The sequence below is a fragment of the Rutilus rutilus genome (genome assembly GCF_951802725.1).
Source record: "Rutilus rutilus genome assembly, chromosome: 11".
Classification (NCBI taxonomy): domain Eukaryota; kingdom Metazoa; phylum Chordata; class Actinopteri; order Cypriniformes; family Leuciscidae; genus Rutilus; species Rutilus rutilus.
In genome coordinates, this window is record NC_140216.1 from 26,828,782 (window position 1) to 26,889,729 (window position 60,948).

At 37.9% G+C, this 60,948-nt stretch overlaps 2 protein-coding genes across 2 annotated transcripts in view; one reads left to right on the forward strand and one right to left on the reverse strand.

Moving 5' to 3' along the window:
* Positions 1-11,420, reverse strand: part of cfap44 (cilia and flagella associated protein 44) — a 26,943-nt gene extending 15,523 nt beyond the window's left edge. The window contains exons 1-13 of the mRNA XM_084422715.1: positions 11,252-11,420; positions 5,676-5,835; positions 4,615-4,777; positions 3,088-3,190; positions 2,754-2,970; positions 2,093-2,207; positions 1,816-1,980; positions 1,512-1,667; positions 1,310-1,357; positions 1,122-1,221; positions 933-1,027; positions 474-683; positions 279-389 (exon numbers count right to left, since the gene is read on the reverse strand). Coding sequence (XP_084278841.1) covers positions 279-389; positions 474-683; positions 933-1,027; positions 1,122-1,221; positions 1,310-1,357; positions 1,512-1,667; positions 1,816-1,980; positions 2,093-2,207; positions 2,754-2,970; positions 3,088-3,190; positions 4,615-4,777; positions 5,676-5,835; positions 11,252-11,300 — 1,692 coding nt within the window. The 5' untranslated portion in view covers positions 11,301-11,420. The remainder of the gene's footprint in view (positions 1-278; positions 390-473; positions 684-932; positions 1,028-1,121; positions 1,222-1,309; positions 1,358-1,511; positions 1,668-1,815; positions 1,981-2,092; positions 2,208-2,753; positions 2,971-3,087; positions 3,191-4,614; positions 4,778-5,675; positions 5,836-11,251) is intronic.
* Positions 11,421-27,715: 16,295 nt separating this feature from the next.
* ctnnb2 (catenin, beta 2) lies at positions 27,716-49,348 on the forward strand. The gene is made up of 16 exons (XM_084423511.1): positions 27,716-27,896; positions 42,428-42,477; positions 44,267-44,491; positions 44,638-44,891; positions 45,381-45,619; positions 45,746-45,947; positions 46,043-46,187; positions 46,274-46,377; positions 46,474-46,812; positions 46,897-47,055; positions 47,157-47,276; positions 47,412-47,562; positions 47,757-47,878; positions 47,979-48,039; positions 48,173-48,397; positions 48,476-49,348. The coding sequence occupies exons 2-15, from the start codon at positions 42,465-42,467 to the stop codon at positions 48,376-48,378; spliced, it is 2,340 nt and encodes a 779-aa protein (XP_084279637.1). The 5' UTR covers positions 27,716-27,896; positions 42,428-42,464; the 3' UTR covers positions 48,379-48,397; positions 48,476-49,348.
* Positions 49,349-60,948: the final 11,600 nt, after the last annotated feature.

The window sequence follows — 60,948 nt, forward strand, 5'->3', positions numbered from 1 at the left end:
AATGCCTTGTTTTATGAGTACAGAACCTATTTGTACTACTGTAAAAGTTTTGTACCATTCCGGGCATTATTAGTGGGGTAATTTACGAGATACATCCTTGGATCCATTAGCGCCTGCACTAAGCCATTCGGCTGATATCTCGAAATAAGCTCTAACTTTAATAATGTTCGACCAAGGGAAAAAGGCTTCAGGAGAGGTGTTTGGCTCGAGGTCATGGTGCAAAGGACCCTAGGTTGATTTTACTCCGAACCATCCCTTTAACTATCATCATCACTCACATGTGACTGAGGTGACCACTCCAGGCCTTGCACAGGCCCTGGGACAGTAACAAACCCAATTGGCTCATATCTTTCTCCCACCGCAAAGAAGAAAACAGTGCTGTCTGCGCTCTAAAGACAGAGAGAGCAAAAGAATATAATATTAACACAGTAGAATATTCCGACACAAATCATGCTCATTCACTCAACCCTTACCCCAGTAGCCATGATCTTTCTACTTCTCTCATAAGCGATGGCAGTGACAGGTGCATTGTGGGGCTTGAGAGCTTGTCTAAGGCGGAGATCGGCATCTCCAGAGCGTGTGCGCCCTGCAACCGTGTGCAGACTCTGAGGGTTATACAGCTCTAAGAGACGTACCACACCATCATCAAACCCGACAACCAGCAGACCCCCAGCACTGTTCAGCTGCGGAGACAGACACACTCTCCATCAATATCCAATATGCACACATCCTGGTACTATACTGCTTATCGGCCAATATTAGAGACTTTTAAATGTATCTGTATTGTTTATATTGGATATTTATTTGTGAAAGCCCTATTTTTACATATAAGTTACCTTTGCTGTCTTCAAACACTCACTTAAAGTTCATCTTTAAAAACACTAATAATTTATAACACTGATAAATGTTTCTAAGAGGTTCATTTACATTACCGTGTCTGAGGCCCAGGTGAGCGTTGTCCCTCCTTGATTGAAGCGACTTATCGTGAGCTCTTTCTTTGAAATAAAGTCAAACACCCTGACAGAGGCTGGATAGGATAAAAAGGTATTTGTTATTATTTACAGAAGCACATTATGTAGGTATGTGGGTATATGTTTGGTCAATGCAACATTTTTTCTTACAGTCCAAGGCTGTAGTAGCCATGAGGTGGCTACTTTCAGAAACATCCATGCCCTGAATGGCACCAGCATGAAATGAAAAGAGACACTTTGGATCTTGGGTCTGCAAAACAAAAGACCAGAAAAAATGCTAATAGGATCCACCATGAAAAACAAAACATTCATCTTTTAACCTGTTTAACTTGACTCACAATGTTGGAGAATGAGAGATCCAGTTTCCAAATACTGCCTTTAGAATCCTGTTAAAAAAAAAAAAAAAAAAACCCACACACACACACACAGACACAAATATTCAGACTAGGTCCTGGATGGTTAAAAAAAATACACACACACATACATACATTCATACATACATAAAGCAGGTTCCACATCTAAAAGAAAAAGATTTCATACCTGAGCAAACCAGTTGGAGGTTTCTGGGATGGAGCTCTTGACCATAGAGTACAAGCTGACATTACGGCCTACTGTTATCTCATTCATGGGCTCAGTCTCAAACAGTCCACTGTCATCAACTGCATCTGCCGTGTCTATGGTCTCCAAATTCCAGCTCTGAGGAAAAAGATGGAGAAATTGCTTTAAAAGCTTAAAAAATAATAATAAATGAAATGAAATGAATTTGTTTCAAATAAGTTTACACTTTTTAGCAATAGCAAAAACCAGTGAAGTAGCATAATCTCACTAAGTAACCTGTACTTACTCTGACGACACCATCAGATCCTATAGTCATTAGTTCTCCCTCCTCCAGATTAAACTGGTAAATGGATCCGCTATGACACGTGCGTCTACCTTTACGGCATATTTCCACCTTTATCAGACCCCCCTCCCAAAGGAGCATATTACCCCACTCTGATCCTGACACAACCTGGGAGAGAGAGAAAGAAAGAATCAATTTCTTCAAGAACATATTTCATTTAAAAGTCTGTAGGTTTGTGCAAAATGTAAAATGCAAAATGTAAGAAGGTGCTGAAAAAAACCTTTCCATCAGGAAGCTCCATGTATCCTTCTATATCTGTAACAGTTGTTTTTCCAAAACTTCCAAGCAACCCTTGCAACTTTAAACCAGTGAAGGTACTGGCCATTTTCCAGAATCTAAAAAACATTAAACCCAAACTCTCTCAGCACATATATAGACTCTTCGAACGTTTGGGGTCGGTAAGATCTTATAATGTTTTTGAAAAAGTCAAAAAAACTCACTAAGGCTTTTGCTCACTAAGGCTGCATTTATTTGGTCAGAAACACAGTAAAAACAGTAATATTGTGTAATACTATTTTATAATAACTGTTTTCTTTTTTCTTTTTAATCCTGTAATGGCAAATCAGAATTTTTCAGCATTATTACTCCAGTCTTCAGTGTCTTCAGAAATCATTCTAATGCTGATTTGCTGCTCAAGAAACCTTTGTTTTTATTCTCACTGTTGAAAGCAGGTGTGTAACAATGATCCTGACACAACAATGTCTTTGAATTCATTTTAAAGTAAGCAAAAAGTAAAAATAAATAAAAATTACTGACCCCAAACCCTTGAACGGTAGTGTATAAATATTATTTCTTAACATACAAAAAGCATCTTTGAAAGATCTTTTTTTAAAATGTTTTAAAAGCAAATTCATAAGTGGATAAATTATAGTAATACAGACCTAATGTGCCCAGAGCCAGAAGTAGTGAGCTGTCCGACACAGTCGGGCGAAAAGGTGGCCCTGTAGACGTCCTGAGCAAAAGCTTTATTGCACAGCGTCACTTGTTCTTGCCTCCAGTCCCAGAGTGTAAACATGTAGTCTGGAGCACCACCCACACTGGCCAGTAGAGAGCCATCCCGATTAAAATCCACATAGCTATATGTGCTGCCTGTGCCACCTTCATATTAAACACAACAAACTAAAATGATGTATGTATGATTCTGTCTCAAATCACATCTTGTTCAAATTTAAGTTATACTTTTGTAAGACATTTGACCTGCCACTGATGACCTACCTCTAAGGATCCTGTAAGGCCGCAGGGATGGGTACTCATATATGATGATATTAGGCTGACGGCCTTTCTCTGCCACTGCGAAATATTGCTTACTTGGATGAGTCTTTGAAGAGACGAAAGGAGATATTAGGTCTTCAGGTCCACACAAATCTGTAGGCTATATAACCCCATAATTGCGCATAATAATCTACGTGCATACAGTAGAGTGTAAAATGAATGATGAATAAATGTGTCTGAGCCTGTAAAAAGTAAGAGCTATGACTTTTCTCATGTTGCTCATACACTCATATGTCAAGGCCATTCTTTGTTGTTGTTGGTATTTGGTATTTAGGGGTTCAAGTGCATAGTTGGTGTACTTGGCGTTATGACATGGAAAAAAAACATAAAAATGTCAATAACTACGCAACCCTATGTCTGATTGACTTGAAAATTGTCATGCTCTGTCTTTGTCCAAGGTGCCAAGACTGCCATCAGACAAGGTTAATGGAGGCTGATTCAGATCTAAACTCGCTGGGCCTGTTTGACTCACGGCCCTAGAGGCCTGTAAGAAATTCGAAAGAAATCGGCCACTGGGGCCCTGTCCCAAATGGCACCCTAAGCACTCGCGATCATCCTCTGAGTCCGCACTTTCGTGACGTAACGCCGCTTTGACTGTCAGAAGAAATCTACTGCGGAGCTCGCATCAGTGCGGGCTCGGAAAGTGCATATCGAGGGCGCAAATCGACTCGCGAGCACCCTTCTGAGACCTAAAATGACAAATGGAACACCCTACGGTCTCATGGACTTAACCATGGACTTAACGCACATGCGCACGCAGCAGCCATTTTAAGTCCACAAGACTGAAAGTGCATATGAAGTGTGCCATTTGGGACAGGGCCTGGGAGGGGTGCCTTTACGCTTTTCACGTGCCTAAGGGATTGTATACCACGAGATTTTTCGCACACGCCCACGACATTCATACCGCATTCATACCGCCGCTGTCAATAGAATTGTTCGTTAAATACCTGTATTGGAGATTATTTCAAAAACCAACTTTCGTGAACTAGTCCTAGGTTTTTGGCTCAACCTCGATAAAACCAATGTGGCACAATTTACGGACCTCTCTAGGTCAAAAATTCAAAAAAAATGTTGAACTTTGGCCTTTGGATAGCTATAGCTGGGTCCTTAAGAAAACAGGCATGGCAGAACTCTGCATTAGGTGAGCACATGTGGCACATGATTCTAAAGTAGCATGCAAACTTTCATGGAGATCGGCCCATAGGTGGGGCCATAACTGTTGAAAACCTTTAAAAATATATATATTTAGTATGGTAAATTGCCTGTATTGGCTGTAAATGGCCTTTTTCATCTATGATTGAGATGGTTACAGGCTTGCTAAATGAAACATAATACCTTTTTTACGCATATGATTAAAGGCCTTTTGGCAATTGGCAATTGAACCCTGATAATTTCTGCTCGCAGCTATATTTTAACTTGCTCTTGCATTTCTATTCACATACAGTCACCGAAATAACAGTATTAATGTACCATGATGGCACCAATGCCGCCCCCGCTGCTAGAGCGGATATAACACTGCTTTTTGGTGTGCACATCCAATAGGATGAGCAGATTTCCGGCTATGAAGGCCAACGTATGCTCATTCAATAGCTGTAGGTTTCCTCTCCGCCCACAGTCATAGCCAAACGAATGTCTGGGCTCAGTTTAAGAAGCAAATTAAATGAACAGATAGTCTTCCCAAGACAACAAACTTATTATATATATAATAATTAAGATTTGTAATGTTTTAAATAAGTCTCTTAAACTCACCAAGGCTGCATTTATTTGATCAATTATTCCTGTGATGGCAAAGCTGAAATTTCAGCAGCCATTACTTACATAGTCTTTAGTGTCACACAATCCTTCAGAAATTATTATCAATTATTACTAGTGCTCAATTATTATTAATGGTTCTTATAATTATTAACATTAAAAAGTTTTTGCTGCATAATATTTTTTTAGAAACTGAATGAATAGAATGTTCAATGTATAGAAAGTTCAATGAATAGCATTTATTTTAAATAAAAATCTTTCGGAACACATTATAAATATCTACTGTCACATTTAATCAATTGAATTTGTCCTTGCTGAATAAAAGTATACTTTTTTTTTAATCTTACTTACCCCATACTTTTGAATGGTAGTGTACTGCAGTTTCCACAAAAATATTAAGCAGTTCCAACTGTTTTCAGCATTGATAATAATAAGAAATGTTTCTTGAGCAGCAAATCAGCACATTAGAATGATTTCTGAAGGATTGTTTCACACTGAAGACTGGAGTAATGATGCTGAAAATTCAGATTTGTCATCACAGGAATAAATGACATTTTAAAAACACATCAAATAGTTTTTTATATATATATATATATATATATATATATATATATATATAATATTTCACAATATTACTGTTTTTATTGTATTTTAATCAAATAATACAGCCTCTTTGAACAGAAACATTTTTCAAAAATCTTAATTATTTCAAACTTTTGACTGGTAGCATAAATAGTAATATAGTATATATTTTATTTAGTGTTAATTGCTGTGGATACGAGAGGTGCAGTAGGTTCTGTGGGATGTTGGAGTCTGTAGTGATGAAGGGTCTGGAGCACAGTTCCTCATAGCTGTAATACATATCATGTGGTATTAACTTCTTGTGCTCTTCCTCGTTGTTTCCATCACATTCTTCAACCACCAAAACATCTGCCTGCTCTGAAATTCAAATGCCATTAAAACAGGAAAATGTAAATTGTGTTTTTGTAAATAGACTGCCTTTAGAAAATATGAAAATCTGCATGATGAATGTTCTAATATGTCTGCATGAAATTTTGCTAAACAATTAACAATTTGCTAAAAAAATGTACATGACAATAATTAAGTTGGCTTGGAAAAGCCAACATACTGATATTGTATTTAAGCTTATTATTATTCTTCTTAGCCAAAATTTCTCCACGCTACTCCTCCTAAACTGTCCAAGCTACAACCACTAAACTCAGACTAAACCTTCAAACTGTTGCTTGCTCGTTTCAGCCTGATCAGACTAACGGTTTTCCTAAAATTGCTAATCAAAACTTGGAAAAATCCCATAGACTTTCATTGCGGAATGTTCAAATTGAGCCAAGACTATTCAAACTTCAACTGTATAAATTCAAATTTTAACAGTTGGAGAGGCTAATTAGACTCCATCAGCTGCCATTCTATGTACTATTTCTAATTCATTGAGACTCATTTAATCTTTCTTTCTTTCTTTCTTTCTTTCTTTCTTTCTTTCTTTCTTTCTTTCTTTCTCTTTCTTAGTTTCTTTCTCGCTCTTTCTTTCTTTCTTTCTAATCTATCTATCTATCTTATATTTCTTTCTTTCTCTCTTTCATTCTAACTCTAAACTAAATTCAAATTTTGACAGTTGGAGAGGCTCATCAGACTTCATCAGCTGCCGCTCTATGTACTATTTCTAATCCATCCAGAATCATTTTCCATTCTATCTAATATTTCTAATTTATCTATCTCATAACAACCACCCAGAACACAATGGCAACCACCTAGCAACCACCCAGAACAATTATTTGATAATTTGATCGTTTTTCATGTGACGGCAACAAAATATTTTTAATTGTTATAAAAGGATTGAGAAAGACAAAATCAAGTAATAATGTAATACTTCAAACTACTTTAAACTTCTCGTCCAAACTTTTCAACAACTTAAAGTTTGTCTCGACGAACTTTCGCATCTAGTTAAGTTGGCTTGAGAAAATAACCTAGCAACCACCCAAAAGACCCTAGCAACCACTCAAAATATCCTAGCAACCGCCTAGCAACCACCCAAAAGACCCTAGCAACCATCAGAAATATCCTTGCAACCGCCTAGCAACCACCCAGAATACCCTAGCAACCACCCAAAACAGCCTAGCAACCACCCAGAACACCCTAGCAACCACCTAGCAACCACCCAGAACACCCTAGCAACCGCCCAAAATACCCTAGCAACACCATAGCAACCACCCATAACATCCTAGCAACCGCCTAGCAAAAAACTTTCTGCTCCAAACTTTCTCAAGCCAACTTAAAGTTTGTCTCGACGAACTTTCGCATCTAGTTAGTGGTGCTTTTCAAAGCAACACTATTGTTATTGCTCATACTTATTATTCCACACAGAATTTGGCGCGTAACTCACCCCGCACCGTTTGTCTCAGACCCCTGAGTGAGGTGTCAAATCGACCGGCTCATTGAGGAGAGGTGTGCTATGACTTTTCTAAGCGATCGGGTGTGCGATGTTCGCACAGCGGATGAAAAAACGGCCAAAAAAGTCCCATTGACTTAAAAAAAAATTTCATTTTTAAAGCAATATCACACTCGTAGCCTTGCGATATCGCTCCATGCTTGTGCCAATTTGGCCATACTGAAGGCACTTGTTATTAAAGATTTTAAGAACTCTACAAAAACTCCATAGTAACCATCTTTGACAACTACCAACCACCTAGTATCACCATAGCAACTACCAAAAATAACTTAGCAACCACTCTGAACACCCTAGCAACGTCTAGAAATGCTCTAGTAACCACCAAAAATACCCTAGCAACCACCCAGAACACCCTAGCAAATGCCTAGCAACGCCCTAGCATCCACCCAGAATACCATAGCAACTGCCTAGCAACACCCTAGCAACCACCCAGAACACCCTAGCAACCACCTAGCAACGCCCTAGCAACCACCAAGAATACCCTAGCAACTGCCTAGCAACCACCCAGAACACCTTAGCAACTGCCTAGCAACACCATAGAAACCACCCAGAACACCCTAGCAACCACCTGGCAACAGCATCTTGCTAAAAACATGCTAGCAACATGCTAATCAAGCTAGCATCATGCTAGCAATATTCTAATCATGCTAGCATCATGCTAATCATGCTAGCATCATCCTACCAAAATGCTAATCATGCTAGTATCATTCTAACAACATGTTGTTAATCATAGTAAATCATGCTGGAATGTGGTAAATCGTAGTAAATCATCTTAGAAACATGGTAAATCATGGTAAATCATGGTAAATCATGCTAAAACGTGGTATATCATGGTATCACAACATGGTAATTGTGTTAGCATCTGCCCAGTGGCGAATTTTGCCACTGCAAGCACCACTTCACATTTTCTTCAGGAAATGTACATTCTAGTTATTATTATTCTTCTTAGCCAAAATTCTCCACGCTACTCCTCCTAAACTGTTCAAGTTACAACCACCAAACTCAGACTAGACCTTCAAACTGTTCTGACTCGAGTTGCTTGCTCTTTTCAGACTGATCAGACTAACGGTTTTCCTAAAATTGCTGATCAAAACTTGGAAAAATCCCATAGACTTTCATTGCGGAATGTTCAGATTGAGCCAAGACTATTCAAACTTCAACTGTATAAATTCAAATTTTGACAGTTGGAGAGGCTCATTAGACTCCATCAGCTGCCATTCTATGTACTATTTCTAATTTATTGAGACTCATTTAAGCTTTCTTTCTTTCTTTCTTTCTTTCTTTCTTTCTTTCTTTCTTTCTTTCTATCTATCTATCTATCTATCTATCTATCTATCTATCTTATATTTCTTTCTTTCTTTCTAACTCCAAACTAAATTCAAATTTTGACAGTTGGAGAGGCTCATTAGACTCCATCAGCTGCCATTCTATGTAATATTTCTAATTCATTGAGACTCATTTAAGCTTTTTCTTTCTTTCTTTCTTTCTTTTTCTTTCTTTCTTTCTTTCTTTCTTTCTTTCTTTCTTTCTTTCTCTCTTTCTTTCTTTCTTTCTCGCTCTCTTTTTCTTTCTTTTTTCTTTCTTTCTTTCTAACTAATCTATCTATCTAGGCTATCTATCTTATATTTCTTTCTTTCTTTCTAACTCCAAACTAAATTAAAATTTTGACAGTTGGAGAGGCTCATTAGACTCCATCAGCTGCCATTCTATGTACTATTTCTAATTTATTGAGACTCATTTAAAGCCCATGTTGCAGGTTTTTTTTATTTTTTTTTATTAATATAACCTTGTATGAAAATACCATATGAAAAGTAAATGCAGGATTAAAAATTGTTTTGCAAGACATAAGGGCACAAATTTAATAGAAAACGTGACCGTTTCCTTGACCGTGTTGAAAAAGCGCTTTTTTTCACCATCGCGTCATATGACGTCACATGAGGTAGTCGTTTGGCTCTGCGTTCGCGCTCAGTGCAGAGATAGGTTGGTAGTCAGTTGGAGCGGTCATGATTCAGTGTGTTTTCTGTGCTTATTGTATTTCAATTAATCATCGTCGTGGTAAATGATTGTGAATTATGGCCTGTCAGGACATGGAGTCCACAGGTTTCCGAATAAGAAAAAGGACGGTGCAATCTTCCGTGCCAGTGTGCGTTTTGTGCCGGGTAAGAGACGGGACTTCACTTCTGCTTCTGCTTTGAAAAACGCGGTAGTGTGTAGCGTTCACTATAGACCGAATGATTATAATCCCGGCGATATGTGCACACTGTCCCAGCTCCTTCATCGGGTCGCCCGGTGACGGTCCGCCGTCAGCATGTGGTTCGGCCGCCAGCGGGAAACATGACGCTCACGGATCCGTCAGAGATCACTTATACATCTGTTTTACAAAATGTGCCTTGTCTTAATTTAATTCATTAACATATCCTACATAAACTTGTAATGTAATGCATTTATGTGTTTGTTATTAGTCTGCAGCCGACACTATTATTATTATTATTATTAATATAAATATAATATTATATATTATGTTCTATAATTCATTTTCAATCTGTACAAACCGACTTTAATGTTTGTGTTGGCTGTTTCTACATATAAAGTTTTTATACAGTAAGACAGTTGTGATTGTGATCATTTTTTTATTCATCGTCACCAAATGGGTAAATTCAAAGCCTTTATAAAGTCCCTCTTCCTCTGGAAACTGTCTCCTAATGGCTGACACGCACAACACATGCAGGTAAGGGTCTAAGTACTAGCTTTGCTATTGCCTGATACATGATGATAATAATCTGTACAGTATTGTGATCTGAGCATAGTGTTATACATATCATCGGCTAACGTGAATAGGCCTACATCTATAAGCTAACACTTCTCTCGCCCTGTTCTCCTCACACCACAACTCACCGTTGTTCTGTCTAACCCTGGCCTATCCTGCTCACTTATCAGGCTCATAATTATATGATATCATCATATATATCAATTATAAATGAATTATATATATATATCATATGAGTAAACATTTAGGCTACAATTCCCTTTCCGAGCTGTCATTGCGATCCATTGCTTTCCTATTCGCTAGTTGATTTACTTTGACCGCTCTACCTCATGTTACGTCACTTCAGGTTCGGCGGTTTAAGAGATTTTCAAATGCGGAAGTAAAAATGTCTCACAAAAACGACTCCAGAAGCCTAAATAGCGTTTTATAAGTATATGTTTATATTTAAATCTAGTTCCTACATTATTTTTCTATACATTGGCTTACTGGGTACTCTAACCTGCAACATGGGCTTTAAGCTTGCTTTCTTTCTTTCTTTCTTTTTTTCTTTCTAACTAATCTATATATTTATCTTTCTTATATTTCTTTCTTTCTAACTCCAAACTAAATTCAAATTTTGACAGTTGGAGAGGCTCATCAGACTTCATTAGCTGCCATTCTATGTACTATTTCTAATTCATCGAGACTCATTTTCCTAATATTTCTAATCTATATATCTCATAACAACCACCCAGAACACAATGGCAACCACCTAGCAACCACCCAGAACAATTATTTGATAATTTGATCGTTTTTCATGTGACGGCAACAAAATATTTTTAATTGTTATAAAAGGATCGAGAAAGAAAATCAAGTAATAATGTAATACTTCAAACTACTTTAAACTTCTCGTCCAAACTTTTCCAAGCCAACTTAAAGTTTGTCTCGACGACCTTTCGCATCTAGTTGTTTGTTACTGTAGGCAAACAGCTGTCAAGTTTGTTTACTGCTGATAACCTAGAGTTAAAGAGTTGTTTTTTTAATCAGAATTACATAAGAATTGCGTTTAAACGACAAACGAACGATACGCGTTTCGCAAACACATGGTTTTGTGTCAAAATGAAGCATTAAAAGTGTTATTTCACCTTGTAAAGTAACGTTAACTTCATCACGTAGCGTCTCGGAAGCGTCCATCTTCGTGTGACGGCGTTGCTATGCAACCGTACACTCCGTTCAATTTTCACTGGGAATTGTAGTCCATTGTAATTGCAACGAGGCCAAGTAGGTTTCCGTTGTGACAACTTGTGAACGTCACCGTATTAATCATAATATATTTCAGAATAATGGTGGAAATGTTAGCCGTTAGTCTCTCTCTCTCTCTTCTTACAAACCAGTGTGTTTATGATTAGGATACAAATATTATTGCAAATAACAAAAAAATGCAATATCAAGCAGCATAATAACAGCTAAAATAACTGCGATAAGAACTGAAACCTCTACACAATCAAGTTACACTGGCAGCGCCTCCTCTTACGTAGAAAATTCTGCAGAGATGCCACTAGATGGCAGTACAGCACAGTGGTCAGTGGTCAGCTCTACTAGACTAGGTCAGGAGAGATAAGGCGCTACAGCAGACATATAATAGAAGGATCATGTATGTTGATACAAGATTGATTGAAAGATTGAAATTAACGCATAAACAATGTCTGAAATACAAAAAAAAAAAAAAAAAAACTGTTCATCACTCAGCAGTGACTTACAAGCCTGAACACACTCACATAAACATACTATCCCCATTTCTAACAACCATAAACAATCCACCCACGCACATCTCTCACACACTACTAGGACAACACCTGAACCAGCCTTCATATGCACACATATTTGCTTCTTTTTTTTAATCCCTCTTGTTTCTCCTAAAGTAGAGTGACAGGATGGAAGTCAGCATCACATGACAGGCCCCTTTGTATGCGAGTGCATGTATGTTTTTATTACGTAGTAGGCTATATGTAGGCCTATAGTGATACTTAAAGACAAGAAACAGCACATCTTTGAAAGACTGCAAACACACATAAACAAAATAAATAATTGGAAAATGGCCAGTACATACTAGGGGTAGTTTAATCTTAAAGTCACCATGAAATCAAGTTCTGCCCTATACTGTCAGAAATAGGGGTACAGTAGGAGTCCATTTCTGTCCCCCAAGGTACAATCTACACTAACGTACCCCATAGGGCTTATTATTGGACCTCAAGGTACATATATGTACCTTTTTGAGGGTCAAAAAGCATTACAAGGTACATATAGCCTATGTACCGTTTCTTTTAAAGGTTAAGGTACAATATTGTATTTGTACCCTTGAGGGTACAACCCCAGTGACAAGCCATTGTACCCCTATTATGTACTTTATTTTCTGAGAGAGTACATTTTTTTTCTTGTTTGAGAAGCTGTTTCACTCAAGTATAGGCTGCATCACTATAGGGAAGAAAAGACTATCACAACTTCTTTCATTGTGGCATTAAAGAGCATAAATTCTCTCATCATTTGCTCACCCTCATGTAGGCCTACATACAACTGTTTTTAGATATATTAAAGGTGTTCTAAACCATATGATAGTTTTGTGTAAGGAACAGACAGAAAATATCACTTGATGACCAACATTTACACATGCACAGTATAAAATTATTTTTTTATTATTATTTATTTATCCTTTATTTATAGTGAATACTATTATAATGTATTAGGCCTAATTGTGCTGGACAATAATATATATATATATATATATATATATATATATATATATATATATATATATATATATATATATATATATATATATATATACACACATATTATGACTATAAGTATATAGATAAGACCTTATTCGCCAGAGAAACAAGGGTGCAGCCACATCTTTAGAATATTGTCGTTGAACTTCCGTTTTTGCGGTCGGTCTGTATATTTCTATGGCATTGTTGTCAAGGAGTAATTAGCTTTTGAAGTGAATTTACTTAATGTAAAGTGAACGAAAATTATCATGAGGTTTGTAATGTTTAAAGCAGATGTCTTAACAAAATGTCAGTAGACCGGGAAGATTTTAAAACCTGAAAAGGGGCGGGGCTACATAAGGTCTATTATACTAGAGGCCTATTTATATATATAAAAAAAATAAAAATAAACCATTTACAAATATTGTTCTACCTCAATGAAGACCAAAGATTGCCATTTGCTATTTGATTTTTTTATTTACCATATTATTATTATTATTATTATTTTACAATAAACTACGTTGCATCCGTTGTTTCCACCATGTTTGACACGCCCCAATTTAGAATCTCGGGGCTCGATGGAAATCAGACGATCCTACTGTTTTGTTTTGCGACGAGATTTTTCTTTCAGTTCAAATACTATCAGGGTGGAGCAACAGTTTGAAAAAAATATTGTTGAGCAAGTTAAGTAAAGTGAATATATATATATATATATATATATATATATATATATATATATATATATATATATACAGTACTGTGCAAAAGTCTTAGGCATGTTAATCCCCCCCCCCCCACACACACAAAATGGTTTTAAGTCAGTTATTTATATATTTTGCTGTAGTGTGTCAGTAGGAAATATCAGTTTGCATTTCCAAACATTCTTTTTTGCCATTAATTGTAATAATCCAGTGAGATTTCTGTATGCACAAGGAGTCTGACAACAGCCGGTATGATCTGATCTCACCATCATCGAGTCCATCTGTGATTACATGAAGAAACAGAAAAAACTGACACAAACTAAATCCAGAAGAACTGTGGGAACGTCTCCAAGATGCTTGAAGAAACCTTCCTGCAAAGCTACACTGTGAAAAGTACTGGCAATTGTGTTAAAATGCTGTAAAGTGAGAATGCTTTCAAAAATAAAATCACAAATTGAATTTATTTATGATTTAACTTCTATGAACTAATTCAAATCAATATATGGTGTAACGACCATATGGATATTAACATGCCTAAGACTTTTGCACAGTACTGTATATATATATATATATATATATATATATGTATATATGTATTTGAATGAGATTTTTTTAAGGCCTGATCAACAACGCATGTTCAAACGGATCAAACTAACATACAACGGTTGGTAGTGCAAGCGCTTACGTCTGTGTTCACGTATTTGCATAAAGTATATTTCTTGGACCAAATAATGACAGAATTTTCTTTTTTTGGGTGAACTAGCTCTTTTTACCCGATACGTGGGAATGTATGCGTGGGTGTTAGTGACAGCACGTATGGGTTTACTCATACATTCTTTTATCCAAAGTCAAGAGGACATTCTCTCCCCTCCCTCACCTCCTGCATGACCTCACTCACTGTTATCTGCAGGTGAGTCACCTGCCAGCCCGTTTTGTGTAGCCTATGTATCTAACAATACACATATGGAAACACATTTCCGGCATATAAGAAAAAAAAAAATCATGCTTTTGTAGGCCTAGATCATAATCATGACATAAAAAGACGAAATTATGTCATACTAAATTATATTAATGTGATGAAAAGTCGAAGTTATGACATAGGCTACTAAGTCCAAATATGACGTCACACTGTAAAAAATGCTGGGTTGTTTTAACCCAATTTTGGGTCAAATATGGACAAACCCAAACGTTTATTTATTTATTATTCAAAAATGTAACCCAAGGGCTGGCTTTGTCTATATTGGGGTTGAAACAACCCAGCCGTTTTTAGAGTGCATAATTATGACATAAAAAGTTAAAATTTTCAACTTTTATCTCAAAATTGTAACTTTCTAATCTCAATTATGATTTAGTCATAATCATATATTAGTCATAATTTATGATTGAGTATATCATATTTTAAACTTTTTATCTCATAATTATGAATTAGTATATCAAAATTATGACTTAGTATGTCATACACAAAAAAATCAATTATGACAAACCGCAATCTCGTAATAATGATTTTTATCTCATAATTTAAACTTAAATGTCATAATTTCGACATGTGTCATAATTGTGACTTTTTGTCATAAATAGGATTCACCAAAGCATGATTTTTTTTTTTTTCCTTATATGTCTTACTTGAGATGTCTAATTTGCTGGAATTAAACAGCATTCATGAGGTTCCCAAAGAAAATTTAATTTCAATAGGAAAAGCAGTCTGAAGACATCTATACTCAAGTGAAAATCCAAGTTACCCACTGAGTGATTTAAAATACTAGTTTTATAGCAAACTTTGAGATATCTTTCAGGAAATGAAAATGTTTTGAAAGGAAATGTTTTGCAGACAGAACTAAGCTCTCGCTTAACAGTCCAGTCCAAATCATCTATAGCACATCTCTGTGAATAAATATGCAAATTATGTTATTGTGCGGCGAGTTTAATTTCCTCTTTGTCAAAAGTAATGGTTCTTACAGCTCCGCCCCCTGCTGTGAAACTTAATTAGTATTTGTACTGCCTGTGCCCACACTGTCACTCAAATTGCACACACAATTATTTATGAAAAAGACTTAAAAGTAGAATGTGAATGTATATGTGTGTGTGTGTGTGCTGGGAAAGAGGCTAGCCTGTGAAAAATTCATTCCCTTGTCTGCTTGCTCTAACTATGCACAGCAGGAATCGTGCTTTGATATGTCTCTTATTTGAAAAAAAAAAAAAAAAAACTAACAATTGTACGTGCAAAACATGCAATTGTCACAATGCGACAATCCATTGACAGTTCGCACTTGGACTATTTTAAGCCTTAATTCAGCACTCCCTATACAGTGCTGTCTGTCTGTCAGTGTACAAACGTCATGAAGCATCTGTGTATGTGCTCATATGAAGGTTTGGGCATAGATGAGGGCAAAGCAAGAGTCTAAGTATATATGTGCATGTTTTGTGAGTTAGTCTGGGTAGCGCAGGGCATTGATGATGTGCTCTGCGGGGGGTAAGCCGTCTCATAAATCTCTGGATTTTTGCTCTTTCATGGAGGGTCTGCAACAGGAATGATAATGAAACATAAGAGACGGTGTCCCTGTCTATCATACGAACACATGCGCACACACATACTTAAATATCTAGTTTAGACATCTCTCGAACAGCCGAGTAGAAATTGTGTTGTGGATGTGCAGGCCAAGGTTGCAAATGCAAAAGTTGCTATGTGCAAATTTTGCAGTATGCAATAAGCATTTCAATTCAGATATCATGTTGTCTTTATGGCTTATCATATTCTGTTTGGGGTCTCGGAGAGTTTATTTTGATAGCACAAAATATGTACATATTGAAATATCAGGGTGCTGATGCTTGAAGGGATGGTTCAATTTTGTTGTCATTTTACTGACTTGCTTTTGTAGAACACAAAATAATATATTTTGAAGACTATTTCAATTGTTTTTGTCCATATAATGACTAGAACATTAGACCCTATTTATATACATTTTATGGACAAAATATCTTCATTTGTGTTCCACAAAATAAAGAAATGCTTATAGGTTTGGGTGATTAATGATAACATGATTGTGAAACATCACTAATTAGTTTTGAAAACTGATTATAAGCAAAATTTCAACATTTATTTGCTTTTGTAATTCAGCACTCTCCATGTTACATATGTTTGGGATCTCAGACCCCAAATTTTTGCACGGGTCAAAACAGAAACAACGCAACTGATTACTGTTCTAATTTCTAGAATGAATATTTCCATGACAGCATGGTTAGATTCTATTCTTTGTATGTTAGTTTGTTGTCACATTAACATTAAACATAAGTATCCATACTTATGTGGAGGGTGATTACTTGTAATTCAATAGCCTGAGTGATCACTACACAGTTATCTGATCTCCATATAGATATCTTAAAACACAATCCAAATGTAAAACAGTAGGTCTTGAACCAGTAGTTTGAAATCGAGGTCACCAATGAGCCTGCTGCAGTATGTGCATTTAAAGGCCTTAGTAAGCCATACTACTTTGTACCTCATTTCAAACTGTATTGCTCATTTAGGCCTTCTGTATAGTTTTGCAAATGACCAACAAATGAGATGTTTCTGGCCATGCTATTTTTGGAAAACAGCCTGTTATGGCAAAACATATGGCAAAACAGCAAGCCACGGAACTGTGTGCTGCAGTCCCTGTACCTCCTATTGCATCCCATTAGCAAATATGTATCTGTATTCTAGGCTAATAAATCCATAAATAAGAATCTTTTTCCATTTATATATAAAATGAATGGCATGAAACTAGCCAATCAGCTTTATGGGTTGCAAAAAAAAAAAAAAAAAAAAACAGAAATAACATGAATCCATGAGGGGTTAAGACTGGTGTATTTGCTCTGCACTCAAATTTTAACATGTAAACTCTCTCAAATATTAAACTGAAGAATTTTATATAGTTACTGTTGTATTTTGTAAGTTTAATTATATATTGTATGTTTTAATGTTTTATTTTAATTTGTAAATATATCCTTTGATTCTAATATGAATTACAAAATGTAATAATCTTTAAACAATCTTGCTTTAAGAATTTTAACAAAGTTTTTGGTAACATTGCAATGAATATCGTTACAGGCTACAATAAAGGACAAAACATCGATAAATGCAAAGCAAACAAGAAAGACAAAAAATAGAGACTCGATGAAAAAAAAAATGAAAAAAAAGGAAGCTGGAGGTGGACAAAGGCAGGAGCGTCCGGCTGCAGAGAGAAAGAAAACAAGAAAGACTCTTTTGTGAGGAGAGGGTGCGGAGCTTCGCAGAGGTGAGTCAAAGTGACAGCCGAATGAGAGAGTGTCAGTCTGGGCCTGTGTGTGTGCGGGGTAAACCCTTTAGACCTGCGACCCCGCTCTGCACAGGGACCACAGCATTTCCCTAATCCACCCGCACTAAAGTGACCGACCAGCTACTCGCAAGCCCCATTATGCAAGGCAGCCTTTAGGCACAGGGTCATTAACATGATATTAGGTGCCAGACATAGACTAGAGAGTGTGTGTTTGTGTGTTTGTGTTCATGTTGGTTTAGCCAGTGTGTAAGCTGCACTGGTCCTTTCATTGCCCTCTCAGTCTGAATAAACTGAATGTGACAGTCTGACTGCATGGGGATATACTTTGCTAATATATTGTGTGTTAGAGCAGTAAAGCATTACTGAGCATACATACATAAAAAAAAATTGTTTCTAGCCCTAACAACACATCTTAACTGTTACAATGATTTGTAAATATCAATTTAACAACAGAAAAAGCATAAAATACATCAAATGTTTAGGTTGATAAAAGTCAAATAGATTTTTTTAAACATTACACACATAATGAGGTGTTTGTGTTCACATGCCTTTCGGGTATTTAATTCAGTTATAAAGTAATGTCTTTATCTTTTAGGATTGCTCAAGTGGATTCTCCAATATAAGTCTACTAAATATTTCTACAGTATTCTGATATTAATTTTCTCTTTACACAATATATCGTTCTCTGTGTAAAGTGGGTCTGTTTCTGGCTTTCCCAGCTCCAGGCCCATGCTGTGCACAGTTGGGGGGCCTGAAGCTCCAGCAGCCACTTCTTTAGGGAAAGAAAAAAGCGAAATCTTCAGTGTTCCAGCCTCACTTTCTTCTTACAAAGCCACAGAGGACTGAACACGGACTTGGTCTCCATATTAATTTACCTTAATTTTCTTTTTACACCATTTTATGTCTTTCTGGACCCAGACTTCAACCCTGGATCAGGAGATTCCAGTTTATCGAGTTAATCGACCTGCAAAAATTCCAGCCTTTTGACAACTAGCTGGGAATAACACATAGTTCTGAGCAGAAGGTTCTCACAAAAGATCTGAGGTATGTAAAAGTTAGGGTTATATTTGGTCATACAGTTCTGTGTAATGGAACGCTATTTCTAGCAAGACACTGAGTTGCTAATGCTTGAATATTCCCATTCACACTATAGAAGCATAATGATGGCAGGTTATGATTTAATGGGAGGTTTGAGGAGATGTGTCATAATTCGATCGATACGCCACGGTACCTGAGGTAGAATCCTACAACTTTTAGGAGCTGATCAATATTTGGCTCACCTCTCCAGGTGTGCAGTATAAGAGCAGATTTGTGGTCAAATATCATTTAAAGTCAGCATATGCTCATATTTTCAGATTCTGCTCTGTGATAGTATTGGCTTGACTTCAAATTCTTGCCATAGCGGAGAGTCTAGATGTTTGGTTTGGTGGGAAGCCAATGCTGAAAATGTCATAATAGTTACTGCGGGCCTAGCAGCAACTAAACTTACGACCTATTCGAAATTTAAAATTTCTCTAGTCTAAATCTGTGATTAAAAAACAGCACACTTTCCTCAGGTGGATGAACTGTATAAAATGGAAACATGAAAAAGAACTGATTGTTACTGCATGTCACCCTCCTGTTTGCAATATACTCAAAGTGTACATGTAAGTCATTTCAGTATCTTTGTGCTGTTAGATTTAACTCGAGCAAGGGCTTGAAATGGGCTGTTTTGCTTAGGATGATTTCAAGGCTTTAGTAGATGAGGTGAGAAGTGCAAACTGTTATTAGATGAAAGACAATTTATAATCCCTTGTATCCATCCAGAAGGAACGTAAGAACACTGGTATTAGACAGATTCACATGAAACGCATGCCTAAAATGGAGCTCTACGGGTATTAAACTGTAAATTGTCGCATATCCCTTTCAGAACAATGTCTTTATTTTGTGTAATGTAAACAATTTTAACATAACTGATTACCATCTACCAACGTAATCTGCTTGTTAACTGATCAAATCAGAATGCATTGTTCTATGGACGAAAATGCCTTAAAACATGTTTAAAACCTCTTTACCCTTTAGGGTTTTATAATAATATTTTGTATTAATTTGATACTGTTTACATTCTAAATAGAAAATATATCTTGAATTAAAAAAAAAATTCCTATTACATCCATCACCTGTAATCCCTTATGAGATTACCGTGGTCTGTTATTATAAATGTAAAAAGCAGTTTGAAAGCACAATAAATTAGTACATTTAGGATAACTCTGCATTATACTGTATATTTAGTGTTTGAAATATACAACAATTTGTCATATATATTTTTCTGGCCTGTTTAAAACTGTGCATTGTTCTATATCTAAGACCTAGTTGCTATAAAACTATTTATGAGACAAAACCTGAACATTGTTAAGGCATGTACAGAAATGTGTAATAATACTTAAATAATGTTCGATTTTTAATGGAATAAATTGCTATTTCTGTGTGACAAAGAGCACCTTTCTGGAATAATTTGAATGTTCATGCACACTGAAATATTCTTCATAATTTCTTTAGGGTTTTTTTCCCTAATGCAAAACTCAAACACAACCAGAGCATTGACTGAATTACTACTAATAAAAATAAATTCAATTACATTGCTGCATATGAAAATAGACATCATTATACTGGGAGTCTACATACTGTGATTTTAAATTTAAAAAGATCACAACTTTGATCTCTGCAATTTTCTCATTTTAAAGCACACAGTGTACTTCGCCTACAGCTCTGAATCATGCATTCGTTTCTCAAACCAATGTTGTAGCGAATCAGAAACGGTTATTTTGTGTTCATATGATGTACTACCCAATCACAGATGAGGAAGGGTGACTGAAACTGTGCTGGCTTGTAAGAGGTGCAATTTGAAATATAATCACCAGCAGAGTAATTAAAACAAATTAGCTTGTTTTGTACCACGGGTTATGCAACCCATTTGAAACATACAATTTAAGATTAAGCTCTAATTGAATAATACCAGTCTAAACAGCATATTTATTCTAAAAGTAGAGTCCTGCTGTACAGGGGAAAATATCCATCCAAATTGTTTCTCACTGTACCTTGCTATTGTCCTGTACATTTTCTCACAGAATAATATGTTTATCGATATATAAAGTCTGGCAGCAAAAAGGAATTTATGTCTCCTTTGACATAAAATGAGGCCTCCATCTCAAAGGCAGTTGTGTCCAAGGGCATCTTGAAGTGATGGGCTATTTGTGATATTCTTGTAGGGTATAATACAATCTGAAAAGGTATAGACATAAATTTTCACATATTTTCCACCCTTTTTTCCGAGCATGTTGACGCTAGATGAAGGTCATCATTCCAGCAGCGGCTAAGAATGCTCATGTATGTTGAAGATACATGTGTATTGGGTTTTATAGGCATGTCTTGATGCCAAGGTTCTGCTGACAGCATATATAAGTGTGTGAGTGAGGAGTGTATGTGTTCATGAATATGTGTTTTTAGCTTCACCTTGTACGTCTTTAATCAATACTCACATTAGAGAAGGATCATTTCCAATATAATCTGTTTAGCATTCCATGGAAGCTTACGATGAGTGCCTGATCTCTAAAATAAGCCTTCAGATACTCACATTTATTGTGTGTGTGTGTGTGTGTGTGTGTGTGTGTGTGTGTGTGTGTGTGTGTGTGTGTGTGTGTGTGTGTGTGTGTGTGTGTGTGTGTGTGTAAAAATTACATATTGTGCAGCTTAGCTCAAGAATATACAGTATTTTCACATTTTATTTGCCTTAACTATAAAAATGCATCTGTCCTTTATTAGAGTCTATGAATAATGCAAAGTGCAGCATCTGTCACAGGATGATGTCCTATTTCTTGATGCACAGTCACACATATACAAGTATTGAGAAAACCGACAGTGATGGTGTGAATGATGCTGATCGGAGGGAAAAAATCTAGTTATGCTGTAGTGAAGCAAAATGGACATTACAAACATTAGCTTCACTGTATTGTATCACTCTCTCAGACAGAAATACATATGCAGATTTTTAGATCTAATTCTGGATATGATTATAGTTGGGGATGAGGAGGAAGATGTGAAATGAAGAGAAATTAGACTCCCAAAAATGTATTGCTATGGTTTCAGCAATGTGTTGTTCACAATGCACATTCACCCTCTCTCAACTCTCAAACACATAAAGTCTATTCCAGGAAATGAATTAGTGCCACTGTATGCTTTTAATTACCAACATAACTGTTTATGGCTTATTGCAGGGAAATTAAAATAAGCAAATGTGTCAAATTCATAACTATACTGACACTGGTAAAAATATATTTCATAAAGCCGCAGTACATGACGATACAGTTTACTGTAAGTTGCATAAAGGCAACACACCTAATTATGCGTCATTTCTAAGATATTTGCACACAGTGTGTCAGAAATATTGGCCCATATCTGGTTTCTCTGAAAATCTGTGCTTTCTGTTGTTCAAATCTGTTTTTATTTCTATTCTTCTTAACACTTTACTATGAAGTCTACCATAATTGGGTTTTAGTGATCTATTAAAAAAGAAAAAGGATACCAAATTTAATACTTTTTTGTTTTGTTTTTGTTTTTAGTTCACCCAAAAATGAAAATTCTGTCAGTAATTACTCACCCTCATGTTGTTCCAACCCTGTAAGACTTTCGTTCATCTTCTGAACACAAATTAAGATATTTTTAATGAAATCTGAGAGCTGTCTCACTCCTTCATAGGCTACTAGGTAATTGCATCTGCCAGCCCCGAAAAGTTAGTAAAGACATCGTTAAAATAGTCCAAGTGACTACAGTGGCTCAACCTATCAAGCGACGAGAATACTTTTTGTGCGCAAAGAAAACTAAAATTACGACGTTGTTTCTTCCGTGTGGGCCTCTGACTAGATCGCCACGACGCATGAGCGAGAACTGAGAAGATATTCATAGAAGAAATTCAGAAAAGAAAGAAGGGCAGATGGCATTAGAACAACACCAGGGTGAGTAAATGATGGATTAACTTTCATTTTAGGGTGAACTATCCCTTTAAATGAAGTTCAAATTTTAAAAACATGCCATTTATCAATGCTGCGGTTCTGCAGTTGAATAGTATTGTGTGGCATGGTGCATTTTTAAAACAACAAAAAATGGCTCCAAACAGGCGATTCGCACAAAAGGTGGTTTTGCGTTTTATTTCTCTGCATGTTTTTAAATGCTATTTTTATGTAAACATCCACTGGATGACATTTTAACCATTGCTCCGCTTTCTCAGCGTCTCACGCATGAGCACCGATGTGAACACGTTTCAAAAGCACGTTTTTAAATGCAAGAACACTCTCTGTGTGAACAAACCCCTTAGAGGCCTATAATATTATGAATCCAGTCTAGGAAAGAGTGCACATTTGTTTGTAGGCAAAATATGGATAGAGAATAAAAGATAAACATAATGGAAAGAGACTGCTGAATAGAAGTATTGTAGCACCAGGCTCCTTATCCAAGCAAAATCCTGCATCTTTTTCTGGCCAAATGTCCCGCTGTTCATTTGAAGAGCTGAGATGCCAACTCACTTCTCATCTCACACATTACCAAACCTCCAGGGTTGTGTCATTTGCCGAAAAGCACAAGTAAAAAGCAATATATGTATATATATATATATCCGAAGCCCTCTTTTTTTAATAATAAAAAAAAACCTTTTTTTCTTTTGTGCCAAGTCCTCGTACTCTTTTCATGCTGGCCACCAAACCATGCCTAATGGCTCCCGGGGAGAGGAGGCCCAGATTGCAGCGTCTTTTCCCCACAAAAAGAGCTTAGAAAACTAGGCTTAAAATTTCAGGGTGCCACCCCCGCGAACCCACCCCTCCTGGAGCGCGCATATGCCCCTTCTATCCCAGGAGAAACGAGAGATGTACTCAGAAATGGATGCGAACGTTGAAAGCAAGCAATCTCAGTCACTCTCAGATTCTCTCTTTTTTGGCCATATACTGTAAAGTAAATTTAAATAGAAACTTGCTTTTTTATACCGCAGGTGAATATCTGGGTTAATATGCAAATCTGCCCCTTCAGGAGTGGAGGAAGTTGCATTTTATATGGGTAAGATTTAGCTTGAATTCATTTGACTATGCTATTGTGGGTTTGGAGTAGAAATGAATGATGAAGACATATTATTCAGGCTCATTACAGTGTCCAAGAGATGACAGTGAAAGGAATGCAGGATATATTGTCGAAACCAAGATGGCAAAATAGTTGTACTATGATGATAATGGATACGGACAGTGTGTATGTAATGTAATGAAATGGATTATAAAGAGAGCAATTTGGTTGATTATTTTGAGTGTTTATGCAGTTTTACTATCACTGTTTTTGAATGAATATTTTCAGATGCTCAAATGGAACCGGTGGCAGTAAAAGCTGAAATGACTTACATTGTGTTCATTTTAGCTTGTGTTTCCCACGAGAAAAACAGCTTAATAAACAAACTAATGCATGTTTTAATTAAAATGTACAAAATGTAATAAGGTTAATGCAAGGATTTGATTTTGTTAAAGAGGTAACAATGGTAAATGTGTTGATATAGTGCACTTCCATCAGGAATCCTTAGTGGGAGAATACATGACAAAAAAGGAGAGATAATACGAGAGATTTTTAATCCAAGCTGCATTTATTTGTTCATTTAAATACCCTATGTTATGTTAACACGTGTGACACAATATTACATGAATAATATTTGAAGCAACCGTACATGAGAGTTTATTTGCAGAGTATTGTCAAAGCTGTATTACGAGGCAGCCGATTCCTTACATCTGTTCGGCTATTTAAACACACACACACACACACACACACTTTTAAGGCAAGGAGATGAGAGTTGATTGATTTTCTGCTTGGTTTAAGGTGTGCTCTGGTTTTTAAGAAGATCCCTCAAAAAAGGTGAAAGACAAACACAGTTCTGTGAAAGCAGAATAGAGTCTGCATTAAGATGACTCAAGAAGCCTTTCCTCGGTTTTTGTGGCATTTACAATGTAAATGAAAATGAAAAATGGGATATAAGGAGAAACTAACATGGGCATCAATATGAATCATTTCTCTCCCTTTATTCTATACCATCTGCAATCGATCTGTGCTTGCTAATCTTCAGTACAAAGGCCTCAGTCTCACTGATTTCCTCAGGATACACATGTCAATGTGGGACTGTGTCATTTGTATTAAATAGAAAAAAGAATGTGATGAGAATAAAGATAAGAAAAATATCAGCCTCCTTTGATCATTTTTGTTCAATATTTCTTTAACAAACCAAATCGAGAACATTTTAAATGTATTTTTTAATTCTTTCATTTAAGACAAACAAATAAAGTGTTTTTTACTGTTTTATTGTCACCTTATTAGTTATAGAAAATAAATATGTTTGCAGCAATCATATTTTTTTACTTAAAAATGAAGAGTTACTATTTGTCATATCATTGTATGATGGTTATTTGGTTTAGATTTACATTTCACATTTAAATGTATATGTTTGATTAGGTTTTTAAAATCTTTTTCAGAGTTCAGAATAATTGTCCTTTAATGCTGACATTTTTAATGCTAAAGAAGGCAACAGATCCACTCCAATATAAAACCAAAAACAATATTATTCCCCCTAAAACGCTCAAAGCAGAATTGTAAGATGTCATAAAATCAATATCTTTAAGGTATTGTTTTAAATCTGCCTATGAAAGTAGGATGAAGACAGACATGACAGACAGATTCTGCAGGCCGTGGTAAATGTGGCGAGGAATAAAATAAGGAACAGGAGGAGGTTATTAAAATATGACTGTTTGAGTTTTGGTTGACTACCTCACACCTGGTAGCTCTCAGCATGAACTCAAAGGGAGGTGTACCTCTTGCCAAAAGACAAAATGGGTTAGATAAAAGACAAATTGGTAGATTTCTGTTTATTCTTTTTTTATTATTATAAAACTGCATGGATTTTTTAAATATAATTTACATTCTATTATACAACAGAATCATAACAAATATGAATAAATAAAAATGAGTGGTAATGATTTCATTTTCAAAGTGAAAATCTTTTCTTTTTTTTCAACCATAACATCTTATTTTTATTTAAGATGAACAGGCCCATAATATAAGAGATCCTATCTCTTTTGATGTGGGTCATGGGGGTTGGCCTGATGAAAGGCATAAAGCACTTAAATTTGTTAAGGACACTCCCACCATTCAGAAACTTTGTGGCCACTGCCCAAAATGTGCATGCACAATTACCATGTGATACGGAAACACACACACAAGCACTTATAAACACCAATTTGGGATGTGAAATGGCTTTAATAATAAACTGATGATGTTTTGTTACAACTTTTCAACATGTTTTGTTACACTTAATTCAAGAATAATAACACAAATTAAGTGTATGCATCTAAAATTGTGTGATCTGATAAACTGCATCATTCCTGAATCATGTAAGTAAACAGTGGTTAATGCTTTTTTTTTTAAGTTTGTTTCGTCAAATTAAAATGATGAATAACATGTTTACATTTTTTTTTTCTCAATTTCACCTGTAGATAATGTTTAACATTTATATTAAGAGACATTGATGCTCACTTGTCCAAAGTGCTTAACAAATTATTGCTTATTTTTCCCCCTTTTTTTTTTAAACCTCTGCGTACTGACTTTTGAATTTATAGTGACATGAATGAGGATCATACACACACACACACACACACACGACCCTAACATCTGAAGAATACTTACTGACGAAAACCTGCTCCCCTCATCACTGTTCTCATTGACAACTGCTGTATATGTGTCAATTATATTCTGAATTAATGTGTATGTCTCATCTGGAATCTACTGCTGTATGTCTTCCTTATTGTACACCAATCATATTCAAATCATCTGACATATTTTAATTTATCGATTTTTAAACATGATACATGAATTTTAGATAGACTTGAATTTTATTTTTTATCTTTGATCGTTACAATAAAAAATGTATTTGTAATATTTACAGCATTTGTGCTTGCTTTCTTTTTGTCTTTATTTGTGTTGTGCTATTTGGATGTGAAAATATGTTGTGCTATTTTGATATGAAGTGTTAAATGCGTTTGTAAACAATAAATCACATTATTTTTAAGCAAAACCACAAAAGGAAAAAATAAGTGTCAAAACAAACAGCAAGTTTTTTTTTTTTTTTTTTTGCAGAAGTAAAAAGACTAGGGTTTTTTTTTTTTTTTTCAGAATTTATGATTATTCCAGTTAAATTACATTTTTTTAACCACAAAAAATATATATATACAGTGACAAAAACCTGAAGGGCTAGAAGATGAAGGTCCATTGCATGAGCAAAATTATTAGCCTTAAGTGTTCAGTGCTGGTTAGGTCCTATATGATTTAAGACATTATAGCCTAAAAGATAAACCCAGTAGGCTATACAAAAAAGTTACAAACTATTTAGTAATAAATAATACAAAAAAAAAAAAAAAAAAAAAACTGTGTAACTTAAGTTAACCATCCTGCAGCAGCAGTGTTTCCTGTATCCCTAATACAAATGTTACCTTTGTATAGCTGCTCCCGACATCCCATTCAAAACACCCACATTCCAACCTAATGGACGCACCTCGCCCTTCCTGTAGCTGCTATATTACTCCGCGCATACCACATTCCTGGTGTCGACTTAAAAACATCCAGACCTCAGACAAGGTACTCTGAATATGATACAGTATTTATTGATTATCACCTGTCAACGTATACATACAACACTAACGCTTAGTTTCATACTGGACGAGCCGCTGCTGCGCCCTAGTTTTTCACGTGCGGTAGGATACATGAACTGCATTCCTTGTATAAGAGCTGCGTCTTAGCGACGCCATTTTAAGGTCTAGATTTACATCAGCGCGGAAGGTTTGCAGCACCTCTAACGCAGGAGAACAGCTACCCGTCCGGGAATTTCACCGGCTGGCTTGGCTGTTTCGTTTCCTATTTGAATAACAACGCGTTGGTCATCCTTCGCCGGCCAAAAAAAGGGGTTCGTCGTTTTAATTTCAGGTAAGCTTTTTAAATGAGGATTGATTAAACTCCAAGTAGTTTGATTGGAGGAGCGGGAGGATCTTCCCAGGTTTTTCCATGCGAGACTTGGGGTTGGATTTACCTTCCGCGACCTGGGCATTTAAAAACGCTTGGTTTAGATTTTTACTTTTTGTTTTATACTGGTTTTAGCAGGAATTTGCAGGTTTATACACGACGCACATTTACTCTTGTGTTTGTTTACGGTAGCTTCGCAAACACTGGCTAACGTTAGCTTCATTCAGTTCTATGGCTCGAGCAGCGAGCTAACAGCAAACCAGCAGATCTCAATCGATAAACTAGAATTAATAAATACGCGTATGATTTCACCAGGGTCTCCGCATGTTGTTTTTCTATGCACATATTCTACCCATTTTTTCTTAACCACATCATGATTTTAGTTTCCTCTCCTTCAACGGTTTAACGTTAACTGTCGTCAGGCATACCGGGGAGTTTTTAACTTAACGTTAACGTTAAGTTACTTGTTTTGTCTTTTGCGAATTTTTTCACATTAGTAAAAACTGAGCCGATCCGTGATGTTGTAGTTTGTAAGATTAAGGTAACGTTAAGTCAGTCGGGTAAAATTATGTCAGCTAGAAATGCGCTTGTTTTATCAGGTGAGAATTAAGCCCCCCCCCCGTATTTTTATTTATTTTATTTCAAAAAAAAAATTGCACACCTCAATTTGCGTGTATTCAGTTTGAAGAAGTGCAGTGTAAAACTTCTGAATCTCTCTAAAACCAAAATAATCTCATGCTGGGCATTTTATTCAAAAGTGGATTGTTGGGTTGAATTTAGTTATGTTCTTTCAAATTGCTGTCTTGACAACCCATCCAGCAACACGTACGTATGTGTAACTACGTGGATATCCACGATGGACTTGTCGGGGGGAAAAGGGAGTTTTGGTTTTGTCTTCAAGGTGTTGTGATGTTATAGTTGGTCACATTTCGGTGTCATCCGATAGGCAAGTTTGCGAATGGGAAACTGAGTCAAAACATTTCAGGGTTCATTGCTCTTTCTCGAAACAAAGGCACCGATGGCCGAATTCCTGCGTGCTTTTAGGAGGGGCTCGGGTTTCTCGGCTCCCAGAGCCCGGAACAGCTGTTTCACACACTTTAGTTAGACGTACCCACCTTGAGAGGCTCAGCAGAACTGACCTTAGATCAGCCACCGTGCGCGTCTCCGCTGGAGGAAGTGTGGGCGGGGCTAAAGTCTATCGGCAGCGTGCGCTGTGGAAACTGAAGAGGTCGAAACTTTTCCACGATTGCGCGTGTGTGGTCGCTTTGTCTAGCGGAGAACGAATCTCGGGTTTCGTACCTGTGCGGGAAATACCCGCAGTAGTCTGTTTAAAAACAACCTCTGTTTCCCATAACACGCAGACAATGGTGGTTTTATGGAAGAACCTGTGGAAATGGTCTTGAAAATAATTGACTGTGGATGTAGTCTTTTTAATGTTGCAAAAATATAGTTCTAATAGTTTTTTTTTTTTGTAAATTATAATCACTTTCCTCAACAAAACATAATTTAAGATAGTTTAACCAAAAATCTAAATTGTCACTTCTCACCTTCATGTTCCAAATGTGTATGATGTTGACAAAAGTAGGATGATCAGTTTCATTTTATTGAAAAGATTCAGTGAAGCTGAATGGTGGCAAAAGGTTCTGTTTATACCGTGCGCTGCTATGTTGTTTGCCTGATTTAAAGGGTTAGTTCACCCAAAACAATGTCCCATAAATTACTCTCCCTCAAGCTATCGTAGTAGGCATGACTTTCTTCTTTCAGACAGCCAAACACAATCGGAGTTATATTAAAATATCCTGGCTCTTCCAAGCTTTATAATCTCTATGTGCTGCCGTCTTGACCAGGTCTCCCTGGAAGAAGAGATTGTAATCTCTCAATGGGATCTTCCTGGTTAAAGGATAGGCTAAATAAAATAATGGGAGTGAATAGTACCTGAGATTGAGCTGTAGGCTATTACTTATGTTGGATGGATGTGCTTTTTTGGGGCTGCTCGATTAATTGAAATTAAACCAATATCGTGGCATAGCTGCGTGCGTTTCTGCGTGAGTGCGACCTCTGGGCTTCCAGTGTGAATTTGGGCTGGGAGAAAATGCGTTTTTTTATTTATTCCAGAATCGATATTAATTCAAATTAATTTGTTTTATTTTTGTCCTTGCTTGTAGATGAGGTTGACAGAAGTTAGCCACTTTCATTCCAACAGAGGATGAAATGTCATCTATGAGTGTTGAGTGACGTAATATCCCAAGTGGACGACTGAAAAGCCCTCGCGCCGGCGCTACTCATATGCTGAGAGAGAAATGACAATAGAGCTGCACGATTCATCTTTAAAAGGCTGTGATCTCGATTCAAGACTCCCACGCAATCTTTCAATTCGTCTGTCTATTAAACTGACAAAATCATATCGCAACATTCAAAGCTGTGTTCAAAGCTGTTAACTTTTCCCCATGGTCTAGTGTTAAAAAAATTGCAATATCGAATCGCAATACTTTTAGAATAGCAATTCTTAAAAAAAAAAATTAAAAAAAAATCGCAATTCATATAGTATCGGCACCCAAGTATCGTGATAGTATCGAATTGGCAGATAGGTGTATCGTCCCAGCCCTAGTATGAATCAAACAGACTTGTTTGGTGCTCCGTTAATGCTTACTTCATCCTATTTTGGGTAAGAAAAAATTGGAAAAATAATACTTTTTATCAGTCAGTTTTGCCTAAAAATCGCTTATTTTCTGTCATCAAGTGTTTGGGCAACTTGAAAGACCAATTTATTCATAGTATAGCTTTTTGAATAGCTAACCTAAACTTGCTTTGTTTGCACTAGCCCTGTGCAGCAGCAACATCTCTGCTTGTGTTAACAGGATACAGTGAATAAACTTTAAACAAGCCCATTAAAAGTGCTAATCAGGCAGCCTTCCGTTACTTTGAAGGTTCAGTTTCCAAATCCGTCCCATAATAACACAGTGATTCGTCTGCACGTCCGCCTCCCGTGCGTCTGTGTGGAATGCTGACTGGTGCCGCAAGGAAAACCCTGTGAGTTTGCGTCTGACTTCCTTCTGTGTTTATTGTCTGGTAAATTAATTCCAGGTCTGTCTCACCACTGTGGATGATGATGCATTTTGCATAAACTATTACAGCTACCTCTGTTTGCTCTTGAATCAAACCATCTCCCTTCACACGCACCCTTAAAAAGCCTAATTTATTAACATTGGCACGGCTTCACAGCACTGTTTTTCCCGCTAGCAGGGTCTTTCAGTGCATGCCTGTATTTGAAATGCTGTATCTTGTGTCATGCAGACATACACAGACAGGAGAGGAATGTCCAGTGCTGACTCCAGGATGTTGTCATAAGGTTTCCCATTAATGCCTGTATGTGAAAGTAGCTCTTGTGTTGATGTTATATTTTGGAGGTCATTCAAATTCTGCTACACCAGTGCTTAGTGTTGCACGGTGCACCGATACTTCAAAAGTATCGCGATTCTCGGAAATTAAAAACGTCACGATTCCTAAATTTATTAGTATCGATACTTCTAAGAATGACCACGTTCCAGATTTGTAAGAGACGCATTTCATGTTGGTGTGTGCAACGCACGCTTCCAGTGCCTCCCTATGGACTAGAGTGCGGATCGGGCCGAATTTTTCTGTCCGAGCCCGGCCCGCGTCCGACAGAGAAGTAACTGAACCCGACCCGAGCCCGACAGGCATAGATATTTATGTCCGAGACCGACAGTTAAAATCCCTTCTTTCTTCATTTTTTTTTTTTTTCTCAATGACACGTACGTTTGTTTGTGTGGAAAGCCCGCTTTTATTAAGCAACTGTAGGAAGGCATTCGGAAATGTCAACAGGATGAGTGCACGGAGAAACAAGCGTTATGTTTCTTATGATAACTGAGATAATGCTGCTAAATGTATTTTTTTACCTTGAATGTCATTGCTCTTATTTTTTTATATTTTTATATTTCTTAATATATTTGCTGTTCATATGTTCATTTATTAGTGTGTTATATGATTAGAATGTTGTCCCGGTTTTAAAATAGGCTAAAGTACAGCAATTATATTTGAGAGTGTCTTCCTTTTCAGGAAAAGTATCAAAAGTATCAATCGCAATTCTTGACTTGGTATCGGTATCGAAACAATTTTGGTATCGTGACAACACTACTAGTGCTATAGATTGGTGTATGTACCATGTTTTCTTTTTTCTTTTTTCTTTTGTGGCTGGGTGAAGGATGACATTGTGATTCTACAGCTTCCCCATCATTAAGAGCTGTTCTCACTCAGCCTTATGTTCTCAGACAGCCTGGATACTCACCCAGCTGAGAACCAGCACTTAACCTAGTTGCACAGGTTTGCAATTTAGCTGAAGAGCTCTGGAGTGCATGTGACTTGAGCAGTGTTCTCATTCAGTCTCTCTTCACCCATGACCATGGAACAGCTGTAGAAGTTCAGTTCTTTTGACAAATGTGTTCATTTGGGATACCTGCAACGTCCTCAAATGTCAGATTTTTACATTTTACATAACGGTATAGGCTATTGGTAAGCCGATATATCACAAACAAATGGTTTCAAGATTGTAAAAGCATTTGTTCAACAAAAAAACAGGTTTTCGTTCATTTAACGGTCATTTTAACTGATAATAATAGATTGTTTAATACTGAGAAACCGTGATATTTTCTGAGACTTATCATACCGTGAAAATCTCATACTGTTTACAAACCTAGGTTAGGGATGGGCATTTTTGTTAATTTGATTTCATGTACTGATAGGTCTCAAAAACAAGTAGGCCTACTTGGGGGCAGGATGGGGTGTGTCCGATAACTAGAGATGCACCGATTACAATTTTCTAGGCCGATTCCGGGTTTTCATTGAGTTTGACCTGCCGATTCCGATTACCTTTTTTTTTTTTTTTTCTAACCACTTTACAGCACACACAAATATTTATTTTCGATCTTTTCTTTAACCCTTTCATGCGTAAGTTTAAAATATTCTAACTGACACCCCCACCCCTAGAGTGAGTTTTTTTTCAAGGCGAACGTTCCCTTTAATGTTTCCATGGTGACGCGTCACACCATACACCGCAACCACAATAATACTGTGTGACAGATGTGTCGCTTTTATTTCGCTTTTCCTTTTTTATTCAAAATATTCACAAACTTGCTTACCATGTCATCAAATAACTTAGCCTATCTGATATTCCGATTCTCAAATACGTGTAAGTGAGTGTGTTTGGTCGTTTAAAAACCTTTATAAATCTTGATCTATAACATGAGATGGGCGCCGCAATGTTGTCCTGTCAGTCGGATTTACAGCACATGAATTCATCAGTTTTTCCTGAAATAAATGCAAGAAAGTGGCCGGTGAACTGAGAAGAATAGAGTAAACTTTATAGTTACTTCCACTGTTTGTCTGATATGAATAACACATGTCGGCAAATTATATTTGAATAGATTGTTATTGCTGCTTCCACAGACATCAGTGTGTATTTTACAAACTCCAAATGTATTGTTTTACTCGTGCTTATGTGTATTTAAATATCTGAAACCTAAAATAAACATTACGAGGTTGAAAACACTGCTTAGTTGTGATATATGACAGCGCTGAACGCATCCGACTCTGGCTCAGCGCCAGCCAACGCGCGAAAGCACAGTTTGAATCTGGCAGTTATGCAGCGTCATTGAACATTCTAAATGTGGCACCGTACTCTCAGGGGCACAGAAATAAAAATCCCATATGAGACCGTTCCGCTCAAAAGGTTAATCATGCGAGTGCATTTGACCGGCATAAAATCGGCATATGTCAGACTGACCCGCCGGTCATGGCCGATCACATGAAAATCGGCCAATTCCGGTCACCAGCCGATCAATCGGTGCATCTCTACCGATAACGTTGATATTTTAATTAAAACCGTTACGAAACTTAATGTTGACACACAAAAATGTCTATCAAAATATGAAAATGACTAGGAAAAATAACACTGCTGCCAGATTATCAAAAATGCAATGTTTTTGAAAAAGAAACCTCTCTAAAAGCAATAGCTGTATCAGGTGAATTTGAAGAGTGAATGAACACCTGTAAACGGAGACCCGTTCTATAAGATCCGTTCTACATGATGTTAATCAGATTTTCTACACAACATATAGGCTAAACTTTACTTTACCACCGTCTGCACAAAAGGACGCTAAATATGCAAGTGAACTTGACCCAAGTTACGTGCTAGCCAGAAAGTGTTACTCTTCCTGTAACAACGTGCTGAAATTCACATTCTATAGAGTTCTCATTATAATGGTATGTAGCTAAAATGGCAGATTGGCGCTGCACATCTTGCACTTAACTGTATTTTCATCTACTTTATAAAGTGATTCTAGACATCCCTGCACATTTTCGAAGCAATGATAAACTATTTTAATTAAAAGTTTAAAAATGGCATGTTATGGATTATTAAAGGTATAGTGGAGGATTTTTCCGAATTTTAGAAAAGAACCGCCCTCTCCACTTGCACATGCGCAACACTCTATCTGCTCCCGAGAGAGAACGCCTATTAAACGTGTGCGAGAGAGCATGCACAAGCCCAGTTCTCCTCGTGCATGCTCTGTTTACAATTTGCTGTCGGCATCGCTCATACATACATGCTTGCTTGCAAGCACGTACGACGGCCTTATGTAAACATATCACCAGAATGATTGACAATTAGGAGGACCAATAGTCTTGATGATCCACCCGGAAAAAGAAAATCATCCACTATACCTTTAAGATCAATGTTTTGAAAAATAAACATCTGAAAAGAATGACTCTTCAATAGTCAATGTTGGGCTTTTGCTGTTTGAGCTGATGCTGAAGAATGAATTAATGAACAACGGTAAACTGAAAGAAATGCTTTGATAGTGGTAATATTACACCTTACATCTGCACAAATGTACATGAATGCGCGTGAACATGACTGTGCTTGTAGGAATGTGTAACTACAAATTCCCGTTGTTACTTCCCGTAACAACAATGCTGAAACACTGGCAACTAAAGCACAAAGAACTTACAACATTCTAGGGCTGTTGGAACGAATTCCGAAATTCGAATATAATTCGAATATAAAAAAAATCAATACTATTCGAATGCTGAAGTTCCTATTCGAATATTGCTTTTTTAATGTATATTTTAAATTTTTTTGCAATCTTGCCTTTCTCGCCGCCTTGGCTTACACGCATGTGAAAATGAAATGCTTTTGTTTCTTGTGATGAATAAAGTTTTTGAATCGTAACACAATTGTGCACGTTATCCACGCTGTATCATCATAACATTACTGTAAAAAATCGCGGAGAGCAATGTCTCCACGGAAACGGAGATCACCACTCCTGACAATTTGATTCACAGTCCACACTACAACGTGAAAACGGCGTTTTCGTATCCACTTTGGAGTGCGTTTTCATTAATTAAAACGCCTTCTCAGTGTGGACGGAAGGCCAAAACGGAGAGAAAAATATACGTTATTTTTTATGACAACGCTACACCCTGACTGACAAGCTAGACGATCTGTCCGAGGAACCGCCGCTAAAACAGGCAAGAATTACTTATTTTCTGCCTCTCTCCTCGTCACGGGGCTTACCAGCTGTCCGCCAGAAGGCAATAACAGACAAACTGACACGGTTTATCTGTGAAGATATGAGACCGATCAACATCACGCATTGGCATTGGCGATCCATAAGACTGTGTAATGTCGTAAATATTAATAATAGGATGAATTTGAGCATTTAATATTCGAATATTATTCGAATATTAAATAAAATAAGGAATGGAATTGAATAGTATTATAGAGGAAGATTGACAGCCCTACAACATTCCATTACAATAGTGTTCTCATTATAATGTTATGTATATGGCAGATTGGCACGGCTCATCTTGCACTTAAAGGGATACTTCAGGATTTAGCATTAAGCTTTGTATTAGTAGAAAACCTGTAGTATTTTCGAATTACCTTGCTTTCCACCCTTATATCCCCCTGAGAGGAGAGATTTGTTTTCTTTTTTTTTAAATCTGGAAAAAATCCTCCGATGACGCAAAAATCGTCATATTGCGTCATCGGAGGATTTTCTGGCCAGAGGCTAAAGACTACAGCCAGTAGGAGGAGCTGTCCCGCATGTGTTCAACCCGCCCATAGAGGTGGGATCTCACTCACAGAATGTACACATAGTTCAGCCGTCTTTCTTTGGAAGCTAAGTTAACAGGCTCTTGTTCTGTGGAGAAAGCTGAGTAGCAGGGGTTACCATCCTCTTTTTCCCGGACATGTCCGGCCGTCGAGATCGTCCAAAATGTCCAGGATTCGGCTTTTGCTTTCTGCAGTCGCCATTCATTGTTTACATGCACACCTTTCGTTTCAATCTAACTGAATTCATTCCGATTGGTGAATCTGAATGTAGTGTTTACATGAACGCTAAACAAGTGATCGGTTGATGTGCTTTTTAACATTGCTAAGAAAATTCCCGCTCCTCCGTGAGATGCGAGACCGGTGCGTCTCAGTAATCACACCACCGGCCTCGCGCCGTTCTCCCTCGGCCCTCAGTCTCGTCCTGCTCGCCACAGTAAACATGATGAATGGCGACTGTAGAACGCAAAAGCCGAATCCCGGACATTTTGGGCGATCTCGAAATCCAGGGCAAACTCATCACGGAGACTCGCTAGTAGCTTAGCTTTGTTGTTTTCAACTGCGCTCTCTTACCGGTAGGCGTGGCTTGGGAGTGGCCTCCTAGGGCAGCGAAGCAAGTGCATTCTGGGAGTTGTTGTCTTTCATCCACATAAGCCAAAAATACATTTTCTTGCTTTTCTTAGTCTAGAAAGCTCCAAATTCAAAAATAATTTCACATTTCTTCTACATAAATGACCCATTTTAAATACACATTCATCTTTCCAGAGGTGAAGTATCCCTTTAACTATTTTTTATGATCAAAGTGATTCCAGGCATCACTGTGCGCTTTCAAATCCATGGTTTCACTTTATTTTGCCGGTCTGGACATAAATGGACATATTTAAACAAAAAAATAATCGCAATTTTAACCAGAAAAATCACAATTAGACTTTCCCCAAATCATGCAGTCCTAAGTTCTTACGCTGACGCTGTCCAGACGCTGCGGCTGTCTGTCGTTCTTCATTTAAATGGTGCCTCGCGTTCAGTTACAAAAGTCAGCATGGTAAAACGTTCTCCAAGATCGTTCAATATTCTCATCATTACACTCGATTTGTAAATAAAGGTCTTTGGTTTTGCATAAAATAATTTTATCTTGCTGGAGTTTATTGCCATTTCTAAATCATGTTCTTTGCATCGGGCTGTCTGTTAAGCCTGGAACACACCAAGCCGACGCCGACGAACTAGCGCTGACGAAAGCCGACTGTTGTCGCCTGCGTTGGGGGAAAAAAGCTGCACTTGAACACACCGAGAGAACTACAGGCGACTGTCAGCTAGAATGCGTGTTCTCCGCCTGCGTGTAAATGGGACAACTGTCTATTTCTGCAGATATATTCATCTATATTCGGCATTCAAAAAGGGAGACCGCTACGGGCTGCAGATACACAAACCGTAAACAAAGCAGTGTGTGCTTACCGTTTTGAATATCAATCCTGCTAAACACTTTCTTTATTCCACTCCGCTCATGTTAATATTGAAATATTCACCAAGGTATCCTTAGGTAAGATGACACTAGAACAGCCTTCTATCTGTACTTTGCTCGCTGTTTTGCTATTATTCTCGTCCACTGACTCGTTCACTAAGCTAAACAGCCAATCAGAGTTCTCTCTCACCGACGGGCTGATGCCAATTCGACATGTTGAATCAGCTGAAATTGGTCCTCGTCGCCTTTTTTTCCGGCCGATTCAATGTTGAATTGGCGTCGGCCCGTCGGTGAGAGAGAACTCTGATTGGCTGTTTAGCTTAGTGGACGAGTGGTGTGGAACACACTGAGAAAACTTAGTCGGCCAATGCACAAACTGCCCGACGGCCGACCGTCGGCTTGGTGTGCTCCAGGCTTTAGATCACAACACTGGACTATACGTTTTTCTTCGCACGCACAGTAACTGAAATTTTAAAACTTAAAATAAAAGGCTCAATAAACTGTTGCATAAATATAAAACACTACGCATCAATATCTCTTCCCTGTGTTCTTTGAACTTTAATGCGAAGAGCTGCGCGCTTTGACTCGATGTTCTTTAGTACATCATTCTGCTCATGGGGATGCCCATCATTTTTGGTATCCGGATTGGATCAGTACTGAAATTTTATCGGTGCATCCTAGTGCTGGGCGGTATGACCAAAAATCCACATCACGGTATTTTTCTAAATTACACCGATTTCACGGTATATGACGGGATTTCTTTTTTTACAAGCATGACTGGGTGTAAAACACATTTTTCACTGAGTGAGAGAGGAAATGCTGCAGTAGATTGACTTAGAATGCCCTATTTTACTGTCATGAGTGAATATTGTAGAAAAAGAATCCACACTAGTATTATTACAGGTTTGCAAGGCTGTTTATAAAGAGGTGCCAGCAGGAGGCGCTTTAGGAGCGGCAGAAATAGCGGTTTCCCCGGTAACGGCTGTACACAAAGCAGCAACGCTCATAAATGCTGCTTTATCAGGAAAGATAAAGATTCAATCGTAATAAAGAAACTTTTCTAAAGACCGTCAGTTCAATTCAGATACATTAATATAAAAACACCCACGCCGCGTTTTGATTTTGAAACGTGCAGTGCTCATGTTTATTCAACGATGTCAATGCCAACCACAAATAGATTTTCCAAAAGGCTGTGTTGATATTGTGAACCAATGTATGGGAAACACTGTAATATAATTTGACAGCTATCAATTGTAGTTTAACCTATCCATCTTCAAAGTCACGCTTACACGTGCATCACTACAGTGCAACAGAGAAAAAGGTCCCTCTCAGGCCCCGTCCACACTACTGCGTTTTCGTTTAGAAACGGAGAATTAAAACGAATACGATCTCCGTCCACACCAGCGTTTTAGCTGCGTATTAGAATTGATCTCCGTCCACATTAAAACGACTGAAAACGCGGATCACGTGACCATTCACCAACACTGGGCATGCGCGAGCCGGTGTAAACACAACTTCATTGATAAAATTATCCCACCATGCGCTGGTTCTTCCCGGGTTAACCCAAAACCGACGCTCCATGTACACGGTCGATACCGGGAATTGTCAAACGTAAACTATTTTATCGGGAATTGTCAGTTGCACACGGGAATTGTCACATTGTCACTATTTTACCGGGAATTGTCACAGATCGCTCGAATAATAGCTTGCCTCCGGCGCATGTAGGCAGTTAGCATTGTAAAATGCAGAATTTACTTGCACAACAGCTGCTAGAAAAGATATAGCCTACGCCATGACTGATGACACCCAATCATAGATCCGAGCGTGAGCCTCTACTACGTCATCGTTTCTAAAGTCCTCCGTTTTGACCCGTCCAGACTAAAACGCCCTCCGGAGATTCAAAACGAAAAACGTGTCGTCAGCGTTTCTAAACTTCTCCGTTTTGGGTCTCCGTTTTTTTTGCCGTTTTAGTGTGGACGGGAGGTGCAAACGTAGCAAAAGGTCTCCGTTTTTAAACGAAAACGCAGTAGTGTGGACGGGGCCTTAAACAGTGTCGTGCCGCGTTCCGATCATTATTAAATCGACATACATCGGTATTGCAGTATTTTTAAAAATTCATATCATAACAAAAATAAACACGTATTCGTTATGAACCGGTATACCGCCCAGCACTAGTGCATCCCTATTTGATATACTTGTGTAAATGATCATAAATGTACTAATTACCATATTTAAGTGCATAATAATGCATACATTTATTTTACAGTTAGTCGTTGACCCCTAAATTTAGTGATGTTGGAATATTTAATATGGAGTTTAATGCACAGTTCATATTGTATGCAGTCTTTCACTGATCTCCCCTGCCACATGATGCTCTTCCTTTCCATGGCACCAAATCAGTGCTTAGATGACGCTTGCTTGCGGTTGGATTAACCACATTGATTGTTGCTGAATGTCTAGTTTAGTTGGAAATGAAGCTGTCGGTTTCTTGCCATGTTGTAGCCTACTTTTGCATTTAACCCCGATATCATGACGCATATCAGATATTTTAAAGCCTGCAAGATGTGAGAGCTGATGTTGTTCTTCACTGCAGCAGGAAGCCAGATTGTCAACGTGTCAGTTTCCAAAGCTTGTCCGCTTCCTTGATGCTATGTGAAAATGTCTGCTATTAACTATTAAGGCTATTGACTAACCTGTTAAATACAGAAGTTTAATCTGACACTGATTTATACTTAAGGATGTTTTAGACCTATTTTATTAGTTTCTTTTCTTTGAGCTGAGGAGGGATGTTAGACTCATTTCATTGGTTTAATTGCTGCTTGGTGCGTTGTAGACTCGTGCAGGAAGGAAGACTGGCCCTGAAGCAGACGTGAGCAGTTTCCTATGGAAATATAACTCGAACTCTCTGGTTTGAGGCCAGTGTGAGGAAACTTTTCACATTCTGAATGCTCGACAGCTTTCCTTTCGTTGCAGCATCTTTTCACGCTAAATATGTCCTTCCCCATGAACTGGCATCACTAGCCTGAGGCTCTGCGCAAGACTAAGGTTTACAGAGGTCATTACAGCACTGTCACTTAACTTCAAACACTTATATCAACTGTAGTAAATGCATAACCTACTGTTTGTAAATATGATTTAAACACTACCATTTAAAAGTTTATGGTCAGTAAGATTTTATACATATGATTTTTGAAAGGTTTTTACGTTATATAATGTTGCCGTTATTTGCACGCTTGAGTATCTTGCAAATAAGGTTGCATTTTTAGACTGTTTCCCTGTCCCAAATGGCACTTCATAGGCACTTTTGGTCTTGTGGACCACAATGGCTGTCGCGTGCACGTCCGCTAAGTCCAGGAGACCATAGGGTGTCCCATTTGTCATTTTAGGTTTCAGAAGGGTGCTCGCGAACACCCCCTTTGCTGTCAAAATGTGCCCTTGATGCGCACTTTTGCCGAGCCGCACTGAAGCGAGCTCTTCAGCAGACTTCTTCCCGACAGTTAAAGCTGCGTTAAGTCACGAAAGTGCAGACTCGTAGGAAGAACGCAAGTGTTTAGGGTGCTGTTTAGGGTGCCATTTGGGACAGGGCCAGTGTTTACAGTTAAAAATAGTCCAACTTTTCTTTAACCTGTCTTGAGTTCCCTGCATTGTTCCATTCTGTTGCGCTCCATCCAGCTGCTTTTAACTTTCGAACAAGAATGTGTCTTGTGTGAGTACCCATTAAAAGTGTACTTGGAGATTAGTGTTAATTTTGTCAGCTTTTTTTAAATATAGGCTTGGTCTTAGTTCTGTGTGAAATGTAGCCTACCTTTTTAGTTTTTATCATATTTAGTAATAACAAATCAGAATGTCAACCCATACAAATGGTTCTCGCTTAGTTTCCTGATTTACTGTAGGCTGTTTATCATATAGGCCTACTGGTAAAACAAGAAACTTAAAATAGTTTAAAATGGTGAAATTCCTACTAATCCAATAATTCCAAATTACTTAAATGTTTTATAACAACAGCGAAAGACTTTAGTCACACTAAAGTAAGTGCATTTCTTCAGCATCCACCATCCATTTTTTTTTTCATGATTTAGGTGATTTGTCAAGTTTTTAACTACATTTGTCTCGTCTTTTTCGTTAACTATATTGCATGTTGATGGTCACATTTATTTAATGACATTGGTGTCATCACTTCATCGTAACCACATTAAGGACATCTGTATATTTGTTAAAGTATCTGTTTCTGTAGTGATCTAAACCAGGTTGAAGATTTTTAGCTTGAGTCACCTATAAATGAATGGCTGACTATTTATAACCTAAAAATTTCAACAATAAAATGTAACAAAATTGTCAAAGAAAACATACTTAATGCTTGTTTTCTTGTTAGTTGGGTAACTATCGGCTAACTATCCTAGAATAATAGTCTGCAAACCTATATTCAAATTTGCCACCCTAGCAGGGTAACAAGTAAATTTGATTTCATTAGGTTGAAGATCCTAATAAGCAACAGTGTTTCTTTCATGTCCTCTGGCTCTTTATAATCACATAACACGTGATGCTTTATGCTGTATTGTTCTCATCAGCTTTGGATGAATGAAGCTGACTAACCCTCTCAGCGTGTTTTTACTGGTATTGCCAGGATGACTCACCGTCCCGTCTCCTACTCTCGACTTCTCGCGTGACACCCTACAGTCTAAATGAGGGGAGTTTCCCCACCATTTACACTACCTTTAGGGTCTGTAATGTAGATTGATGCCTCTTTCTCGCTTGTAAAAAAAGCAGCTGGTGTCTGAGGGGAATAGCCAAATGTTACTGCTAGTTTGTAAAATGGAGCATTTTTTTTTTACCTTTTATATGCTTGACCTGTTATGTAGTTTTATTCCTATCCTAATTGGCTTTTCTTTTTTCTTTTTTTGTCTACAGGTTTGGAAGTCGCTCAGGCTGAGGGATTGACACAACGATGGCTACCCAGTGTGAGTAGTTTTCCAAAGTAACCAGTCAGTTTCAGCATGCTTGCCTGATGACTGTTTCTTGACGCAGACACACAAACACAGATAAGCTGATAAAGAACTGGTTTATTTACTTAATGATTTCAGTTAGCCTAACCCTCAGAGAGCCAATATATTAAACAAAGTAAATGCCCCTTTTTATTAAATGTACTAATTGTATCAAATTTAGTGATAGTATTCAAATGCAAAATTCTAAACTTATTTTTTTTAACTTCAGTCATAGGACAACTATGCACATATAACATACAGCAAATAACATTTTCTAACTTGAAGGTTATATGTAGTTACTGTTGTTGCAAGTTTTTCCCCCTACATGAATGTAGGCTTTGCCGGTATGGCAAAGTAGCAGAAAAATGCAATTTCACATACTCCACTGCCAGTTCAGTGAGATGTAAGACTAGTGTGTGCTCCTGAATCTTGTGTACTAGGGCTGTCAAAATGGCTGAAACTAAATTTGAATTTGTGCTTTAAATATTACTAATATTTGAATTATATTAATTTAAAAGGCATAATTTCAGGTGGGGGAACATGTACCCCCCTCAACATGTACCCAACATGTTCACCGGTAAGACGGCGTTCGCTCAAATCCCGCTCCAACATTAAATTTCTCTGTACTGTAAGCTATAGGCCTACGTATTGTAGCCCAGTCATTAAAGAAAACGATTTAGTTTCATATTTGTTTAAATGTTTTTTTTATTTAATTTTTTATTACGCAGTATCCGTTTTTTTCTGTCACCTGTTGACTAGCGTTGTATGATCACGCTCTTATTAATCTGAATGCTTTTAAACCATTCAAGCGCGACAAGACTAAGAGACCGCGCTGTAAGTCCTGCATATTACACACACGACCCACAGAAAAGACGCGCGTCATCGAGTTCTCTTTCGGGCTTGAACAAACCATAGCGCACACAAATGATGCCAAAATGTCCGTTTTGTCGAGTGTCCTCATAAGAGCAGTCTTAAATGATTTAAATAAAGTCTTAAATGAACGTAGAGATTTGTGAGAAAACGGGACGTGTGTCAGATCGCGTCTCTGTCAGCAGCGGCTGATCTTAAAGTGTCATTAATGTTAATCAAAAAAATAAAGGTAAGAGTACATTACTCACTCAGACCCGGCGCCAGGAGGATTATTTTACCGGTAGGCTAATAAAAAAAATACGGACAGACGTGCGGAGACCTGGAGTGAAAAATTAAAAAAAATTTTTTTTTACTTTCGGATTCAACCCATGTTCTAAAGCAGTGAAAAATAGAGGACACTGACAACACGCTGACAGACAGGACCGAGCAGGTAATATTTAATATGAAACAAAGTCTCAACTTTCAAATTTGGTCAGTCAAAGAAAATTAAAACAATAAATAGGCCTAAAGTTTTGTGGCTCTTTAATGTGTCGTGACAGATTGCCTCAGTTAAAGCCAAGGTCAAATCCACATACGTTAATCTAACTCTCCTGACTGCTTTGTCGGACAAAAATGGTGGATTTTGATTGGTCAGACTCTGACCGCATGTCAATCAAACTCCCTGCAAAGGATGAATTGACGCTAATTTAAGCACCAGCTTTTTAAAAGCGATGTAAAAAAATAAATATTTGACGACGTAGGTAAGGCTTAAGGCGTGTGTTGCTTAGGCGGCCGCCTTAGTTCCAAAGTGCTGCGGGAAACCCTGCCTATAGTGTAGCAGAGGACTGTTGAGGAGAACCCATCTAAAAATGTATGTGGAACATTACATTTATGTCTTTGTATTGATCTCCTGTAGCTGACCTTATGGAGCTTGATATGGCCATGGAGCAGGATCGTAAAGTTGCTGTGAGTCACTGGCAACAGCAGTCCTACCTGGATTCAGGTATTCACTCTGGGGCCACCACCACAGCGCCATCTCTCTCAGGCAAAGGCAACCCTGAAGAGGAGGATCTGGACAACCAGGTGCTCTATGAGTGGGAGCAGGGCTTCAACCAGCCCTTCACACCTGAGCAGGTGACGGGTATGTGGCTGTATTTGCTTCCAACACCCTTTGATTCCTGTATTAGTCTAAAAATAAATATGGAAGCCCTTCTGCCTGGATATTTTCAGTCTGGCCATTTTCCTACCTGCCTCCTGTCTGGCTAAATCACAAACTTCCTCTCTTAGACCTGGATGGGCAGTATGCCATGACCCGTGCACAGCGTGTCCGTGCAGCCATGTTTCCTGAGACTCTTGATGAGGGCATGCAGATCGCTTCTACCCAGTTTAACTCTGCCCACCCTACCAACGTGCAGCGGCTGGCTGAGCCTTCCCAAATGCTTAAACATGCTGTTGTCAATCTCATTAACTACCAGGATGATGCTGAGCTGGCCACCAGAGCCATTCCTGAGCTCACCAAGCTTCTCAATGATGAGGACCAGGTTAGGAATGTTCCAATACTTAATGTTTGTTTCCTAAGGTGTTAAGCCATCAGAATTGCAATTTCCTTTGACAAGACATTTCTGCTCCTGGGAATGTTTATTTGCAGCTGAAGCTAAAAATGGAAGCTTTTTTAGCAAGAGCCTTCATTAAGATTATTTTTAGCCATATAGTGAAAAAAAATTGAAGCAGTGACAATGCTTTCTGAATCACCTGAAGTTTTGCTTTTGGATGTTGTCAATTTCATAAGGTAATGTTTGCCTATTTGTGGATGTGAGGTTGGAAGAGCAAGTCAATAGTTTGAGGTGACCTTTGAAAGTGTTTTTTGCATTTGACAAGCAAATTAGTCACTTCAATCCAGGTTTCTCTGGTTGATCGGTGTGTGCAGTTGTTCAAATAAGGCTCACTGATAAATGACAAGTTGCCAAATTCCAGTAGTTTCAAATCCTCTCCATCTCGATTACCCTTAAACACTCACACTTGCTGTCCAGGTGGTGGTGAACAAAGCCGCAGTGATGGTGCACCAGCTCTCCAAGAAAGAGGCCTCTCGCCACGCCATTATGCGCTCCCCCCAGATGGTGTCGGCCATCGTGAGGACCATGCAGAACACCAATGATGTGGAGACTGCCCGTTGCACTGCCGGCACCTTGCACAACCTGTCCCACCATAGAGAGGGTCTTCTCGCCATCTTTAAGTCAGGAGGAATCCCTGCACTCGTCAAAATGCTGGGGTAAGAGCAAAGGCGGCAGGTTTTAGAGAGCCTTGAGTAGAGCTCCATGGAAACTTCTAAAACTCTGAAGATCCTAAACAAAGGCACTTAAGTCTTGAGATTTTGATTACATTATTGTGTTTCCAGGTCCCCCGTGGACAGTGTGCTGTTCTATGCCATCACAACCCTGCACAACCTCCTACTCCATCAGGAAGGTGCTAAAATGGCTGTCCGTCTAGCTGGAGGACTTCAGAAGATGGTGGCCCTACTCAACAAAACTAACGTCAAATTCCTCGCCATCACCACAGACTGCTTGCAGATCCTGGCATATGGCAACCAGGAGAGCAAGGCAAGTACTGCATTGGTCTTGCTAAATGGGGAATAAAAATACAAATACACAGATGTTATTTATTTATGCTCTTATCTAAACTCTTACCGCCACAGTTGATCATCCTGGCCAGTGGAGGACCTCAGGCTCTGGTCAACATCATGAGAACATACACGTATGAGAAACTGCTCTGGACCACAAGTCGTGTGCTCAAAGTGTTGTCCGTCTGCTCCAGCAACAAACCTGCCATTGTCGAGGCTGGTACGTACTTGCCTGGTTGTGCCAGTAAAGTGTTCATTCATGCATGTGATGTCAGTGTCTCATCTTTTGCTTCTTGTGTGGTTCAGGTGGTATGCAGGCTCTCGGCCTTCACTTGACAGATCCCAGTCAGCGTCTGGTTCAAAACTGCCTCTGGACCCTCAGAAACTTGTCAGATGCTGCCACAAAGCAGGTACATGCTTGGACTGAAGCGCTAACAAATTGTGTAGACAAGTTTATGGAACTGCTGGCACCTATTTTTAAATTTCCCATTTCTCATGGGTTGTAGGAAGGGATGGAAGGACTTCTTGGCACTCTAGTTCAGCTTCTTGCTTCTGATGACATCAATGTGGTCACCTGTGCTGCCGGCATACTATCCAACCTCACATGTAACAACTACAAGAATAAGATGATGGTTTGCCAAGTTGGTGGAATCGAGGCCCTGGTCCGCACTGTTCTCAGGGCTGGTGACAGAGAGGACATCACTGAACCTGCCGTATGCGCGTTACGCCATCTTACCTCCAGACACCAAGATGCTGAGATGGCCCAGAATGCTGTGCGTCTTCACTATGGCCTACCTGTAGTGGTCAAACTGCTGCACCCACCCTCACACTGGCCGTTAATTAAGGTGAATGTGCTAGATAGTGTCTAGTTTTTTCTACATTTTCTGAAATTATTGCACATTCTAACAAGTCTCTCCACATCCTCGTAGGCCACGGTCGGTCTGATCCGTAATCTGGCACTATGCCCAGCCAATCATGCACCACTCCGTGAGCAGGGTGCAATTCCTCGTTTGGTCCAACTGCTGGTGAGGGCACACCAGGACACCCAGAGACGCACTTCAATGGGTGGCACACAGCAACAGTTTGTGGTGAGTTTTTTTTTTTTTTTTTTTTTTTTTTTTTTTAAATAGTGGGAAAGCATTTGGAAAAACAAATGTTTTATACTAATTGTCTGATTTGTAATATTCAGGAGGGAGTTCGTATGGAGGAGATTGTGGAAGGCTGCACTGGAGCACTTCACATCCTGGCCAGAGATGTGCACAACAGAATCGTCATCAGGGGGCTCAACACCATCCCCTTATTTGTACAAGTATGACTTGACTTGCTCATTGTCTTCATGTGCACACATTCACCACCTAATTACTTCCCTACAAAATCATCATGCAAGATGGCTGCCATCTTTAATCTAGTAAACCCTGTGATTTTTGTTTCTCTTGCTCTGTAGCTGCTTTATTCGCCCATTGAGAATATCCAGCGGGTAGCAGCAGGAGTGTTGTGTGAGCTGGCTCAGGATAAGGAGGCGGCAGAGGCCATTGAAGCAGAAGGAGCCACTGCTCCTCTCACAGAGCTGTTACACTCCAGAAATGAGGGAGTGGGTGAGTGATTGCCCCCTATTGACAGTCAAATACTGTACATTACAGCAAAAAACAAAACGCTTTTTATATCCGTGGGCACATATTTTACAATTTCTTTGTTGTGGATTGTGCTACCAGCTAAAGGGTGGAAGGGGTCTAAGACACAAAAGCTTTCCATTTAATCTAGACTCTGTCATGTACTTTTCTCTATATAGCCACATATGCCGCAGCAGTTCTGTTCCGCATGTCTGAGGATAAGCCTCAGGACTACAAGAAACGTCTTTCTGTGGAACTTACCAGCTCTCTTTTCAGAACGGAGCCCATGTCCTGGAATGAGGTACGAACTTTCATCTGCACACTGATGGAGAAATGGTCTCAATCACTCTATAAATCCATGTTTATGGACTTATTTTTTTTATTTTTTTATGTTGTCTTAGACTGGTGACCTAGGTCTTGATATTGGTGCTCAGGGAGAGCCTCTTGGATACAGACCGGATGGTAAAACACTTTTCATGGCACTTTATTTAAACATATTTTTATTTAATAAAAAAATCTGCAGATGTAATTGTTTAATAAAAAATAAAAATATTTTGATCCGTTTACACTAATGTTTTTTTCGTATCCCTTTTAGACCCCAGCTATCGTTCTTTCCACTCTGGCTATGGTCAGGATGGTCTCGGTATGGATGGCATGCTGGAGCATGAGATGGGAGGCCACCATCCAGGAGCAGAGTACCCAGTAGAGGGACTGCCCGACTTGGGCCATGCTCAGGACCTGATGGATGGCCTTCCCCCTACAGACTCCAATCAGCTGGCATGGTTTGACACGGACCTCTAATGGTCTAAAAGTATTGAAGGTAAGATGACTTTCAAAAACTCATTGCATTCTGCTTACATTTTAATATAAATGTTAATGTACTTCTGTTTTTCCACAGATGTATGTTGAATGAGTCTGCATTGTGATTTGAAGAGTCGTGGAAGGTTTGCAAGAGGGTGGGCCAGTGTTTCAGAAAGTGCCTGACGCACAACACACTTGTCACAGACGAAAGGGAGATGTCTAACAGGAAATTTTGGATGTCGGCCTCCTTAATTGCTATGACCCCTTTTTTATTTTTGCCCTGGATGGAAAAGTGCAAGTACAAGAGGGATTGTGATGTGGATACTGACGAGTGCACATGAAAAGGATCTTTTATGATGGAACTCTTATCTTTTTTTCTTTTTTTTTAAATCAACCTTTTCATGGTACTGACCCCTAGCTTGGTTTTAAACCTGGCTATTTTTTTTCTGCCATACATTTGTAATCAATATTTTTCTGTCTTTTTTTTTTTCTTTTTCTTTTTTTTTTTTTTTTTTTTTTTTTTAAATGTCTTCTATAGTGTTAAGTTGTAGTGGACTTGCCTCATTGGTTTCTGGATCTTTATCACATGCTAGTAAACAACACTAATCTCAGTTTCTATGTAATCTGACTGAAAGTGTAACAATGTGTAGCTTTTTATATGATCAATTAAAATGGTGGTTGTTGGGAGTTCAAAAAAATATGCATTCTTACAAAATGCTTAATGTTAAGCAATGAGATGCAGTTTTCAATGTCACGATTGTTCCAAAAAGGGTGTGGGTGCAGCGTGGGTGGGTGGGTTAGTGGGTGGGGGTTGTAGATTGGGTTTATGAGGTATACACAGAGACAGAAATCTTTTCTATGCTATCTGGAGGTAGTCTCTATTGAAGCAATGTCATTGTTAGCCTGTGCAGCTCTTTTTTTGGGATCATGGATAATGACATGGCTAATCAATAAAAGACTTTTATTCCAATTGTGTTTGTGTGATTACATAAATGAAGGCACTTATTTTTAATTTTAAAACATGTTTAGGTCACATTACTACAAAATTCAATGTTAATTCTAATGCACCTTCCTTGCCCTCAAAGTGCTACAAGCAATGCATTATTTAGAACTTTTCACCATTCCCCTGTTATCTTGATGTTTAGTCAGTAGTTTTATTTTTTTCATAATGCAAGAATATTTTAATGGCCATAAAAATACATGTGTATATATATATAAATAAAATGTTTTGTGCCCTGTCTTGTTTTTAAAACTTTACTTGTTTTTCTTAGTTTGTTATTCTGGTTGAAACTCTTCACATCCTGATACCAATCAATAATAGAAGTGGCCGATCCGAATGCAATGATAGAATGTCTTACCTGACTGTCAAACTGTGGATTTGCATACCTCTGTGCACACATCAGCTTGTTCCATAAGGCCATGCAGAGTTATAGGCTGTGTCCCAATCATAGGTCCCAATTCGAAGACTGCATCCTTCAGACTTCAGAGAGCATGCCTTTGAAGGACTGTTTTTAAAAGTTATATTAGTGTCTGAAAACAAAACAGGGATCGCAAACTGTCTAAATATGTTCAGTGGTCCATTTCTGTATAATAAAGAGTATAAACTATGTATAATATCTTAGATGTCAGCATTTGAACTGCTTTTTTTTTTTTTTTTTACATTTGTATCATTAGATATTTAAGTGGAAACCCAATACTTGTGTTTAAAAGTGTAATTTGGCAATTTCTCTCAAAATATCATGTCATCACTGGTGCGCAATGAATTTGGGGGTAGGCAAGGCCGCGAAGGAGCCATTGAATTGGGACAGCCTTCGTCGCACTGCGTGATGCAATTGGCCTTAGAAGGAGGCAGCATTCCTCAGACTGTCACCGAGCACTGCAAACAGACAGCAGCCACCTTTTACAGTTTTTCCTGAATCAAAACAACAAACATGCTGCGTTCATGCCATGATTTGCATTTCTTTGGCAACATTATCAACGCTGAAATGAATCTGCAGGTGGTACAAGTCTGAGCTCTAAGTCACGTTCATTAATGTTGTTGTTATGTGCTTTGAGACATGAAGTAATTTAACGTTGTCTCTCGTGACACTTTGCAGAATCTGTTCTGGGGGTTATTCCAGAAAGCAGGTTATGTGTTAAGGGTAAGCAAGCGGATAACCTCCACACTCGGTTCCAAAAACGGAGGTAACTTTAGGGTAAGTAGCCATAGCACAAGGTAATAGATGTCTATATTCTATGCTAATGTATTTCTATGATTAAAATAAAACATACACTGTAAAAAATGTTACTGCTATTTACTTAAAAAAATTATGGTAACAATATTACACATACTATTTTTGAGTAGTTAAGCTTGATTTCGTTCATGGAAATCTACCTGAATAAATCATGTAAAATGCCCTAATTTATTTAGACATAATGAATTAATTTTTTTTAGTGAAACGTGCTTTATTTTAAGTATTTTTTATTCTCAAAATTGTGTGAAGTCAAGTGAATGGATATGACCTGTTTATATTTAACTATGAGATATATTGTTTTATAATTAGACTGTATGCTGCTAGGACAGCACAGAATCAAACATGTTACTGCACTATCATTAGCAGAGTTATTGCTACATGTATAAAACAACATGCTTCAGAATATTTAAAAATGTAGTTATTCACAACCTAACCATAAGCCCTACTCTTCTGCACAATGGTAACGATCAAAACTTTAACATAATAGAAACTCTTTCAAATGTGAAACATACCTGAACATTAAACATTAACAGATGTTTCCCTTTACTCGAAAACACATGAAATAACACTTTATTTCAAGATTTACTCTCCATTTCCAGCCATGTGCAAAGCATGCTGGGAACAAACAATGGTGTCTCTAAATAAAACCGCATAAATGAGCTAATTCTCTTAAAATAAATAGGTAGCCCCTTTTCCTTAATTTTATGAGGTTTATCAGTTCCTCAATTCAAGCCTTAAAATTGTGTATGTTTCCTTAAAAAAATTAGGAAAATGCATCTCTTGGTGTTATTAGTGAAATGTTCTCAATATTTTCAACAAAAACTGAGCCACAATTTTATTAATAAAATATACATAATATTTTTAATGATCACCTAATTTTTTTTAATGAAAATTACAAGACTCATGATTCATTTTTTACAGTGTACCTTTCAAGTAATATACCTTTCAAGCAATGTGGAAGCAATATGACTACAAAAAAATTAACTGGTTGTAAGCACAGACTGTTATTTAGTTAATCAGTCTTTATTTTTAATATATAATTAGCATCAAACAAACAATAGGCTATATTCACAATATAGTTAATATTCACAGTGATTAAAGATTATTAAGCAAAAAGATTGAAAACTGATTGCACAACCACCAAATAGCTGGTGATATGCACTAAATATATAAATCACCAATAAAAAAAAGAAGAAGAAAGAAGTATGGCGCGCTTTTACCAGAGTTTGGCTGCGTCCAAAAACTCATAAATGCTGCCTTCGGAGGACACATTCCAAGGTTGGAAGGCATCAAGGCACGTCCTAATGCAATGTTAGTTTAACTATCTCCTGAAATACCTTCATCTGATCTATTTTTGAAGGCACCATAGATGTATCCTTCGCTGCCTTTGATATCCCACAATCCTGTGCTTTCCATTCTGTGACAACTGAGCTAGAAAAATAAAGATGGCGTCAAAGTTGCGGCTGGTCGTCAGTTTGTGAGAAATTACTATTGTAGTAACTATTGTACTATTGTATCATTAAATATTCTCTTAGTTTTCACCAAAGCTTGCTCTATTTTGCTGTTACGATGCCTCAGAATTCTGTCCGAAATCAGTTTTGTGAGGTACCTTTGTGCGTAAATGCTGGCTGCAAAGTCAATGCCTGATAGGGCAGTGAGGCAACAAGTCAGCTGCCTAAGTTTTCGGACTCAGCCATTGTCTTATTATAGAATCGAGCAGATATGACGTCATTTTGTAGGCCAATCAGCAGTTAGGATAACACTGAACTTCCCTCAACAAAAACCCAATAGGATTTTTCCATAGGCTTTTGGATTATCACAACAACAAAAAAACAAGCTCTGTGATCAACAAAAGTTTATGATACTTACACGTTTTGTCCATCAAGATAATTTTCACAGATGAACAGCTTTTATGAATTTGAAGCCTAAAGGCCCGTTCACATAAGCACATAAGGATAACTATAAAGATAATGTAAGCTCGTCTAAATCGGTCCAATGGCGGTATCTGATAGAACGGGTGAAGGTCCCTGCGTGTTACTGTCTTTCCTTTCACGCAACACAACAAGATTAAATTAAATAAATGTTCTCTTATGTATTACCTCGTTATTTCATCTGACTCCATAAATGAAAAAGGTTTTAATGTTCATATTAGGATGCTATGTCGCTCTGAGGTCCTCACGCCTTCTGTTTAACGCGGGTCTCACGATCACAAGCTCGTCAGTTTTAGTCATTAAACAGAGGTAATTGACTATATACCTGAGATGGTCACAATTCACGCTTACACAATCAGTTTTTCCAGCTCGAAAGTCAACGGAGAGTTGCTAGACTACACTGGCTGCCGCTAGGGTGCGTCTAGATTTCTTGGCTAATCTAAAGTAACATTCAATTAAAACAGAGGTAAGACGCCCAAATTTAGATCAAACAGCATTTTTACTGTTCTAAACGAAAATTCACTTCTTGTCTTTGCGAACCAAGTACACTTGAATTAATGCCAAATATTAGTCTTCACTAATCTGACGCAGATTTGCGGTAACGTACAAATCCGTTTAATCTACTTGGGAAAACAATTTCAGAGTCAGTCAGAATAAAATCAAATGTAACAATTTATTATGTCAAGTATATGCTAATCAGTCCAAAGATAATCAATATAATAACATTAAATGCTCAAAGATAAAGAGTAAAAATATGTAGGCTAAACCCGACATTTAGAAAAATACATAATGCTGAAGTCTTTGAGGTCCTTCAACATTATGGGATGATCTGAGTTACAGAATCTCCCTGAGCCTCTTGTTGCATTTCTTTATATAGACAGAAACTTCTTTCACATGGAAACATTTAATAACAATGGGAATTTGCATTCAGAGTTAACACCTTTTGGGAGCAGAATGTCATTTCGACGGACATAATGTCACCCCCTCCCTCTCTGTCCGAAACCTTGGTCTCATCATGGACTCCACCCTCTCATACCGAACACACATCAACCATATCACTAAACTACCCTTCTTCCACCTCCGCAACATTGCCTGCTTTCGCCCCTCCCTTACCCTGTCAATAGCTGAAATCCTCATTCACGCATTCATAACTTCAAGACTTGACTACTGCAATAGCCTTCTCTACGGACTTCCAACTACAAAAACTGCAATACATCCAGAACTCAGCTGCCCGCCTCCTCACCCACACCCGGTCCAGAGAACACATCACCCCGATTCTCCAGCAGCTCCATTGGCTACCTGTTCATTATTGCATTCAATATAAGCTCCTCCTCCTCACCTTCAAGGCCCTCCATAACCTGGCCCCACCCTACCTCACTGAGCTCCTGGAACAGCACCAACCCACCCGCCACCTCCGCTCAGCTGGCACCAACCGCCTTACCCCGATCGTCCGCACTAACCGCCGGACCTTGGGGGATCGAGCCTTCGCTATCGCCGCCCCCACCCTCTGGAACTCACTCCCTACATCCATTAGAAACTCCGACTCACTACCAAACTTCAAATCAGTACTCAAAACCCACCTGTTCAAACTAGCTTTTCCTTAAAACCCCTTTTGTTTTGTTTTGTTTTATTCCCCATGTGAAGCGTCTTTGAGTGTCCAGAAAAGCGCTATACAAGTGTGATGTATTATTATTATTATTATTATTATTATTATTTGCCTGGAAGACACACCCTCCTCTGTGTGCAAGTTATCTCTTAACTCTTAAGAACTTTATTATCTTTTGGTTTACTTCATTGGGAATGAGACATTTGTATCAGTCACACTGAGACATTTCAAATGATACCAAACATGTATAATATAAAATAATTATTGACATTAACCATATAGATTTTTGGGTGAATATCTGGTGGTCTCAGCGTGAGAGGGAGACAACATGGGGGAGGTGATTGACTCGGGGATTCTAGTTTCTCAAGAGAGAGTCAAATGTTAATTTCGAGAAAGGTCGTACCTCAACCAGACTGTCCGGCATTTTCTAATTTCTCAGTTCTTACAATAACAATAAAGATATATTTCTAAAATGAATGAAATAGTTATTTTGAATGACTATATAACCACTGACAGCCTGGCTTTCTTACTTATGACAGAATCGTGGCTATCCGCTGGAGATACCAGTTTATTTTCTGAACTTGTTCCGCACAACTATAATTTCTTTCCAACCGGGGGAGGGCTGGCATCTATTTTTAAGAACAGCTTTTGTTGTTGGACACTTGAAGTTCAACAATTTTTTTGGGACCAGATAAACTCTCTGGTAGTAGCCACCTGATTCTGTATCGGCCACCAAAATCTAAAAAAAAGATTTTATGAATTCTCTGACTTTTTAGGAGTTATTACTCCTAAATATGAGAGGCTCTTAATTGTTGGTGATTTTAATATCCATGTTTGCTGTAATTCTACTGTTTTAGCTAAATATTTTGCTAATCTCATTGATGCATGTGATCTTGTTCAAAGGGTTAAGGAACCAACATATATCCATGGTCACACTTTAGACCTGGTTCTATCTCATAGTCTATCTATTTTAACTATTCAAATTGAGGAGTTAAGTTTTTCTGACCACAGGCCTGTCGTGTTTACTATTGACCTTCCATGCTGTACTGTCAAAACTAGGAAACTTGTAAAATGGTCACGAGTGGGCCTTTTCAGCTCTTCGGCTGCTGAGGATTTCACTACAATGTTTGAAAAGGAATCTCATTTGATATCAGTAGAATATTGTGCTGAGGTTTTAAACTTCTCAATGTGTTTAATTCGCTGTGTACCAGTGTCTTAGAAACCATTGCTCCCTTGAGACCGAAACAATATAAAGATAAATATGAACCTTGGTTGAATAATAATTCTCGACATCTTAGACAAGTCTGCAGAAGAGCAGAGCGGCGTTGGAATAAGGACAAGCTACAGGTGTCTTATGAAATTATGCGTGAGTCCTTAAGTGTACATCAAACAGCTGTAAAAACTGCCAGATCTAAGTATTTCTCTGAGCAAATTACTAAAAACTCAAGTTGTTCCAGGGCGCTGTTCAATACTGAACTGTGACGAATCCTACAAATAACATCTATCTTTCTGAATATTTTTTTGGAGTGAAAACTTTCAAAAAAATTTTGTTGATAAAATAATGGTTATCAGGCAGTCCATTGTATCTCCTTTTGAATCGTTACCTGTCTCTTCGACTACTACTGAGTTTTTAGATTTTTTTGAGCCAATTACTATGCCCTGTTTATTGGATATAGTTTCTAAGTTGAAGACTACAACTTCCTCTTTAGATAATGTTCCTACACATTTTTTCAAACATATTTTGACTGCTTTGGGACATGGGTCTTAGAAATTGTTAATAAGAGTTTTCTTACTGGGTTTGTCCCATATTTTTGCAAACATGCCTTGGTGAGACCAGTCTGAGACCAATTTGGACACAACTGTCTTATCTAATTTTAGACCCATTTCTAACTTGCCTTTTATAGCAAAAATCTTAGAGAAATCAGTATTAGTGCAATTGCAAAAAATTCTGGACACAAATAGTATTTTTGAGACATTTCAGTCTGGTTTTAGGAGAAATCATAGTACTGAGTCTGCCAGTATTAAATGATATCCTAGTATCAGTTGATAATGGGGATTCAGTTATTCTGGTTTTACTTGACCTGAGTGCTGCACAGTTGATCACACTATTCTCATTTCGACACGTCTTGAATAGTGTGAGGGCATCCGAGGCCTTGCCCTAAGCTGGTTTAAATCTTTTTTGTGTGACAGAACTTTTTCAGTGGGCATAGGAAACTCTGTTTCATCAGTTGCCACCTTGACTTGTGGTGTTCCCCAAGGGTCCATTCTAGCACCAACACTGTTTTCTTTGTATATGCTCCCATTAGGAAATATACTTAGGAAGCATGGAGTGTCATTTCACTTTTATGCAGATGATATACAAACATACCTGCCTCTGAAGCAAAAAGACATGAAAGGGCTATAGGAAAATTGTTTGGCTTTTGGCTAACTTCACATTTTTTATGCTTAAATTCTGGCAAAACTGAAGTTATTGTGTTTGGGCCTCAAGTTAAAAAGGCTAATGTAAACTTAATCTTGGCTATCTGAACACCTGCATCAAACCAACAGTAAGAAATTTGGGATTCCTTTTAGATTTCTCCCTAAAATTTGATCAACAATTTAATATAGTAGTGAGGTCATGTTTTTTCAAATTAAAACTTCTCTCATAGAGTCAAGTCTTAGTTATCTTTTAAAGATATGCCTTTGTTTTATCGCGCCTGGATTACTGTAACTCTTTACATGTTGATCTACCTCAGTCTTCATTATCACGACTCCAGATGGTCCAAATGCTGCAGCCAGGTTTTTAACTGGGACTTGTAAGCGAGAGCTACTCCAATCTTAAAATCTTTAAACTGGCTGCCAGTGTGTTATAAAATGTATTTTAAGATATTGGTCTTTGTTTTTAAATCCCTAAATGATCTGTCACCCTCTTATTTGTCTGACTTATTAAAATAAAATAATCCAACAAGATGTCTCAGGTCCACAGAAAACTGTCTCAGCCTAGATCACGGTTAAAGGCAATAGTGGTGCCTAGGCTATGGAACAGTCTCCCCTTATCTGTGAAAACGTCAAATTCTGTTTGAGTTTAAATATAAATTGAAATCTTACTTTTTTACTTTGGTTAAATTTGCTGATTTTATTTTGTATTGATTCCTTTTATGATTGTTTTATCTTATTTGTACAGCACTTCAATTGCTGTTGTGTTTATTGGTGCTTAATAAATACAAATACAATACAAAAATCGTTCTCAGTATTACAGTTTTTTTCAATCGCTAACAAGCGCTTACCCATACTTCAGATACTTTTTCTAAACTCTTAACACAGACTCCCACCTACAAAACACAATTGGCCAAATGGTTAATTGTCTTCTCAAAAACACATTTTGTTAAATATATACTAACTCTTCATTTCAAAACAGAACACATGTTTCTCTGCGCACACACTAACTTTACCAAAACACTGGAAATCTGACTCAAAATGAAATTATTCTGTCAAAGAATAACACTTGTTTTCACTTCACAAGATTCATGCACTCAATCAAAGTACACCAGGTTTCAAAATACTGGCTATTGTTGACATTACTAAAACTGCATAGACTTTTATGTTTCAGTTTTACAGGTATTTGCATGCAAAACGTGCAATTCACCGTTTTACACTAAATTTCTTGGTTGGGAACTGTATGTCCACATGTACAGTACTTTCACATTCATAAGCATTCCAGTAAAAAGCAAATCAGTTTTTATTCCTTTACTGTTTACTACAGGAGGTACAGTAGAAACACAGTTTGATAGAACAGAAAAAGTTTTACAGTATTGCTTACAGTGAACAAAATATCCATTAAACACACAAGAGCATTGTGAACAAAAAAACAACAGCAAAAAAAGGGGGGGGGGGGGGGATGGGGGGTTGCAAAAAAACATAAAATTACTGTATCTAATCTCTGCGATCTTCAGGGTTAGGCCACATGTTTTCATCAAGATCACATCTGATATCATCCAAGGCGATGCACCTGGGATAAAACTGCTTGGTATGTCGGATCCACCCTTGGAGCCAGCATCCATGGCTTCAAGGAGGGACATCTGCTCATGTGGCTGATGGTCATAAACCTTCCACCTCCATATTACATTTCGTCCAGGTCGTTACATTTGAATCCTGCCTCATCTATGTATATGAATTCATGAGGGGCCTGGTTGGCCTCCAATTCCATAACTCTCAAAACAAAGTTTATGTAAATCATGTCATTACTGTATACTATACTGTACTGTGTAGGTTACCTACTTGCAAAGTGCAAAGCTTATAGAACTGGACATTGAATTGAATATACTACACTATACCTGGACATATTGTCGTTGTAGCTTCTTGACTCTCTCACTGATATATTGTTTTTGAACTGATATCATTGCAGAAGCAGAGGTTTTTATAAACTTTCATATTGTAAAATATTAGTACAATTTGAAATAACTGATTTCTGTTTAAAAATATGTATGTCATGTAATAAATTGTGTAAAATGTCATTTATTCCTGTGATGAAAAGCTGAATTTTCAGCATCATTACTCCAGGAAGATGCATATGGACTCGAAAAGCTTGTTTCTTCATGACATTGTTCAAAAGCAACACATTTTGCTAGCAATCAAAATCACATTTAGCTAAAATCATGAAATTTACAAAAATGGTAAAAGTTTCATGTAAATGGTAAATACATGTAAATAAATGCAGTCCATACTGTATCTAAGGTTTGGAATATTGTTTTTGCTATTGTGGGATGTTGTGTGTTAACATTTGTAAATACTACAAAAACAATCCATAATTTTGTTGGGAGGTATAGCTTGTCTGTTAAGAAAATGTAAGCATTATGGAAATGTGTTCACTGACTGCATATTGTGTGAAAACGACAAGAAATGTGTGAATGGTATGGCCACAAAAGACCGATGCTGTGCTAATTGTGTTTAGAGTTTTGAAAATGTGACAACTGGCTGGACAAACGCTTGTTAGCGACTGAAAAAAACTGTAAAGAATAGCAGAGTTCACACCACAGCTATAACGATAATGGCACAGAGAAACAATATTGTTAGAATCACTTTCAGAACGATTTTATCCAGTGTATGAACGATAAAAACATTGACAGCCAATCAGAATCCATCCTGCTGTAATGAGCTCGAGCATTTAAAGTGACAGACAAGCACACGCATGGAATAAACAGAACAATATCGCCCATTGATGTGGATGCTAATATAGTTATCTTTATAGTTATCGTTCTTAGTGTGAACGGGCCCTAAATGCAGCTGCCAGAAGAAAAAAGCTAAAGGTAGGTTATAAACGAACTACACCACGGTCCCACGACCGTGGATTTTTTTCCCAAAACCTAAGAGTTAGAATAGTTTATAAGAGCACAATTATAAGCATAACAAGGCTGTAAAAGCGGACTGAGTTTACCTGTTCGGCATGATGACTTTTAAAGGGTTAGTTCGCCCAAAAATGTCAGTAATTACTCACCCTCATGTTGTTCCAACCCCGTAAGACCTTCGTTCATCTTCGGAACACAAATTAAGATATTTTTGATTAAATCTGAGCGCTGGCTCACTCCTCCATAGGCTTCTAAGGGACTGAAACTTGCTGGCCCAGAAAGATTAAAGAGATCGTTAATATAGTCCAAGTGACTACAGTGGCTCAATCTTAAGTTTATCAAGCGACGAGAATACTTTTTGTGCGCAAAAACAAACAAAAATAACGACTTTATTCCACTATTCATTTCCTTCTCTCTGGGCCTCGAGTTGGTTCACGTAGTGTTTTTGCGCAGCGCGTCTGTGTTGTACGTCACCACGCATCACACACATGACCAGCGTTGGCCAATAGTGAGCCTACGTGGTGACGTGTAACACAGACGCACTGCGCTAAAACACTACGTGAACCAACTCGAGGCCCAGAGAGAAGGAAATGAATAGTGGAATAAAGTCGTTATTTTTGTTGTTTTTTGCGCACAAAAAGTATGAGGAGTTGGAGGAGTGAGCCAGCGCTGAGATTTAATCAAAAATATCTTAATTTGTGTTCCGAAGATGAACGAAGGTCTTACGGGGTTGGAACAACATGAGGGTGAGTAATTACTGACAGAATTTTCATTTTTGGGTGAACTAACCCTTTAAGCTCCTCGACAGCCTGGTGGTAATGCCGTAAATGAGTCTACCTGTCGCGACATTCCCTACTTTGCCTTCTAATTACATTTTTCTCACAGTAACATCTACACATAGTTCTCCAACAAAAGTACTGTTTAGTGTAAAACATGTTAAAGATTAGCGGACAGGCAGTCGATTCATTAAATGATAAGCTATTTCTAAATTACCACCCTGGCTGTGTGCGTTCATTTGTTTTGAAAGAGACGTGGCTTGGGAGATGTTCTGAAGGGAGAGTGGGATCTAATGCTTTCAAAGCTAGCTTGCTGTTGCTAGCCTCTCCGAGTCCGAAATTGCCTACCTTACCTTTAACTTGGTTTTAAGTGACTGTGCAGTTATGTCAAAGAATTTCTTTTCTCTGCTGCCTGTCATTCTTTTCCAGTCCTCTGGGGGCCAAAACTTCATGTCTGTGTGAAATCAAAGTTTAAGGATCATTATCAATAAATCAGCCTTGGAAGAGTGAAAATTAACTTTTTCTTATCTGAATGTAGAGACGAAGGTAGGCGATGAAAATCTACACTTGTGCACTATAGGGGTGTGTTAGCTACCCCCTTTTTCTAAATCGGATCCATATGAGCCTCTAATCAGACAGCAGGTTTATCTTAACGGATGTCAAGTCAGTTGGGTTTAACTCCAACAGACAGCAGTTCTG

Coding starts and splice junctions, on each gene's coding strand:
- ctnnb2 (XM_084423511.1), top strand. Junction 45,620..45,745: donor GCACTCGTCAAAATGCTGGG/GTAAGAGCAAAG, acceptor TTGTGTTTCCAG/GTCCCCCGTGGACAGTGTGC. Junction 47,277..47,411: donor CCATCCCCTTATTTGTACAA/GTATGACTTGAC, acceptor CTTGCTCTGTAG/CTGCTTTATTCGCCCATTGA.